At 41.9% G+C, this 72,089-nt stretch overlaps 2 protein-coding genes and 1 pseudogene across 3 annotated transcripts; 2 read left to right on the forward strand and 1 right to left on the reverse strand.

Annotated features, from left to right (window-relative positions):
• Positions 1-16,225: 16,225 nt before the first annotated feature.
• On the reverse strand, positions 16,226-29,058 carry LOC311051521 (kelch domain-containing protein 3-like; the record flags this gene model as incomplete). The annotated part of the gene is made up of 5 exons (XM_084066099.1): positions 16,226-16,361; positions 16,481-16,546; positions 17,244-18,210; positions 23,918-24,004; positions 29,028-29,058. The coding sequence occupies 5 exons, from the start codon at positions 29,056-29,058 to the stop codon at positions 16,226-16,228; spliced, it is 1,287 nt and encodes a 428-aa protein (XP_083922225.1).
• A 19,129-nt stretch (positions 29,059-48,187) lies between these two features.
• Positions 48,188-52,716, forward strand: LOC311051522 (ATPase GET3-like; annotated as a pseudogene). The gene is made up of 3 exons: positions 48,188-48,758; positions 50,124-50,163; positions 52,654-52,716. The product of its transcript is annotated as an ATPase GET3-like (transcript).
• Positions 52,717-59,280: 6,564 nt separating this feature from the next.
• Positions 59,281-64,294, forward strand: dmrt2b (doublesex and mab-3 related transcription factor 2b). The gene is made up of 3 exons (XM_084067181.1): positions 59,281-60,037; positions 61,131-61,233; positions 62,689-64,294. Exons 1-3 carry the CDS (start codon positions 59,621-59,623, stop codon positions 63,582-63,584), a joined length of 1,416 nt encoding a protein of 471 aa, XP_083923307.1. The 5' UTR covers positions 59,281-59,620; the 3' UTR covers positions 63,585-64,294.
• Positions 64,295-72,089: the final 7,795 nt, after the last annotated feature.

Here is a 72,089-nt window from a genome sequence, read left to right on the forward strand (position 1 = left end):
TCCGTGAATGTTGATATAAAGTACAACTGCATTTATCACTCCTCTCCAGGTGGTCTGGAGAATACAGAATACCAAACACGGTAGTGAGTAGACCTACACAACAAAGTGCTGTAGCAAGCTAGGGTGCAGGAGAATGTTTGCGTTGCTTGGCAACAGTCTACTCCCAGTCCAGTTGTGGAACTAGTTGAGCCAAATAAAGATTAAGTAAACAAACAAATCATAATTTGTTGTCACTTATTACTGTTAGCTAGTAAATGGCGCTTGTAGAACTGTTGTGTAAAAGCAATATCACACTCAAGGTCATGCCGTTGTACTGTGTATATATATCAGTATGGCTGTGATTATCTCCGGCACTCAGCCTACGGCTTCATACCTACGACCTATTCACAGCCGTGCTGATATGCGATACAACAGCACTCCCTCTTGTGTGGTATTGCTTAGTTGTACAACTAATTAAAAAAGTAATGTACAGACCCGCTGGAGAGTGTATTTTTTTGTGTGCCATTAAATAGCCGAGGAAAAACACATGCTGGGTTTCCATTAGATTGTATAAATCTAAGCAGGACAGCTTAATTGGAGCAAGATCATAACAACAAAATGAAATTAGGAAGCTAATTATAAACAAAATGGTGCTTTTCCCCACCCCTAAGTGGCTTTCCTCCCAATTAAAACCACAACAAGACACACTGAGGCAGAGGTGATGTCAGCGTCTCACTGCTAAGATGAGTGATGAGAGGATAATAGGGAGGGGGGAAGGGTAAGAGAGAGACAGAGAGAAAGAGAGAAAAGAGAGAAAGAGAGACAGACAGACAGACAGACAGACAGACAGACAGACAGACAGACAGACAGACAGACAGACAGACAGAGTGTGGAAGAAGGAATAAAAGAAAAAAGCAGGGAGTGAAGCAAGAAAGAAAAGAAGGAGGGATGGCGGGTGGCAGAACATGACATTTCCTTTCCCTGCACTCTGCCGTCTGTGCTCTAAGGTGCGTTTTGATTGGACGCATGCTGAGCAACAGAGCTATACAGGCTGGCATCAGTGCCACAGGAAGCCATGGGGCACATCTGGTAATGACACCACATCTGGGAGGAGAGAGGGGAGGAAAGGAAAGGAGTAGTGGGGAAAGGGACACACCAGGGAGGAGAAGAGAAGAGAAAAGAAGAACAGTGGTATATGAGAGAGAGAGAGAGAGAGAGAGAGAGAGAGAGAGAGAGAGAGAGAGAGAGAGAGAGTCACAGACAGACAGACAGACAGACAGACAGGCAGGCAGGCAGGCAGACAGACAGACAGACAGACAGACAGACAGACAGACAGACAGACAGACAGACAGACAGGCAGACAGACAGACAGAGAGAGAGAGATGGTAATATAGACTAAACTATGAGAGAAAGTGAAGTAGAGACAGAAAGACAAAAAGAGAGAGAACACACTAAATCATTAAGAACCCCTGGAACACTTCAGGCTTTGACTCCTTGTCCCCCATACGGGCCTCGCCACTCCAACTATGGAGGACGGTGAATGTGTTGCTCTAATTCAACCTGGCATCCTCTATTCTCTTACCCCCATCCCTCTTTAAACTCTGCCTCTCTCTACCTTATTACCAGTCTGTTTGTCTCCATTTCCCAACCTCCCCAAATTCTTCCACTTCTGCACTCACTCCACGGGTTCTCAGTTCCTGCTCACACCCAAAATACTGGTGATGACCTAGAAGGTGGCACCCCTCCTACCATCAGATAATGATCCCGCCCTACACACCTTCCTGCTCACTTCAATCAGCGAACACGGGCCATCTGTCCCTCCCATTCCTATGACACCCTGACCAATGCTCCAAGCCACAGGAACACTATCGTCATAGTTTTAACCATTAAATGGTTAAAAGCTAAATTAGGGAGTGCGATGCAGAAACACCTATGGGATTACAAGAGCAGGCCCAAGCAAGACTTGACTGAATTTTTGTTTAACCTTTGAACCATGTGACTCTGAACTCTAAAGGTGGAGGCCGGGGTGGTGGAGGCAAAGCTTTGCAAACAGTAGCATGTGGCAGCAGTAACAGAGATCAATGTAGCAGGGAGCCATATTTAAAAGGACACGATGACGATGTGTATGAGAATGGGCTGTGATTGGTGCATATATACAGTAAATGTGTGGCTGATTAGAAAAGCTGATTCAGTCAGCAGGCTGACAACTGATTACAGCTGGGGCGTACGACAGCCGTGTCCCGCATGAACTAACGCAATGCTTCATTTATCTAAATAATGACTATGGCCTTTAGACAGTTGCAAGGTTTGATGTCTATACCTGCTATCCTAGTTACTCTGTAGTGTTTGTTTTCTTGGCATTCTATTTGCTGGTTGGTTGACTAGGGTTCATGCCGCTCATGCCCATCTTGCACTTTTTGCTGCTCTAATAAAGGTCACGTATAAATCCAACATCTAATTCTCTCTCTCGCCCTCTCACTCTCTCTCCTCCCCTCCCTCTCTCCCTCCCTACTTCTCCCTTTCTCAGTCGCTTTATTTTCTCTGTGATGTCAACACCATCTCCTCCACACTGGTAGGGATGGTTGCTGCAGTATTACAGTATGTAGCTCAGATTTTGTCCGGGCACCAACTGCACCATGGAGGCATCCATGGGCTCGGTGCCCTCTCCTAGCCCAATCATGTCATTACACCACTGTAGCATTAGCTGCTGGAATTATAGCAACTTAATTTTAAGCAGTTAAAATTAATACATTTTTTACTCTGAAAGTGTGAAAATGCACCCATTAATTTTTACACTTTCAGAGTTAAATTAGCTCCCAGAATTGTATTTTGAAGAATATGGGTCTTCAACAGGGGGTCCGGGACCCCTAGGGGGTCCTCAGAGTTACTACAGGTGGGCTATAAAATACTTTGTGTAATAGGAACAGTCTGAAAAGACATATTAACCTGAATCCAACACAACGTTACACATTGACAGTGCTGTGAAACAAGTCTATGAAGCTGTCTATAAAATCTATGAAAAGGTTTAATCAATTTAAACACAATTTTATACAATATGTAGTGAGGGGGGGGGGGGGGTCCCTGCTTCATCTCTCTCTGTCACCTAAGTGAGAGAGAGTGATGAAGAATGAAACATGTTGAAGACCCCTGGTGTAGAACATTAGGGACACAATAACCAGATAGACCATATTATCATCACTATTCTACATTGAACAGTGAGAGAACATAATTGTGTGTCTCTGTACTGGAACTACTGCTACAGAATTTAGGTAGTGAAATTACAGCAGGTTTAAAGAGAAACAGTAATTATCCACCCACCATCCCCAGCCTCCTGTGACGTTTGTGTAAATACCTCACCCTGTGCAAGGTCCACTTATTATACAGTATATGCTGGCTGCATCGTGCCGCCCGGTTGCTCCACTCCCAGGACGGGAGACATTACTATGTGATAGTTCTGCAGCATAGACTGGAAGACAGTGTATGGGTTGAAGCCACAAAATTGCTGACTAACACAGCATTTTACAAGGGCTGGGCGATATGGACAAAATCAAATACTGTATGTTTTACCAAAATACCTACATTTTGCTATTGTGATGATATACAGTATATGTGATGATAAAAGGGATAGTTTACCCCCAAAATGACATTTTTTCTATCGATTAGTCACCCCATGGAGACTTTTTTTTTTCTTTTCGCATTCCTAAGCCAATAATTTGATGACCGGCAGCGGTTCCGGTAGGAGACACAAAGAGTCTCCTTTATATCTCCTACCGGAACCGCTGCCTACCGGTCCGCTGGTCATCAAATGATTGGCTTAGGAATGCGACAAAAACAAAAAAATATCCATGAATTCAAGTTATTTTTTTGGGTGAACTATCCCTTTAAATATACTAGACCAGGAAATGCAGTAACAATCATCCAGGGAATTTTACTGCATTCAGATGCTAGGTGGGGGAACTTTAACAGTAACCACCGCTGTAGTGAGAGCTGGACTAACAGAGATTAATCGCCAACTGTGCTGGTTTGGCTAATTGGTTTCTGTAATTTGCTGTATTTGTTTCTTTCTGACAAATTAACTGCAAACTGATTTATCACACTCTACTGTACCTGTTGTACGACGCTGTTGCACAGCGAAGATGGCTGATCTACAAGCTAACAATGTGTTGAAAATAGGGGAAATCGCAAAAATAGGGACGACAGGTTGAAAGCCAGGAAAACTTTTTCTTTTAACAGTTTTTTTCAAGGGTTGCCATCACTCCAGGTGTGTTCTTTATTTGATCCTGGCATGTTCACCTTCAAGGCATTCCAAGTTTCTGTTTCATGGTCATATTTCCCCCTGCCTGCAATGGCACCCTTGTGTACGTGGTGGCTTATACCATTGAGACCTGAAGCCGATTCTACCGAGTCTCCTAAATCTCAACAGTATTCTGAAAAACGTATGTTTCTATATCAGTGGTGTTCAATCTTTTTCATGTCAAGGACCCCCACAATTATATGTATTTGGCGGCGGACCCTCATCAAAATATTTTGTTCCAGGGATCCCCAGAGTGCCGCGCTACGAGCTTGTAGATCTGCTATTTTTGAAAAATCGTGAAAATGTGTGCAAATCTTTGAATATATATATTTTTAAAGCGAACATTTTTAACTCAAATCGAATAGCCCAAAGTGTAAAATAATGCTTTTTAGTTCAAATCTAAAAATGACACAGTTCCAGGTCTTAATGGGTTATACCAGCACTGTGTTTTCAAACAACCGACATACCAGTCAAATGAATGTATAAAATAGTAACACATCAGCAGGCTGAACAGCCCTCTCTCTCTCTCTCTCTCTCTCTCTCGTAAATGCATGAAACTAAATTATTTGCACTCGCAGACAAGCATGGAAGCCACCAGCTACCCCTTTGAATCCTCTTCTATCAAGAGCGTCACTAAAAGAAGAGAGGGGAAAAAACGTAGAGCGAGTGCAGGCTACAAAGAGCAAGAGATATGGGGATGGAAAGAGTGTGGGATGTGGAAAGCAGAAGAGTGAGAGATAGCAGGCGGAAAGAGTTATGTTGAGAAGAATAGGGTAGGAGATGGAGATGAGTTGGGGGGGAAATAGAAAGTAGTAGAGTAAGGGAATATGGGAAGAGACGGACATTGAGAGAGAGAGAGAGAGAGAGAGAGAGAGAGAGAGAGAGAGAGAGAGAGAGAGAGAGAGAGAGAGAGAAAGAAAGAGAGAAAAATATGTGCAATACTGACAGGGGGGGAGAGAGTGGAGATGAATAAGAAAATGTAATGGTAAAATGCGATCATTACCAAAATATTTTACAGGCCTTATACCAGGCCTTATCATTAGAGAGAATGAGGTAGAGACAGGGTTGAGAGAATGGAGAGGAGGATAGAGCTCATAAGGAGGAGAATTAGAATCAAAATGATTGGAGGAGAGAAAACTACGTAGAAGATGATAGATATAGTACTAAGCAGACGATAAAACTGAGGAAGAGAGCAACAGACTCACAGGCAGAGAGCGAGAGAGCGAGAGCGAGGGATTCTACTAAAACCCAAATGGGAGCCGGTTCAGCAGTGAATGAAAATTCTAAAAGAAACAATTCCCATGGATGGAAGTAAGCAGCCACAGTCTAGAGGTTATCTCTTTATAATGATTCCATTCTAACTTCTAACTTCCCCCCGAGTATATCCATCCTGTCAGATGGAGGGGATAAAAGAGGTTGACACATTATGAAAACGCAGAGAGAAATTTTATGTGGACGGCAATATCTTGATGTGAGATGTGAGAGCTGTGAGCAATGAGGAGCACATAAATTGGGCAAAAAACACCCAAGCCCTCAGATATCAAGATCTGACAGATCTGACAAAGGTACATTTCTAATGATATGGTTTTGTTCCAGTCCAGATCAGCTGTTAAAAACACATTACACAACTCTTCTACAAGTCTACATATTGATCTGAGCTCCTGGCAGATCAGGTAATGAGAACCTCTGAACTTTCCACACTGAAGGATTATCACAATGTAATTAAAGTAGGAGAATGTGAAATAAATCCTGTCCAAAACAGAACAGGGTTTGGTTAACCTACTGTATATTTGTTCAAAAGAGTTGAATATATCTTATGTCCCAGAACAATCAGACAATTATGTGTGTGTGTGTGTGTGTGTGTGTGTGTGTGTGTGTGTGTGTGTGTGTGTGTGTGTGTGTGAGGCTGCATCATTTGTGTATTTGTGTAGGACAAGAGAACATTTTAATACCTAAAAAACAACATGCCTTCAGGCGTATCAGAGGGTTTGGGAAAGGATTTGTAGATGTAAAGGATTTGTAGGGAGATTTGGGCATCAACAAACAAACATACAGATAATCATGCAATATGCAAGTGACTTGGGGACAGGGACCCAAGTCGACAGAGATGAGTGCAATCTCAAGTGTAAATAGAAGCTATAGATTGGAAAATAAATTAGAGAATGAATGACAAAGGGGCAGGAGGCTTGGAGGATACAAGCCAAGAAGACAGGAGACAAACGGACACACGTTTGCAATGATACTGTATATTAATAAGGGGGGGGTATTGGAGTAATTGGTTACAACACATGTATGCACACGCACATGCATGCATATATGCACATGCATGCATGCACGCACACACACGCATGCATGCTCACATACTAGTGGAATGTTGGAAAATACAGTGACAGCAATTATCACAGTATCCCCACCAGATCTTGGGACATAGATTTATATTATGCAATGAAAACAACTTTCCCTACACCACTAGGGTCAGAGTGGTTTGGATGATGATGAAAATGAGCATCAAAATGACGGCCTTTCTTGAGGGATATGAATATCACTATTCTGCTGACTGTGTCCGGTAAGTTTGATTTACCAGCTGACTCCCCTGGTTGCACAGTATATCATGACAGTTTGTGACTGTGGCTGGTTAAAGTGTGATCCAATCGCATGCATTGCAGTATGCTATACTAATATACACTGATGGTGCCCACAACTGTAGTAAATGCCTATTGAGCCTTGCCAGACCACAGTGAGTGATGCAAGCTGTGGGTTTGCTTTGCAAGGCTACCAGAAAATGGGCTTATATTATTGTCACCAGTAAGAAAGGCATGTTTTGGGGGGAAGTCAAGTAAATGTACTGGCACTCCAGCTCTAGCTCTGAGGCCTTAGAACTGGAGCTGTTCCCCACATCTCAGGCACACGCGATAAATGTAAAATATGGAAATGGTAGACATTAACTTTTTTTCAGTAACTTGTGACAACATTCTTCAGCTCATTTTATAATACAACAATGTGTTAAAAGCCTATGACTTAACCAACATCTCTCTGTGGGGCTAAATCTGTCACTGCTCCCTCCAAGGTTCTACACTTTAGGCTTTTGCCAAAATGACCTTCACATCGATCCCAGCACCTTTCTGGATAGAGTGTGTCATGACCTCTGCTGGCATCTAGGGGTTGCTGTGTCTCTCTATTTCCTTTGCAGGTGGCTTGTTAGCGTAGAACCTGGAATACATGAGGAACCTGGAGTGTTCCCAGCTACCTCTCTCTTTTCTACTCTTCAAAGGAACTTTTGGTTTGCTTTTGGTTTGTTTATGCTGTTAGTTAATTTGCTACACTTTTTTTGCTGCACATATAAAGCCCGGGATTCAAACCCGGGTCTCCTGCGTGGAAAGGCTAGTGAGCCAAAATCTCACTAGCCTAAAGGAGAATTCCCCCTTGGATGGCTTTTGGTCATCAGGCAGAGGCTCTGAGTCACTACTGCTACACTCACACATCTTACACCACTGACAGCACTGACTTCCATGACTCCATACTGTAGTATTTACTTTATTCTTTATTTTGGTTTATATCATTTAATGAAACATTCTTTACTAAGCCTCATCCTTTGTGTATCCCCCATTGTTATGGCCACCAATGTTATACCTTATGGGCAGGTGACATTACTATGAAAAGCTGATGAACAGCTGAACAGAGAAGAGCTCATTAATCACTGTTAAAAGTTCTGTAAGTGACATTATTTTGGTTATAGCAAAATAATTTAGTTAAAACTCTCTATTCTGATAGTAATCATTGCTGTATAGAGTGTTTGTTCAGTAACAGCTGTCTCTCCAGCTCTTTAATAAACAGAACCTTTTCATGTGTGTCAACTTCAATTTTATTGTCTTCCAATTCCAAATTGATATGCTAATTTATTTATTAATTTAATTTATTTGTTATTTTTTAGAATTGTATCTGTCTTTTTCTGCCTTTTATTGATAGTGTACGGTACATAGACAGGAAGAGAGAGAGAGGCGGGGAGTGACACGCAGCAACGGTCTTCGGGACTCTAACCCGCACCAAACGCTGGCAGCACATCACCCCCACCCTCAAACACCTCCACTGGCTTCCGGTCAAGTTTCGCATCAATTACAAACTACTCCTCCTCACCTATAAAGCCCGCCATGCCCTAGCCCCAGGGTACCTCTCGGACCTCCTGGACGATCACACCCCAGAGCGGGACCTGAGGTCTTCCGACTTGGAGCTTCTCACCACCCCTCGTAGCAACAAGCGGACCCTTGGCGATAGAGCTTTCAGCGTGGCAGCCCCTAACCTCTGGAACTCTCTCCCATTGGAGATCCGCCAGATGCAAACACTGGACTCCTTCAAGTCCGCACTGAAGAGACACTTATTTACTCAAGCTTTTGGCAATTAATGTGTTTATTGTGTGTACTGTAAAGCGTCCTTGGGTTTCTGAAAGGCGCTATATAAATCCAAGTTATTATTATTATTATTATTATTATTAACCCGCGACACTCTGTCAGGCTTCAATGGAGCATAGGTGCCCGACCATCACACTTGTTTATCCTGTATCTTGTATGAGTTCTCTCTCCTGCTTGTATAAAATTGATATCCCGACCTGAAACTGTATTTTCTGTTTACTAAAGAGCTATAGAGACGGGGAGACCCCTGTTACTGAACAAAGACTCTATAATGATTACTATCATGGCAATATAGAACTATTTAACACTTATTTTAACAACACAATATCACTTAAACTTCCTTTCATTCTTCAATTGACTATCTGCTATAAGCTCAAAGGATCCAGCTACATCTGACAATGACTGACAGTTTCAGAGCTATCTGTTAAAATGCATTAGTGACATCATCTCCAATAAACTACAACCTGCAAAAGTTCATCAATGAGTTCCTGTCTGTTCAGAGGCAAGGTGCTACTGCCAGCCCACATAAAGGACTTGAAAGATGAACACCAAGAAAGCTTTCCTGAAACAGTGAAGCCTGTTACTCGCCGAAAACAGCTATCTACAAGAACACAGTGAGCTTATAATAACTGTAGATCTGCTATTTCTGGCGAGCGACACCATCGCATGGCGGCATATACTGTAAATTGAGTGTGACTCACAGGTTGAGATTAAATGGGGCTACAGTCTTCTTTTAGATATATTTAACAATACATTCCTTTTACATTGTTATGTATGTAACTTTACAGACCTTTGAGACCTGGGTAAAGACTAGTCTAGCAAGGTGTGCACTATGGAAGCACCACTGAATAAAAAAGTTATTTTCTCGCAATTCTGACTTTAAATCTCAACATTCTGTTCTTTTTCCTCTTGCATATAAATGCAACTTAGTCACTTCAAAGGCTCGGTGTGCTCAACTAAAAAGGGTGAACTGTCTTTGACCTCTGTCGGCCAGCGTATGAGTCCTCTGTTATACGCTGATGATGGCCGAAGGGAAGAAATGCTCTGTGACTGCTGTGGCTTATTGAAGATTTGAAGAGACGTTCAACTTGTGAGTGCGGCTGTTCTTTTGAAGTTCTATCCACCTGTTTCCTAGGCTTTTCACTGTGTTCCACTTCCTGTCTTTTGATCCAATGAAATCCAATGAAACCGGTCAGATGACTAATGATATCCAATGAAATCCGACATGAAGTGGAAAACACACAGCCAAGAAACAGGTGGATATAAGTAAGTGCAAGTTAACATCTCAGAATTCTCCCTTTTTCATGTTGCATTTTCATGTTGCAGAGACAAAATGTTTTAAACCATGCACCCCTCTGAAAGATCATCTGTCTTGCAGAATTACACAAGCAACAATAGAAAAAAGCGTGCACGCACACACACTCATTAATAAAACATCATGCTGAAAACCAGTGGCATTGTGTCTTCTATTAATAATGCTCTGAATGTCTGCACACTAAGCTGAGAGAGAGGAGGTGAGACAAACCTCATCTAAATATTATATAACTTCTTGGATACAGTAGAACCTCCACATTGATATATATTTGGCCGTGGATCCCCATCTGTAAAGATGTTGTGCTAAGGACCCCGATACAAGATTTATTGTTCAAATGTAAAAAAGAAAACACATTTTGAATATTTTTTAAAGATTAAAAAATATATAAAGAATAGGCGATACTCAGTATATAGGGTTAAAGTGGCTAATCGTATTTTGATGCTGTATTAACTAATTTTGCTGGGGACCCCTGGATCCCCCACAAGGACCTGTGGGGGTCCCTGGACCACACTTATAGAACCACTGGTACACAGAAATGTTTCCATGCTTGTGGTAAACCGAGTGGTAAACACAGTATTAGCATACTGTATGTATGATGAATAGGGATTTCAGTCCCTATAGGAACTGACTGAAAGAGGGAGAGCAATAGAGACACTGACATGGTTGTGTGTAGTATCACAGACATTGTGCAGTGTGTGTGTGTGTGTGTGTGTGTGTGTGTGTGTGTGTGTGTGTGTGTGTGTGTGTGTGTGTGTGTGTGTGTGTGTGTGTGAGCTTGCTAAACACTACAAAATGTATAAGACTCAAAGCTAGCTGCATGCCATGTAAAGCCTCTGTACTCAGTTGCTGGAGTGTGGTCTTGAATGGGGGTTTTGGCTTGCAATAGAGGATATGCGTGTGACATCATCATCAAACCCGGAATTTATGCAGGAATGCCTAATGAGTGTCAAAAAAATACTTTCTGGCCTTGACAGCCCATGCATCCAAACAGAAAAGTCATATCTGATTGCATTAAACAACATTAAACAATGTTAAACTCACTTTGCATGTTGCTTTGCCACTCGATTTGCCACTCGATGTGCCATTCACTTTAAGCATGCGCATATCCTCTATACCGACAACTGAAATGATGCTGCACACCACAGAAAAAGTAGTGGATATAGAACGGGTCTAATGACTGGGTCTGGAAACATCTTGGTGGGCCTTAGTTTTTAAGATCAGATATATTAATATGGCACATTTTTTCACTGTACCTATTTGGCTACTTTCCACATGCAGCACAGCAGAAAAATAGACCAGACAGGTGAGTATATTTTTAGCGGAGAGCGTGTACTGCTGGAATATAGGTCTGACACGTGTCTGGTGGAATCACAAACATTGTCTCTAGAGTGGCTGCGATCAGCTGCGGCTGCCGCGTCCAAAACACAACTTTCATAGATCTTATATTCATGGTTGTGAGCTTGTAGATCTACTTTTTTGACTGGCAGCTAGCCCTTTTAGCCAGGTTGCTAATTCAAAAACCCCACTTGCCACATAGCTCTTTGGGCAATGAATACGTTCTTAACAAGCTTACTTGTTAAGAACGTTTATTTTTATTTCTGCACCTTCTCCAGACAATGATGATTGTTTGCTAACCTCTGCCTCAAGCTTGTAGCTACGGGAGTGTCTACTGTTTATTCCCTCAGCCCTATGTTAACGCTAACACCAACCCAATTTTGTATTCAATAAGAATAACTACTTAGAATAAACAGAATTGTTTTACATAACACACAAAAGACCAAATTGTTTCCACACTTGAAGCAAAGGTACAAGAAAACGTGAATTACATAATGTCAATCTTTTTAAAAATAAATTTGACCATAATTGAATAGAATAATTGAACCATTTTAATATACTTCAGTCAAAGTAACATTTATGTTTAAACAGCCTTTTCCCAAGGGGTTTGATGTGCAGGTGAAGAATAGGGAGCCAAAATGTTACCTTGAATAGACGATTCAGCACATGTATGCAAAGACATGCACACAGAAATGATCCTGCCAATACCGACAGACATATTCAAATTCGAGAGCATGAATACAAGCGTGCCTATACAAGCAAATAGGCATGTTCACACACACACACACACACACACACACACACACACACACACACACACACACACACACACACACACACACACACACACACACACACACACACACACACACACACACACACACACACACACACACACACACACACACACACACACACAGCTGAGGCACAATGCACGCAAACCCTAATCCAATCAAACAGTCAAGCGTGGAGATATGGTTACAGTGGTTTTGGAGGTCATCACACAAAACAATCCTGAGTGTTATTAGGGTTATACCACCTGAGAATAATTTTGCCCTAATCAAGAAACTGGAGACCTCTGCCTTCATTCAGTGGCATAGTTGAAATAAAATAATAAAATCTCTACCCCTAGGTTTTTATAAATATGAACGTATCTGCTTTAACTTCAACAGGCCAAAGGGAGACTAACAGCCAACGTGTCCCTCCTGATTGCCAGCATATACAACTAATCACCATTTACTGTTCTTGCATAAAGTTGTATGCTAAACTACATTCATATATTATTCCCTGTGTGGACCGTTTCATAACTCTCTTGGGACAAACAACATTTTCCTCAGTTCTTCGATTCAAGTAGATTTTCACGCTGCACTTGTCCTTACATCTCCTTCATAAACATGGCAGCCTGCTTTAAATGCAACAAGGTTAAGGGAATAGCAGGGAAATAGAGATTCCAAGGGGCAGGTCAGAAAAGGACATGGGTGGGTGTTGATGCCCTCGGCAGTGGTGGAAAAAGTACTCAGATATTTTACTTAAGTAAAAGTAGCAATACCACATTATAAATACTCTGTTACAAGTAAAAGGCCTGTGTTCAAAATGTTACTTGAGTAAAAGTACAAAAGTATTGGCATCAAAATATACTAAAAGTACCAAAAGTAAAAGTACAAAAATATTTGAAAATAGCCTATGTATGAAATAGAGCTAAAGTGGTTAATGTATGTTTGATAATATAACATTATATATCTGCAAAGTAACTAGTAACTAAAGTTTTCAAATAATTGTAGTGGAGTAAAAGTACAATATTTGCCTCTGAGATGTAGTGGAGTAGAAGTAAAAAGCATTGAAAATTGGAAATACTCCAGTAATGTAAAAAATACCTCAAAATTGTACAGTAGTTGAGTAAATGTACTTAGTTACTTTACACCACTGGCCCTTGGTGCCCAACACCACTTTACTGGCATTACAGAAACACTTTGATGATTACCCAATTTGAACCCAACTTCTGTTTGAGAAAATCAATAAGCACAGTTTGTTACAGTCTGGATTTGCTGCGTGTAGACGTCTGGAATTCTATAGCTCTTTTACCCAAAGACCGTAACAATTTGTGTTAGTGTACATTATCCCATTCACACCCACATTCACAAAACAATGGCACGGCAACCATGTGTGCAACGCAGATTTAGGCTAAAAAGTGTCTTGCTCAAGGACTCTTTGACATGAGGCCAGGTGGCGGCAGGCAAACAGTACAATGAGTACTCTGAGTAACAGGTACAACGGGCATCGTTCCCAACAGGCACGGGACTAGAGTTGTAACTATAACAAATAAATTAGTTTTGCAAATAATGAATAGCCATCCTTTCAGTTAATTACTTCAACCACACTGACATCACTGCAATGGTGAGGTATGAAGTGCTAATATAAGGAATTAGTTGGTTCCCATCATACATGGTCAGGATTTCGGGGGCAAACCTGGCACCAGAAAACTAAAACGATCAATCTCTCCATCGATTAGACAGCAGCAGCAGCATCCAGACAGATTCCAGACAGTCCATCATTTTATACACACTGACCATAATCTCTGTGGCCTCCATCTCTCTGCCCCCACGGGACTCCTCAATGTCACTAAAGCAGAGCCATGGGCATGCTGAATGTTGTTTAAAAGCACCGCTGATGACTAGCTACACTGTATCACGGGCACATTGGGGCGGGCAGAGTACTCACCCTTTAACCCTGCCCCAGCATAATGAAAACATACACTTAAAGGTGAGAGGCACAACTGTGAAGGGGGGCTGATACAAAGAAATGACAAGTAATTGATGGATAAAGAAGACCTCTGTGCTCTTCTCATATGCCACCACATGCACTGGCTTCCATCCATCCCATCCATCACTTCCATGCACCAACCCCCCAGCCCCCCCGCCAGACAATGCACCGATGTTGACGCCCACTTAGAGATGAATGGCAGAGTGGGATGGAGATGGGGAAGAGACAATGTACGCTACTGTCAGCTCCATGGAGTAGAAATCAAGGGTAAAACTACAGACAGACAGATAGATACTGTAGTGTAGATACAGTAGATGGATAGATAAGTTATATGGAGGACAGTCTAGGAGAGAAGACAGACTCAAAGGAGACAGGAAAGGGTAAGTGGAAAAAAAGAGTGGCAGAATGATAAAGGGGAGGTTTATATACAGCGGCTGAGTGCTCTATAGTCCACATAAACATGAAGGATGACACTGAAGCGACATCAATTCTGTCATCTCCAAGTCCCCTTGACACAATCAGCGACAAACGTTGGTAATGCAAGCTTCTAGATGGGAGCCTGCAACTAGAGTAGGGCTGCAACTATAAAAAACATTTCTTAACGATAATTATTTTGCTCACTTCTCCAATTAATGAAATAGAATAATATTAAAAAGAAAATTATTAACAAATCGACGCAAAGAATTCTAAACATTTTTCTATTAGAATCAACTAAATTGATTAGTTCGATTAAATGTTGCACCCCTATACTAGTTACACTGGTTAGTGACCTTGTACACTTACATAAGCCCTTAAGGGTGCCTAAAGTAAGTTCGATGGCAATGTGCACTGCTAGTTATGTTTAATCATTTGTTATTTATCTCTGAAATTTAGCATCTGATGTTTTTATACTGGGGCTGACAGAACAACTGAATACCGTTATGTATTTAGATTTTGTGCAAGAATTGTATAATGTTTTTTTTCATTGAGTACAACACTGAGTGAAAGACGCTTGTATTTTGATTTCAAATGGGTTACTAAAACAAAACTCAAAAATATATCCAAATAAACAATTGTAAGAGGCCGCCCGCATAATTAAGGAGTCGGGAAAGAAAAACATTGACATCCTCCAGAGTGTTGACTTTTTCCTCAATGGAGACTATTCAACATAGACTGAAGAAAACAAGTAAACAGCTCCCAAAATATTATGACAATTCATTCACAGCTGTATAGAGCTATATGCAAATCAGAAAATATGCATGAATGAAGTCTTGATTAATATCTGAACTAGTCAGTGATTGTGTAAACAGAAAATGCCATGCTAATTTGTGAATATTCATTAAATAATTCATTATTATCTAGTTGTTCTGCGCATGGTAATGCAGTTTCAGAAAAGAAAACAACAAGACAGGGTCTAATACAGAGTCCATATCTGGGCAAGGTTTCAACCCAATCCGACTGCCATTGAATTCCATTACAAAAAAAGTTAAATATTTCATTAAAAATCACACCCAGTGTGAAGTGGGCGGTGTGTGGTCATCACAACATGACTCACTTTAAAAAAAGGATAAATAACTTTTTTTAAAGTCCATACTGCTATTCATAGGGCTGCACATGTGTCATGTGTTTCGCTAGCCAATCACAGTCCTGAATTTGCAAAGTCAGCCAATCACATTACAGTTAGTGGTGATGACACTAGCTGTAATGTGATTGGCTGATATGAAAAAAGTATCGATTTGCATTAACAATGGAAGGGTTAGGGGGTACACAAATTTTTTGGTCGGTGTCCAAAACTCACTTATAGGGGGCGGCTACACCGCCCCAAAAATGTATATGTGTATATTATAAAACGTGAAAATGTGTGACTACTTCCTTGGCCTACTGGCTATGTGCATAAAGATGTGTCACTGATAAGTCCAGCAACTTGCAAGATTAGATCCGGACAGATAGACAGACTCACAGACGGATCTATTTGTAGACAGCTTGCGTCCTACAAAGCCACATCGTAAAAAAATAAATTCATGATCAAAACAAAATCTAATATTTAAAGGATAATAATTCAAGCCTTTATTTGATAGAAACAGGAAACACGGCAAGATAGGGGAGTGACATGCAGCAAATGGTCTGGCCAGCTGGGAATCGAACCAGGGGTCGCTGTCAGGCCTTTGAGCCCATGGCTTTAGTTGCCACCATTAAAGCTCTGGGCCTGATGGCACGAGCAGACATAACCTCTGTCGACACTGCCTCCCGCAGCTTGGAACGAGAAGTGAAACAGCGCTTCCCCAGTCCCCACCTTGTTCAAGGGCATTGGCAGGCTTGAGGGGGATTATCACATAGCTCTCAAACCAGATGCAACACCCTCTGTCCACACCCAGACGCACTTCTCTCCCTCTCATGTTTGGAGTGATTTACCGGGTGGAGAAGAGGGGTGTAGCGGGCTGGGCTAGGCCCTCCGACGAACACAATTGGCCGTGTTCGCTGGTGGGAAGACAGGCGGGGAGGGTGACATCTGTTGCTGCACTTTGACTCCCACCGGTAGGTCAGAGTGCATTATTAAGTAGGGTGTGGAACTCCAAAGATAGCCTGATCCTCTGCATGCGTTACTTTCTGCCAGTGGAAATCCTCACTGTCAGGTGAAATGGAGAATTGGTCAATTGGCATAACGACTAAAGTGGGAAAAAAGTATAACATTACAAGGCACTCTAAACTTATTGGGCTGTCTCAGACGACCCACGCCGTAGCCCAGGGCCTACTGGGCACCAGATTGGTCATTCTTACAGGGGTACATACTGTACAAAATTATTGTGTGCCACCAAGGCATCACCAAATGCAAGGTAGAGGTGGCAGTTGAAAAATGCCAAATGTAAACCCAAAACATGCTGTAATCTCTTAAGCCTCTCCTCCCTGGAGACTCTTGACGGTACCTGACAAAAGGTCAGGGCTTATCTCAGTTGTCGAGACAACTCCAGTTACCTTGTCATGTTCGACTATTTCTTGTAGTTTATAGAGGTTGCTAAACTTCAGTCCACCACATCAGAGGCAGTTGTAGAACAAGAAAGTCCTCTAGGTGGCATACGGTGGTTGTCTCCATACAAATACCTGAGCCTGTTACATAAGCATGCAGCGGGATTTCTTTTTTTTCCTGCTGTCGGAAATCATGGCTGCCAGTTCCCACCTGATGTCGAGTTGGATGTCCGACTGTTCCAGACCAAACTGAATAAATGCTAGCTTGCATAACGTCTTCAGGCTAGGACTTAGGTCTAAGATGTACAGGTCATCTACATGAACGATGGATCTTAATCCTCCAAAGAGTATGATACGATCTCCCACCCTGCAACAGCACATCCTAGACGTCCATGAACATGGGCCTTTCCCCTTGGGCTCAACCTTCTTCCAGGAGAAGGTCTCCGGATTTAATTTCCACAGGTCATTGTAGATATTGCCTTCTCTCTTGAAAGTGTTTTCGCCGCCAAATATGTACAGCTCTCCATTGTAGACAAAGACTGAATGACCCTCGCGTCCTTCTGGACGAAGCTGTGCAGAAGTTGTGCTCAGCCAGTACTTGGTCTCTGTGTCAAACACTTTGATGTTGTTGTCGTAGTCAGTCTGGTCCGCCTGCCCCCCGAATACAAACATCTTTGTCCCAATGATAGTGGCAGAGTGACGGAATAAAACTGGTTCTGGAGTGTCGCCTCTGGTTTCAATTAAAGACCAGACCATTGTGGCAGTGTCCAACTTGAAGATATCATTAGTGCATGCAGTCAGCTTGTTGAATCCTCCAAATATATACACGACCTTCCCCAAGACACAGGCTGAGTGGTCGCGCCTCGCCTCAGGAACAGCACCAGAAACCTCAGGCTTGGACCATTTGTGGGTGTTAACATCAAATGCATAAAGCACGTTGCAGTACCCCCTGTACTTTAACCCTCCCCAGATGTAGACAATATCTACATTTTCTATCAGCACAGCTGTGTGGCCCTTGCGCACAGAGGGAACCTCAAGGGAAGGTTCACCTCCTTCACTTGCCACTGGGGGCAACTTCATCCAGCGCAAAGACACGGTGTTGAAGACGTGGACCTCAAGTTCGTTACTGTAGGTCTTCCCATCGGATAACCCTCCAAAGCAGTACACCTTGTGCTGGACTGCCACGCCAGCATGACGGATTATGTTAGGTCCTTTCAGATGAACCGTCCATTTAAACATTTCAAACAACAACTGTAAATAAGAACAAATTATTCCAGGCTTGCCCTGTAAAGAATGAGTCCTATTGTGCATATTACCACTTATATCGGTACAGCGGCACAAATGTCACGCACAGCTTAGTCAATCCGCAAAGCCGATGATGGGTTGGGTTGGCCAATCAGGTACACTGACACCTGTTGACTCCCTATGTCAAACTGATTGCCATAGCAATCCAATCCCAGGCATGCTCTGGAAGTCAAGTTTAGGCCCAACATTTACAAAAAATCACACCCTGTGTGAAGGTAGCGGCGCCTTTGATACCTTGTAAACCTGTGATGTGACAATAAAACTGATTCTGATTCTGATTCTGATTCTGGACAAAGTCAGGTATAGAGCAGGATCGCTAGCGCCGCTAAAAAGGAATAAAATGAATTTACCATTTCATTCATGTTTTTATTATTGTCATGAAGAAATTGGGTAGAATATTTCCTATACATTTTTTATTTATTTGTTCAAGTACCTGATATTATTTTTATTTTATTTTAACATCTATTGTTGCATAAATGTCAACTTAGTTTTGTAAACTTTGCTTTTCAGCTTTTCTTTTCTTGTGGTTTTTATGGGTTAGAGTCAATAAAGTATTCTTTTTGTATGCATTCTTTAAGCCCTTTGTGATCCAATGCTTTTACCAAATTTATGTTAATATGATATTTGTCATCCTTTCCCTTTCAATTTCCACAGTTATGCATTCCATTAAATTATCAAATACAGTTATATAATGAAGACACTGGCCAAATACAGGATCACACCACCTTCCCTCTTGTTTGTTCTACTGATCAAATGTAACTCTAACTCATTATGTAGATCAATACCTTTGATTGATTTGATTGATTTAATGTCTCAGATATGACTATCAATTTAAATTGACTTTGACTTTAAATGTATTCAAATATTTGTTATGAATGTATTGATAATAAAAAGTATCACTGATAGAATTAAACACATGACCCAAAATATTCAAAATGATTAATGTTATGCTCCATAGTCAGATCTTGAAAAGATTTCACTTCTGAGTGGCTCAGTCATTTGTTTGCGATGTAAATAAGGCAGAAGAAAACACCGGAGAATAGCTTGAAATAAAGAGATCAGAGATGGAGTCAAATGGAGTGTGAGAATTTGAGACACACTGGAATAGCATTTGATTCAGGCATTAATTCATATTTCTGCCCTTTAGCTATTGTGTCCATCAGCAGAAAACCTGTGCTTTATTCATCCATTCTGGTTTCCAACAAATTCTTTCTGATGTGAGGAGTGGGTGGGCTTGCAGAACAGACCATGACCCTATGTCTGGGTCTCGCAGTGCTGTTGCTGCAGTCCTCGACTACACTGACAAGCCTTAATTATACAATAGGCGTTAGAAAATGGGCCACATGGGAGTATCTGATGTTTCCCATGTAACAGGAATAGGAGCTATTAATGAGTCTAGATGTAAAACTATAAATAGTCCAGGGCTTTAGGGATACAGTATTTTTACACACAAAAAAAAAAGCACAAAACCTGGCCCAGATGTAGCCCAGGGCATGCTCTAATGATTTAGCGAGGGAGCCTGAGCCAGCAACTCTCGGGGTCGCCACCTGAAAAAGGTTTTGGCTTGAACTTTTGTATTAATTATATCATGTGAAGTTTTTTTTTCTTCCATTAGAAATCACTTTACGATCGGGTGTGTCTGAACCCCTAATTTGCTATTTCCAAGATGGTGGCTATAGGCTATCCAAAGATGAGTTTTACATTAACTTTTGACACTTTTGGCAAGCTTTGTCTCCATGTTATGCTTTTTAAGCGTTGTTACGTTCTTATGTACGAAAACAAGAATGTAACAACAACATATTTATTTAGTCTTCAAAAGGTCTGTGTGTTGGGAAGAGGGACTCATGACCTAGGTATTTTCTAAAGTCCTGCTACGGCCCTGCAAACACTTAACTAATTGTCAGCAGTTTTGGAGGGCCGGAGGGGCCCTTGTGTATACGGTATGTGTGGGAAGGGGATGGGGGGGTGGGGTAGAGGGGTGGATGGGGAGGGTTAGGGGACTGGGCAACCCTGGCTGTTTCTACAAGAGTAATCCTCAAACAGATTACACAGCAGTTTGGAAGATGGTTTTACCATGCTAACTCTATCAGTTAGGATGGTAAAATAGATTATGTCAATCCCAAAGGACACAGGGGAATTAATTTCACATGACCTGTTTTGTTTAAATCTATCACTGCTGAGTTGTATGTCACAGGGATGCGCGGGGATGTATATGCAGTGAGACTGGTCCCCCCCCCCCTCCCCCAGGCAAAACACATCTCTACGAAGCTGCCTAGTTACTGCTAGTTAGTCTGAGAAATGTGGATCATGGACTTCATCATAGATGAGCACAGACGCACAAATACGCGCACGCACAGAGACACACTGGCACATTCTGCCACATTCAGGAGCCAGATGCAGAAAGCCCACAGGTCTAAAGCTGCAGGCCAAATGTGTTTAGCAACTCGTATGCCTTTCCGCGTGACATGGCCGCTAATGCAGGATAATGAACGCTGTATTGCACACATTTCAGGAGCTGACACACAACTACGGGGCAAACAGTTCCCTTATTCAAAGTGCAGAGCTGGGCAGAACGGAGATAGTTAAATATTGATGTTGCAGGCCAACCAGGAATATGTAGCCTACATAAGAATCATAAGAATCAAGTGGGCAGGAGTGTAACGAGCCAGAAATATACTTAGTCATACGATGGTGTCCTGTGCTGAAAATCGCTGATCTACAATCTCACAACGTGCCGCATCACCGTTGTACGACCGAGAATTAAGCATAAAGTAAAATAACTATGAATGGAAGAAAGGGAGTGCATGCACAACATAAATAAAACACCACCCTTCTATTCTCACATCCGCTCAACTCTTTTATGGTCAAAGCTTTACTGAAAGCATGTACATCTGAAAAGTGGACCTCATATGTTACAGGGAAATTGGAGAACCAGGGAAATTGGCGCCTCCTCTGCCTCAAGCTCTGCTAAGTCGGCGCGCCTCCGTCATGGACAATAACTATTATCTTTATGAACTTGGGACATTGTGATCTGGTCAGCTACAGGAGCACTCTCATTTATGGTATTCTTAACATAATAGTAATGGGTTTGGCTTTGTCCCAATGTCATTTTCTGTAAGCATTCTGTGGGGGATAGCTTTTAATTATTTATAATAAAGGGACGTACAATAAGGAGATAACATTAAATTATTCTTTACTTAGTTACTGCAGCCTGATGCTATATGAATAAAGCAGTTACAGCCTTGCCGAAACCAAAGGTTCAGCCTTTAACAACCAGAAACAGTGGGATAAAGCACTTGCTTCTGAGTGCCAGCCGAGACAAATGGAAAATGCATGGAAGCTTGTTTACACTCAACTAAGCAGACAAGGTGCTCTAGTCTCAGGATCCAATCAAGGTTCCTGTAGACTTGTATCTTTACAGAGAGCCGAGCAAAGCAGCTGAATATATTGCAAAATCTCAGGGGAAGACATTTTTAAAAGTTAAAGGAGGAATCCTTATCTTATCGTAACAGTGAGAGCAGAAAGTGTACAGTGAGGAAGTTTGAAAGTGTCAGGTGAGGTAAAGCTCTTGGATAGGATGCCACTGAATTTCTGTTTGTACATGTGTACAACACATGTACAAATTATAAGGGCCATTCACTGAAACTTTTGCCACATTCAATTTAGCAGAATCCATGACGATATTAATTTTATTTGACAACGAGTGACCCTAAAATACACTCTGTGTATGTCTTTCTTGTCCTGTTCAATGACTTTTTGGCCCGCATCAGGAAAGGTCTTTGCTGTCTTCCAACGCCAGAAACAAGTGTGAAGAGACCTTCAGCGCACACAGCAACTTTTCACCGCAAAAACTTACTGAAAATCACAACAAAGGAACAAGATGGCAGTGATGTCATATGGTTTTCTGGGGATATAAGATGTTACAGTATAGTATAAAAGTCACAGGATGAGAAAGTTCAGCAAATCTTTGCACAAGTTCACAAAGTTGCAAATGGAACAGCTGCAGGCTATCAAAGATGAAAGCCTTGGATCTCTGGCTGTCCAGCATGCTGAAAGTTGTTTGTGTTCATAAATATTGAGTGGACTGTCAAACACCAAAAGAATAACTTGCAATTCTAAAAATAAACTGTCATTGCCCTTTAAGGCACAAATGAGCTTTGCTGCGTTCCCGCATGTTCTGTAGATGTATTCACCATTGGAGCAAGGGCAAGAAGGGAGATAGTTCATGTAAATAGGTCCACAGCCCACTCAAGTCAATCTGTCTCCAGGCTATTACTGCTGCATCCTATGCCTAATTTTTATATTCATCTCTCCTCCTTTCCTCCACCCATCTATCTTCCTTTACTCCTCCACCCCTCACCCCTCCTACCACTGTGTGACACCCCTACAGCATTTCCATCTACCCCCTACTGTTTTTCACGCTCTCCATACTTTCCATTCCATGCAATTCACTTCTCTATTGCATTATCACTCAATCTTTCTATTCATTCAATTTACAATTTAGGCATTTACCAGACGCTCTCCAGAGCAACAAGTGCGAGATCGGAGTAAGCAGAGTTAGCATGAACTCTAGTCAACAAACAACAGTGCTAAATAGTCACACAAGAAGAGTGCAGAGAGAACAATGTACTGCCTCAAAGAAACTAGGATCCCAGTTAAACAATGAACCTAGCATCTGTCCAAACAATATGCAGTCTAAATACATTTTTTTCTTCTAAATAACAAATAAACATGAGAACAAGTAACCAGCATCTCTCAAGAAAAGGTGTAAAGAAGGGATAGAGGAACCTAACGCGAGATTTGAATCTTCAGGCTATGGGGAGTGAGTCTACTGTTTTAACTGCAGCAATGTGCTCTTCAACCTATATGGCAGAGGGAGGGAAGGAGAAAAACAGTGTATCATCAGCTTAACTCTGATAGGGGAGTTTGAGAGCAGAGATGACAGATTCAAGAACCAAGGGGGTGCAAGCAAACCTTTCCAAGAAACCTGGTAGGTCCGACCAGTCAGGTAGGTGGAGAAACACTTGAGGGCCGTTCCAGTGACGCCAAGGTCAGAAAGGGTGGTTCACTGTGTCAAATGCTGCTGAATCAGGATAGTGGCTCTCCCTCCCGCAGCCGGGGTGAGTGCTTATGGATAGTTTGAATGCTGACTGGTTGGGATCCAACAGGTTATTCTGTGAGAGAAAAAGAGAGAAAACTCTATTCAGCCTGGTTAAATTAATCCTGTCCACACTTTAACAAATCTCACAGTGCTATTCATCCATTACTCCATACAGACGCAGAAGCATACATACATAATGTACATACATACATACATACATAGTTTAACCCATATACAGAATACAATTCCATCTACTCACCACACATCTTGCATCCTTCCCACTCCGCCATATCATCCATCCATAGACTCACATCCTTTCATCCCCCGCCATGTCACCTGCATATGTCACACCACATGGCTTTATTACCATTTCAAAGAGGGGCAGTGAGCACACTGCACGATTTTTTAAATCAGGGCTCCTCATGAACATTCAGTGGGTTCAGCCATGAACGACTGCAGGCCTACAGTATGCCGCTCACCTGTATCCTCTGCAAATGCATTGAGTGGGTGGCGACTGCACAGCTTACCACCGTTATGGGTGATAGTTTGGATCCGCTCCAGTTTGCCTACAAGACAAAATGGGGAATTGAAGATACCGGCCTAAATCATCCGAATCCATATTTTTATTTTTATTGATTGATTGATTGATTGATTGATGTGTATTATTGACAGACATGCATAAACATTTGCATATATTTGTACATATCTGTCAAACAGATCGAACACAAAAAAGTTTGAGGGCTTGATTCCATTGTGGTCCTTTGAGTGCAAATGTGTGTGTAAACTGAGTGCCCTGTGTTGGGGGTTTATTGTACCTTATGTGTTGCAACAATTGGTACACCACTGTAAGTTATGTTAACTAAGGTCATAGAAAACACATGCATTATACAAGAGGAGCCTGCTGGAAGGCTAGTACTGAAGCAGGAAGTAAATAATAACGTTTAAAAAAAAAAAAGGGACAAAATAATTTTACATTTTCTATGAAGCCTGCCTAGTATAATACTTTAGGCATGGTTATGGATAATGAATGGTGTGCTGGTCATTATTTCTCAACAATGACTGGCTCACCATTAATTTTCTCGCTTATGAAGACCAGCAGAAGCGGTTTTCACAACCATATCGTGACATGGTTCATAGAGAAACATATGCTGGGTGTTTCTCAGCCAATCACAGCAATGGGGCAGAGGGGTCGGGTCACTCATTACTGAATTAGTTAGCTCACACCCAGAAAAAAAAAATCACACACAGTGTGAAGTGCTGTGATTGGCTAGCGAGACACATGATGAAATTAACTTCAAACTTCGCAGACGCGCTGTGATTGGCTAGCGAGACGCATGATGAAATGAATAATAATGTAAAAAATGTAAGCGCGTCACTTCGCAGGACGCGCTGTGATTGGCTACCGAGATGCATGATGAAATGAATAACTCATAAATATCACCGCTCACTTCACACTGGGTGTGATTTTTCATTTCAGCTCGTCTTTAATAAAACAATGAAGAAGTTGACACAAAATGTAATAACAAACCAATTTCATTTATTTTAAAAGTATTTAATTGCTTACGGTAAAGAAAATAGTCCATTAGATTATGCCAGGTGTGTCCAGCACAACATGTTGGCTCACAAAATTCCTGTAAAAAGTGCTGATCAAATATGAATCAATATTCTGTTGCTGCACTGTATATTTCTCCCCTCAAATGTTTTTAGAAGCATTCTTAGTGTACTATTTAGCTGTAAAATACTATTGTGTGTTGTTTACTTTGATTACATGGCTGCCATGTTGAATACAGCTAAAACCAAACTTAAGTGGCGCACACTCTCCGCCCATAGCAATGTTGTGTTCTTCATAACAGTGGTCTGCTATCGAGAAATAACAGACAATCAGAGTCAAGCATTCAACCAAGCCGTGTGATAAAATGGGGTTAAACACTCCTTGGCAACTGATGTCTGAACAGAGCAAACCAGGTGTGTGAGTGCACAGTCATCATTACCCAACCGCCACCAAACACACAAAGGCCACTTTCATTACACCAAATGTCATCCACACACCTGTAGATTCTTTTCCGGCTGTAGTTGGACGGAGCAGCTGGATATTAATGGACTTGGATACAAAACATAGAAAAAGAAATATCACTGGTAATCATAAATGACGTGTATTGACACAATCACGTGAGGATCTAAAAAGAAATGTAATGGACCTAGCTGTGTCCAGTAGCTGCTACTTTTTTTACTTGTAGGATGGTTTCTGGTGACTATCACCAGCAGTGGCAATCATTTAAATGCTACTTAAATCATTGGCATTTTGTCATTCAAACAAGTCTAACATGTAATGTGTTATATTTTCAAGAAATCACAAATTGGTGTGCCTTTCAATTTTGTTCGTTTGCTCAAGTTTCGTTTCATAAATGGTTTGGGAACCAGTGATTGACATGGCGACCGTGACTAATTATTCTACTGCTTAGATAGTCTTGGACAACAAAGTGTACAACAAAGTAATCCAAATTGCACACTCAGGTAAATGTAAATAGGTCCACAGTCCAAGTCATTCGGTCTCCAGAGTTCAGGCCCTTTAGTTCTATCCTCTGCCAAATTTTCATAATCATACCTCCGCTCGTCCACCTCCCTTTATCCTTCTACCCCCCCCCCCCCCCTCTCTCTCTCTCCAAGCGGCAATGGATAGAATGCCAAAACAACAAGTACTGTAAATGCTACAAAGTAACTAGGAGAGCAGGTACACATCAACAGCATCTGTCTAAAATGACTTACTAAATAACACACTTGGTATAGCGAAGAGTAACAAGGTACATCTGAAAAAGATACAATAACACCAATCTAAATGGACAATAAGTACTAATATTAAGAAACATATTTTGATAGGAATAAGGTGGAGCCTGAAGAGGTGAGTTTTCGGACTGCAGCAGAAGATGGGGAGTGACTATACAGTCCTGACTGAAGGAGGGAGGTCATCTTAGATGCCAGAAGAGTCTAGGCCACTTGGAGTGTTGGCCAGGTTGCTTGGAAGGGAGGGACAGATGGCCTGTGTTGGCTGATCGTAGGATTGGAGGTGGGTGTAGGGGCTAGATCAAACAGATGTCAGTGGCAAGGGAAAAGACCCAATAACCTGAGAGCAAGACTGTATTTACCTTACTGCTCAGAAGGGAGCACCGATCCATAGGCATACTCACAGCAAAGGGAATACATTAATAAGGAGACTTGACATTAGGCAATGAAAAATATATGCACAGGTGCAAACACGTACATCAAAGTCACACACACACACACACACACACACACACACACACACACACACACACACACACACACACACACACACACACACACACACACACACACACACACACACACACACACACACACACACACACACACACACACACACACACACACACACACACTTCAAAGGAGCTCTATTGGCATGAGAAAACATGTTTACATTGCCAAAGCAAGTCAAAATATAATAAAAACAATTGAAAATGGGGGATATATATACAGTTGTCACTCATGAACAAGAGAATGCAGATTCCAACACATACAAGTGTGCACACACAAGGATAATATGTGCATATGGAGATTGTCTGACCCTTTATTCGCAGTCAATAACAGGGTTGATGTTTGACAGTTTGACACAATGCGTGTGTGTGTGCGTGTGTGCGTGTGTGTGTGTGTGTGTGTGTGTGTGTGTGTGTGTGTGTGTGTGTGTGTGTGTGTGTGTGTGTGTGTGTGTGTGTGTGTGTGTGTGTGTGTGTGGGGGGGGGGGGGGGGGGTGACATATGCAGTCGTGGCACGAGGTTAGCATAATGTCCTTGTCCTCCATCAAATCTCTGCAGCCTCTCGTGGCCTGTTGTGTATGTTTGTGGTGCTATGCATGTCAATGTTTATGCCTGTGTGAGAATGTGTGCAAAGCACTAGTAAAACATGTACGTAAAACAGACCAGTGTGATCCACAAGTGTGACCAATATTTCCTCTTCATTTCATGCTTTGTCCAGGATGGCGTGTCCGGACTCCTGAGGCTTTGCCACAACCACAGCACTCAGAATGGATGCTTTATTTTTTTTTATCAGAGACTAGAAAAGGCCTGTGGATACTAAGAAAAACCGTGCCTATAATACATAAAGACATGCCTGCCCCCCCCACACACACACACACACACACACAAACAAACCACAAGGCTCACATGGGTCGATGAGTAAACAAGATTGTGATCTGTGCGCGCCACATCGGAGTGACAGCAAACAGAGGACACGTCGGTGGCTGCAATTCTCGTCACAACCCTACTGACGTTTAGTTGAGCCACGGACAGACTCTGATGACCTTCCCTCCCCATCTCCACAGGCACAGACCATCCCCTAACGGCACAGAAAGATGCAAAACTAGATAAAGTGCTCCTCGGAGCACAGGTCTCCGCCAGGTCAGATACGTTATTGTGGCCTCCTGGTGGCGCTATAATAGGCCAATGTGAAAAGGGTGCCATTTATTCTTAGGTCGTTCACGGCAATCGGACACTGCATTCATGATTTGAAGCATTTTGTTCCAAAAATGTGTTTTGCTAAATTAGACCTGCTGGTGGCGCTATAACAGGCCAATGTGAAAAGGGCGGCATTTCTTCCTCGGCCTAGTGGGAATGTGCGTGTGAAATTTCATGGAAATCGCACGCTGCGTTCATGGTTTGAGGCAGTTTGTTCAAAACGGACCAATCCTGCAAACTTTGGATGGCAACCTTAACCAATAAGGATGGAATATGGGAAATCGGACAGATCAGGGTTGATCACATGACCATAGAGATACTGTGTACCGATTTGCATGACGTTTGGTTAAAAACTGTAGGAATAATGTGAAAAAATGGGTTTTGCACAAATCGGCCTCCTGGTGGCGCTATAACAGGCCCATGTGAAAAATTTGAGGCAGAGGTTCTGAATTGTGGTTCTGAGTGTGTGTGCACAGTTTCGCAGCGACCGGGCCAACGGTGCCGGAGATTTGGTGGTAACACACGGACACACGGACGGACACACGGACGGAGGGTAAAACATACTCTCTCGCCTTGCCTTACGGCCTGGCGGAGACAACAATGGACACTCGGGTGGCGCAGGGGTATAGTACATGTCCACCACCACAGAGTTGAATCCACCATGGTGCACACACGGCTTAACGGAGCGTTTACACCAGGGATTCTCAACCTTTTTCGGGCCAGCGCACCCTACCCAATATCCAGGTCCCTATTTGTCAACAACCTATTGAAAATAGTGTTGTTTTTTTCCGCACTGCTAGGACATTGTCAAACTGGCGTTGATAATGGATAGTATGGATGAGCAACCTTGTGGCTGCTGAATAAAGAACAGAACAAAACAAAGAATCAGCTAATTCCCATCAGGGATCGCCCCAGCGGATCATCTGTTTCCATCAGCTTCTGTTCTCATATGCCTCGGTCACTCCAGCCACTCCAGGGAGTCGCCTGGTGCCTATTAAAACCTTAATGTATATGTTTCCAGTTCAAATCTGTTGCCGAGCCAATTAAACGAAGCTATGGGTGGAGAGGGCAATCTTTGTGCGACTCCTACAGTCTGGGTTACCTGTTAGCGGGTAGTGGCAGAACACAGACATGTGTAGGGAGGATTAATCAAACTTCAAAGCTTCAAAAGCTGCATGGAAACCGAGTCATTTTCATACTTTTCAGCAGTTATGTGGAATGGGGTTACCTGCAAGCCTTAAGTCAATTAGCTCCATTGTTAACATTAGGTCCTCCATTAAGAGCTGGCTGAATAGCAGGTGGACCTAACCATAAATTAGCAGAGTTGTAACAGGTTCCTTTTACAGTACCCATGTTGTTCTGTATGTCTCTGCTCCCACCCCAAACACATGGACCAAAATAAGCTCTCGAGCTTTTTTGTGTTTCAACCTTCTACAGTAGATATGTACAAATACATGGTCATGTATATGCATTCTTTTCAATAAAAACTTCAATTGGCATAGCAACAACAAAAAGATGCAAATCAACACCAGCTGCACATGTTCGCCGTCCTTCCCTCCAATTCTGTCTTCTCCTCTACTTTAATTTTTGTCTTAATCCAAATACAATTCCATCTTTACCCCACCCCTCTCTCTCACACACACACACACACACACACACACACACACACACACACACACACACACACACACACACACACACACACACACACACACACACACACACACACACACACACACACACACACACACACACACACACACACACACACACACACACACACACACACACACGCTGTACAATACATGCTCCTGCCAAATTCCCCTTCACCCATACCGACGACTTGTTCCTTTGCTTCCTTCCCTGGGGAGTTCTGATTCATCCTCCCCTTCCTTTCCTACCCCATCCCCATGTCTGTTCATCTGTGAAGTGTGACAGTGATTTCCTGTCAGTGTGCATGTATGTGTGGCAGAAGATGCAAGAGACGGTGCCGTGCCAACTACCAAGCTCCCTCTGAGATGTCGCCCTGCCATAATACCCGCGATTTCACACGCCGAGGCTCATTTGTGCACTTGCTGGATGAATGGTGCATTTCATCTAAATATACCTGTAAGCAGCGAGATTACACAGCTCGGAGGTAGATAGTAGATATGGCACCACGGCACACCTGCAACTGACAAGGTCTGCACCCTGCTGTTACTGTCTGAAGAAAATAATATAATACAAATCTTGTTCAACTATGAATGTTTGTCACTTCTATTTCTGTTGCTAGACGCACAGTCGCACGCACACACACACACACACACACACACACACACACACACACACACACACAATTATTATTATTACAAGTAAGACGCGCGAACGCAGCTCGAAATGTGCATTTTAATCAGAGCATTGTCTACATTCCTGCGTTCTTCATGGCCACACTGTAGTTAGTGTGTGTGTGTGTGTGTGTGTGTGTGTGTGTGTGTGTGTGTGTGTGTGTGTGTGTGTGTGTGTGTGTGTGTGTGTGTGTGTGTGTGTGTGTGTGAAACCCTGCTCGGCACTCTGGCGCACTCTGGAGGCTGCACACAGGCAGTGCACGCACACAGACAGACACACACACACACACACACAAGCCGAGCAGGATTTCATAGTAAGCTCCACTTGGGCGGAGGCGCGCCTTCGCGCCTCCTTCCGCGTTCGCAATAATAAGTCAGTTTCTCATACAGTAGCTTTAAAAAAAATCAAAAAAATCAGTAGCTTCATTTTAACACATTTGAAGGTGTCATTTGTTTCCAGTTCAACTTTGCTGCTGAGTCAATCAAATGAAGCTATTGGAAAATGACCCAAATGACGTATGTGTGACCCTGGGTCACACATACGTTTGACTTATAAAGATTTTTTTAAAACAATATCTTTATAATTAGTTATAGTTATAGTGCTTGGTGTGAATGGCCCTTAAAGCCTAAAATATTATATATGTATATAACAAGTAAGACGCGCGAACGCTGGAAGCGAACGCAGCTCGAAAATATTGTGCATTTACGGACTGTGTGTGTGTGTGTGTGTGTGTGTGTGTGTGTGTGTGTGTGTGTGTGTGTGTGTTTTGACTGCACTCTGGCGCCACTCTGTTGGTTGCACACAGGCAGTGCAGTGCACACATACTGCACACAGACAGAGACACAATGAGAGCAGAGTTTCATAGTATGCTCCACTTGGGCGGAGGAGCGGCTTCGCCGCGCCTCCTTCCGCGTTCGCAATTAACTCATTCCCTGCCAATGACGTCTTTTGACAGCTGTTTTTTTGTAAGCTCACACCGCCAATGACGTCTTTTGACGTCTCTTAAATTTTCTTTTACAATAATAATATCTTTTTTATTATTATAATGTTTTACACAGAACCAGGAGATAACACGATCCAAAGATGTACTGCTCCATTCACTTCTGGTTAAAGTATTAGGGAAATATTCAGAATCTCGGCTCCTGTGTTTTACTATGTATTTTTGAGCGAAACATGCTATTTTCAACTGGGTACAAGCGAATGGGAATCGCGATGACATTTTTTTTTCTTTCACGGAAGCACAGTGAAACCCTCCGTGATTAGCAACCATCAGGGGATCGATCATACTGGAGTTAATATTCTGTGACTACTTGAAAAGGTAAGAACATCGCAAAATCCTGACAGTCTGGGCTTTTTGGGCTATTTAGTGAATGGAAGTGAATATGCTAGGTATATCTCTATCATTCCTATGATTAAAAAAAGAGCTTTCAATGTCATTGCCACTATAGGACCAGTTCAGTGCAGGGACTGTCACGGGGAGTAATAAAGTAAAACTGAAAGGGAAAAAAATACCTAACTTCATCGCTGAGTAGGCTAATTCCACAGTAATCACGGCCTGTCGGAAGCCACTGCTGCACAGCGAATTCTAATAACTGAAATATCCCGACCCAAAGCCAAGTCAAACAGAAGAGAACGCACTGCACCTATGCAGTGTTAATCTGTCAAACATGCATTAACATTTAAATAAAGTTCAGTAATCATTTCTCTCCCGCATGCAGCAGCTCTGCTGAGGGAGATATTCATGTTGATAGATGTGGCTGCTTTTATCAGGAATGCAGCAATGTGGGCTATACCGACTGCTCATCAGTGTGTGTGTGTGTGTGTGTGTGTGTGTGTGTGTGTGTGTGTGTGTGTGTGTGTGTGTGTGTGTGTGTGTGTGTGTGTGTGTGTGTGTGTGTGTGTGTGTGTGTGTGTGTGCGTGCGTGCGTGCGTGCGTGCGTGCGTACGCACGCACAAACACTTGTGTGGATTTTGTGTACCCTCATGAAAGGCAAACACAATGATATCAAGAATTTCTTTTTACACAGGAGGCTTGGGTAAGACACTAGAACTATGCTTTATTTGACCACACAACACTAGATCATCTGAAAGAGAGAGAGAGATAGAAAGAGGAAGAAAAGTAAAAAAAAATAGAGAAAGGAGAAACAGTGGCTCTGTCCAATCCAGTTTCCAATTGATTCAGTTCTTACAGTCAGTCCAAAACGCAGCTTTAACCTTAGACATTATGTTTTCTATACTTTAACCCATTAAAACAGGGAAAGCATCTGTGTCACGCACGCACGCACGCACGCACGCACGCACGCACGCACGCACGCACGTACAGTCCCTATTGTTGTCGTTTTGGTTTGTTTGATTTGTCGGTTTTGTTTCTTTCATCTTCATCGTTATGTTTATTTATTTGTTCCTGTTGTGAATGTATCATTCTATTTATATCTCTGTATGAATTTGGTATTTATGTATGCATTATAATTTTTTATTATTTTTCTCTTTGTCATTTATGTCACTATTATGTCTTTTCATCAATAAAAAAGTAAAGCGTGCTAGCTCTTCAGCCACACAAAGTAGTCATGAATATGACATGTCCTCTTATCACATAGTTCACTCCCTTATGTAACTACAGTACACTATACAATTCTTACAGCCTAAAAGGGAGAGAAAAACAGGGCAGGATGACAGAAGAAGGCCCTATGTGATCTTCATTTGAAATGACATGGCAGCCACCGCTGTCTGATAGGATTGATTTTCAGCATGTCATTTTATTTCTCCATCTGCTGGTCTAACAAATACTGTAAGTGTGGACCAAGGCTGTGGGTCCATCTCCGAACCCCAAGAAGCCCTAAATCAGTCAATCTGCACAATATCTCTCTCTCTGTTTCTCTACCTCATCACACCTTGCTTTTGCCCTCTCTCTGTTCTCCATCTCTTTCTAGTTCTGAATTTCTCTCTCACGCAGATACAACCTTCCCGTCATCGTCTGCTTGGAGCGAAAGCAGCACAGGGTTTTACACTAAGCCAGTGTGACACTGAAATTATATGGCAGGGCACAGTATTAGACATGGGGTAGTGGACCTGCAAACTGCATAACTTAGACTGGGCAAATCTTTGCTCGCGCCAAGGGAGGCGGTGACGGTGAGTGAGAGTGTGCACGTGTGTGTGTGTGTGTAAAATCTTTCCAGATTTGACACATTACTTTGGTGTGAAAGCCATGCAGTTTACTCACACAAAAAAAAATTAAAAGGTCAAAAATTGTGTGTGTGTGTGTGTGTGTGTGTGTGTGTGTGTGTGTGTGTGTGTGTGTGTGTGTGTGTGTGTGTGTGTGTGTGAGTGAGAAATGGAATGTTTCAACAGATTACATAATATACCTCCCCTTTGGAACAAAGAGTTTCCCAGTCTAAGTTATGCAGTGCTACTTACAATCTCATTAAGATGCCTATCAAATGATTTGTGCAATGCATTTCAATAACATCATTACCGCATCCATTATGATACATATTGGAATGAAATAAACACATACACACAGATTGCACCTTAAGTTTACAGTAGTTACGACCAAATTAAGCATCAGAACTTTGCGGAGAAAAAATTGCAGCGGTCTGAACTTTGAATTACCCCTTAGCCTACACACACACACACACACACACACATTGTTTCTTATGCTCAGTAACACTGCAACTACAATTTGGCTGAAATAAACATGCACTGGCCATGAAATGTTCTAATTGTCATGCAATGGACCAAATGACTATCACACACACAAGCCACTTGACTTCCAAATAAACACTCACTAACACTAATTAATGCTAATTCCTACTCTACACCATTGGTTCTCAGAGTGGGGTACGGGGACCCCCAGGGGTACTTGAGGCGGTTCCAGGGGGTCCCCAGCTAAATGATGGATAGGAACCAAATGGACCCTTATGGTTCTGTAACTCTGAGAGTGTACAAATGGAACCAAATGGACCCTAACGGGTCCATTTGGTTCCATTTGTACACTCTCAGAGTTAAATTAACATTGATTTTACAATATGAAGTGGGGTCCCAGAGACATACATGCCATTAAGTGAAGGTCCGTAGCCTAATACATGTCAAACTGGGGGTCCTTGACATTAAAATGGTTGAGAATCACTAAGAGAAAGCCGTATAAACCTTTTCTTATTGGGGTCCCTGGCTTATCTTTTCAAATGGGGGTCCGCAGGCTAATAAGTGTCAATTTGGGGGTCCTTGACATGAAAAAGTTTGAGAACCACTGCTCTACACTACAGTAGGAACCAGTCCCTGTGATATTGTGCTAAGGACAGCCTGGTGCAGAGACACAGAGTGGGTCCGGTGATCTGCCCTGCGGCTAGTGGCAGAATGGAATCTGCTCCATTGTCACGGATGGATATAGGGACGTCACATCACAGAGCATATCATGTCATTCCCCTTATTAAGATGTTAATGCTTGCAGTGGCACACCTAATAGTACACCGCGAGCACACACTTCAATGATCAATAATTACCCGCGTTAAGTGAATTAACCCATTCAATACGGAAACACATCTCTGTCATTTTAGAGTTCTTTGGCTATTCAAAAATAGCAGATATATAAGCTCATAGCGAGGCACCGAGTGCTATGAGCTTGTAGATCTGCTGTTTGCTTTAGTTTTTTTATCGTGAAAATGTGTACAAATTTCAATATATATATTTTTAAAGCGAACATTTGTAACTCAAATCTTTGCTTCTGGAGGGGTCCCTGGAACAAAATGTTTTGAGATGGGGGTCCGCGGCCAAATACATGAAAAAGTTTGAGAACCACTGATATGGCAACATACGTTTTCTTTTTTAAACGGTTAGGATTTAGAAGACATTTGTAGAATATATATTTTCTACGAAATGTTCTAAAATAGCAGATCTACAAGCTCATAGTGCGGCACTCTGTGCCGGGCTATGAGCTTGTATATCTGCTGTTTTTGAATAGCCAAAGAAATCTAAAATGACATGATGCATGATGCATTCCCGGATTGGATGGGTTAATAGGCTTGTTTGCAAAAAAAAAAAAAAAGGATTTGGCCTCTGTAGATTGCATTGATAAAATCCAATGCTCCGTAAGCAGGGCTAATCCTGGATAATGTGTTCAATGCCGAGGATGTGATGGAACTTAAGATGGAATATCTCTCTCCTTCTCACTCTTTCCCTCACTTGCTTTCTCTCATTCTCTTTGCATGTTCGTTCTCCTTTTGTGAGTATCAGTGTGCACATGTCTTAATGAACACAGCCTTATTAGGAAACTGCAGCCAAATACTATTAGGATGCTAAAGGATGCCATTGTCAGCCTAGAAAAGGAAATCACTCATCTTTAAAGGAGTAGTTCACCTAAAAAAAAAATACTTCTTTTCTATCAATTACACACCCTATGAAGCATTGAATTCATGGAGATTTTTTTATATTTGACGCATTCCTGAGCCAATAATTTGATGACCGGCAGAAAGAGGCTAATGTATCCAGTAGGAGACTCAAAGAGTCTCATTTGAGTCTCCGACCGGAGAGACCGCCGGTCATCAAATTACTGGCTTAGGAATGCGACAAAAACTAAAAAAATCTCCATGAATTCAGTGCTTCATGGGGAGAGTAATTGATAGAAAATACATAAAAATTGGGTGAACTACTCTCACAAATGTAAATATATTAAAATTAACCATAAATGAACCAGTAAACATATTATTGTACTAATTTAGCCAGGTATATGCAGATTTTACACAACCTTCAGTCACCTGCTTCAAAACAGATGCTTCAGCACAACACTGACTAGTTTAAGGTTTATATTTGATCTATTTATTTCAAACTGAGAGGTTATAAGGCCTAAATGATGACGGCCTCTCGTGACGTGTAACAGTACAATTGTAATTAGAGCCTATAGTCTACCTTCTACGGTCTTCTGGAGGAAAATAACTGCAGAAGTAACTGCATTACAGCATGACTTTTTAAGTAAGGTGGAGCATTATCTTGCAATCTAGGACAGGTAACAGGTAATCAGTTCACCCTTAAACAGTTAACTAGTAATCTGTAATGGGTTAATGATGCAATGGAATTAACCTTTTCTGACCCCTTTCAGCAGCGACGACTGCTAAAAGAGCAAGCAGAGAGAGGGAGAGACTCCCCAGCAGGACACCATGTCTCAACCAATTAGCCAGGCCTAACTGATGGCTAGCTTAATTTTCTGCTCAGACACAGAGGATGGGGAGGGAGAGAAATCAAAGGGAGGTATGTGTGGGCGAGGCGCCATTAAACGCCTGAATACCAGTATATGCATTTCACTTGACACCAGACAGTCACACGGTCCCGGCCAATGAGAAACCAACACACGCTAATTGCCAGTTAGGGAGCCTGTCACTCATCTGCAACTCTCAAGGCTGAAGGCTCATTTGCATAATGTTCCATGTAGCATGCCAGCCGACACTGGATGAAGAACACATCCAGTTTGACAAATAAAAGGGTTTGCGGTGTCACTCATCAGCGGCCCACTGGTGGGCCGTGAGGATATTGTAAATGGGCCAAATTGTCTTTCACAAAACACCAAAGAATTGAATAAATAACATTTATATTAACACATTCACTGCCAGGAATTAATTAATTCATCCGCCGCCGCCAGTGTTTTGTTGTTACTAGTGTTCCGAGACCCACAGACATTTTTTTTCAAAGAAGATGTAAACACCAGATGTCTCGGGGGGAAGACAAGGTTCTCTTCTGTCATCCGGAGGAAAAAAAATTGTAACCACGAACTTCCGTTCTTGAGTTATCGGCCGTTGTTTAGTTAGCTTGTTTTCACCAAAAACGCAATCTGGGAAAAATAAATCAGAGATAAATGTATTTTATAAATCTGATAACGTTTGTCCGGACGGGCTGAATTATTTTTTGGATCACGTGATTTCCTGGTGGATTCTTCTTCAGGAGTCCTAGAATGACTCACAGGTTGCGGAAGAGCGCCCTCTATCGTAATCACTGAAAACACCAAATGACGTCTATAGAAGTCAATGGCAGTAAAGCGTTGGATTTGAAATGACTTCTATAGAGTAGACGTCAATGGCAGTCAATGTGTTAAAAAATACTGTTAGTTCCATTGATCCGACACAATCGATTAAAATAAACATGGGTGGGCCGATACACCTTCTAGATTGTCAAGTGGGTCCTCATCCATAAAAGGTTGCGAACTGCTGATAACTATGCCAGAGTGTTCATACAGATAGCATGTGAATTTGTGTGTGTGTGTGTGTGTGTGTGTGTGTGTGTGTGTGTGTGTGTGTGTGTGTGTGTGTGTGTGTGTCGGTCTTACTGGCCTGTAGCTGATAATTGAGAGGAGGGTGCTATTAACAAGGCTGTCAGACAGGCCTGAGTGGACTCCATTATTTGCACCTCGTTACACTAGCTAAATGCAGAGCAGAGCATGACACTCAAGCACAAGCACACACACACACACACGGTAGTGGAAAGTAGCAATCAAAAGAAGAGGACAGAGAGAGGAAAGAGGGAGTGGAGGTGTATAAATTAGTGTGTGTGTGTGTGTGTGTGTGTGTGTGTGTGTGTGTGTGTGTGTGTGTCTGTGTGTGTGTGTGTGTGTGTGTGTGTGTGTGTGTGTGTGTGTGTGTGTGTGTGCGCGCGTGCATGTGTGCATGCGTGCACACGTGCACACGTGCAAGCATGCGTGAATTTGTGTGTGTAGTTGATTAAGTCTGGTTCCGTTCTGTCGTTCTGTCTTTGTGTGTGTTTTCACACGGCGACACTGTTTGCCATCACAGTGCATAGCAGCATCTTCACATGCAAATGTGCCCCAGTACCATCTCCTCATTTGACAGCAGCCCCAAAAGCATCCATCACTATATCCGTCGTCTTGTGTCTGTCAGACACGTCCAACAACAACGTCGCTTCATTTTATTCTTTATTTATTTTTCTCAGCCACATTGTCTCCCGCATCGCAAATTACTGTCACGCCCTCAATAGCACATGTTTATCAAGACACGACAATGGCATGCTGGGACGTGTACTGTGCACACATCGCCATGCAGAGACTGAGCCAATCTAAATCCAAATGGAGCTGGGGGGGTGGTTGGAGGGGTTGCGGTGGGGGGTGGGAGGGTGTAGTGTGTATGCTCCCTCCCAGCTAATTTTGCATTTGTACTTGATTGCGCATCACGCGATGCACCAAAAAAATAACTGATCTACAAGCTCACAAGCTTCGCATCGCAATGTGTTGTGAGCTTGTAGATCAGCTGTTTTTGGTAGCGACAATGGCGCGCAACTAAGTATAAATCAGCCATAACTCTTCAGATGGAGATACTTGCTCCTCAGGGGCTTCCAATCTAATTGAAAGAGAAGAACAATAGAATGGAGACTATATAGAGATGAGACTACAGATGAGAAAGGGAGCGCTGTGGGGCTGTGTAATGCAATTGTGTCTACAACAATATATAGTCTAAAACACACCTCATACTCAATGGAGTAACTGTATATCATGGTCATAATTTCCATTTTGCGGTATGCAGTTGTTGTACTGTTGTATATCTGCACATCAGACGTGCTACTAAAGCACTTTGATTAATATTAAATGTATAGACGAATCCACAGACGCGCTACCTGTAGCTGCCTGTAGGCGGCCATTGCTGCGGTGTCGCGTCCGCGGACTGTTGACACCGCAGCAATGGCTGCGCGCAGGGCAGCGCTCTTCTGTGGATTTGTGTATAGTGACAGATAGAGAAAGTGACACGCACACATACAGAGAGCTGGGAAAAGAGCATGCTTTAGACTGACTATGGTCGGACTCATGGTTACAATGGGACCTCTGTTGTCGACCTTATGCCACCTCTTCTCGTCCCCCAGGGGGGCACCGTTCAATGGAGGTGGCACCGTGGCAGGGAAATGTAGCCATAGTCTAAGGATATCATAGTATTCTACCCAGGATGCTCCAGTTTGTTTAATAAAGATGAGAGGATGAAAGGGACTTAATGGAGAGAAGATGGAATGGAAGCACAGCTTTCTTCTTTCCCTCCCTGTCCTTTGTGAAAGACAAATCTGTTCTTCATTCCTTCATGAAAAAAAACTTTGCTCAAGGTTCTGTGGTGTCACTTGAATCAGTTTGGAAGTTATGCACATTTTTGTGACAACTTCCGCACATGTCACACTGTATCTATCAATTCTCACTGTCATTGTCTCATGCAAGATTCACACTGCTCTCTTTAAAAGCTCCTGAACTCATGTTCTCAGCTCCGCAACTCCTCATCAGCTGAAGAGAGAAGGAGATGGTGTTCAGACAGAATTAGGGAAATAGTGTTTGAGGTATTGAAAAATTGAAAGGCAGGGCTATAAACAGACAGTTGTGTCTCAAATGCCAATTGTCTATACTCCAGGAGAGACCAAGGCTAATAAAGATAGCAGAAGTAAACTATGCAACTCCCTACAAAAAAAACAAAAAAAAACATAGTACTAAGTTTGGTAATGTTGAGCAAAGTTGTGAAATATATGACTACAGCGAGGGCCTCCATCAGAAAGACGGCCATTACAAGGCGAGAATAGCTGTAAGATACGAGCGAAAGCGTGCTGGTAATAAATGTCCCCAGGCATATCACATCTCAGCGGAAGAGAGTCTGGACTTTGTCTCATAGATCACAGTCAAAGGCAATCTCACACTCGACACTGAAATAATAGCTTTCTTTAAAACGGCTCATTTTTCTTTCCTCCCACTGTAATGCAACTTACTCCCTGATTTGTCTTTAGAGCTTGTTCGTGACTTTTGAAACTATGTGTGTGTATGTATGTGTGTACTTGTATTACTATACAAGGGCCATTAAAAAGATTTAGGCTTACAATTAGGAAAATATTCTTATTGGAGTTATGGTTAAGGTTAGGCCTTTAGAGGTTGGAGTTATGATATAGCTGCGTGCCAGCAGCCTGGTAAACCATCCCGGTCACGTGAATTCACATTATCATGTGTCTTCTGCTGACCGGTCTGGCCCCAAGCGCTGTGTGGGTCATATATATCACAACTTTTGCTCAATATTACCAAACTTTTTACACATTTTTACATTTTTATTTATTCTTTTGTAGGGAGTTGCAGATTTTACTTCTGCTATCTTTATTAGCCTTGGTCTGGACTGGAGTATTGACAATTGGCATTTGAGACACAACTGTCTGTTCATAGCCAATCAGAGTCTGCGCTCAGGGCCCTGTGATTGACAGACACTGATTGGCTCTTCCACGTTTTGGTTTCTGCGAAACGCCCACGAGCGCTTGGGGCCAGAACGGTCTGCAGAGGACACATGATAATGTGAATTCATGCGACCGGGATGGTTTACCAGGCTAGCGTGCCAGTGGGAGGGGTAAAACCCTCAATGATTCAGAGGGCCAAGACCTAGACAGACGCCCCGGAACACTCCAGATACCAGGCAAAAATGCTTGGCAATGGTGAAGGTCGGCCATCTTTCTTGAAAGTGTTCCTTCATCCAGTTCCTTTGGTACATAATGTTGCTGATCTAGCATTTTGCCCCTTGTCGCCACTCGCCAGTAAAAACGACCTGCAAAGACCTATTTACAAGTGATATCATTCCCATAAGCAGAAGGGACGGCTGCGTGTTTCTAAGGGACACAATTCTCATAACCAGGAGGGAGGCGGCAACTGTTTAGATCCCATAAGCCAGAGGGACTGCATTGTGATGTGATTAGTTGTTAAACAAATGCTGGGCCACAGCACTCTAATATTATTAGGGCATCAGAGGGTCCATGAGTTCTAGCTGCACCCCTGTGTACTGTATGTGTGTGTATGTGTGAAAGAGAGAGATAAATAATACTATACTGTATAGTTTATCATCTGGGCATTCAGTCGTTGCCCAATCTTATCCAACAGAGGGTAGGCGTTATCAGTCCCACTCTGAGCCGTGTACACGTATGGCTGATGCTGCCTGTCTGATTTGGGATAATATGAGGGCAAAGACTAAGATTTCGAAGCCATCTATCTATTAATTCTCGAAACCTGTGTGTGTATATGTACTGTATGTATATGTGTATGTATACGTGTATGTATGTATGTATTGTGAAGTCTGGCCCAAGCCAACACACAAAGCACGTTTGCAGTTTAAACACAAAGTGTAATTTTATTCAGGGGTCGTTCCCCAGAACACAAAACAAAGTTCTCCCCGAACTTTTTCCTTTTCAGAAACAATGGATTTGTAACATAGATTTTCAGGCGCTCACATAGGTTGCCTACGAAGGAGACAGAAAAATAGGCCATCAGGTAACTCATCAAAATACCAATAAATGTTTGACAGGGAAACAGTGGAGTATAATCGCTTAGTACCCGATGAGTGAGAGATCCTTCAGTAAGGAGAGCCAGCCACACAGTGAGGATCAGAGCCCTGTCAGCTTTAAGTCAAACAATTTGATCGCCCATCTCGGTGCAGCTGCGTTTGGCTCGTCGGCAGCGCACGGGTGTCAACACTTCCAACTGAGTGAGAATGAAATTTGGGACATACCTTCCATCAAGGACTTGGCCTAGGCAGTGGCGCTGTCCGAGGTGCTGGGCTCTGACGTCACCGTGCTGGCTAGCCCTGTATAGTCTCTCACCTGACCGGGGGTATTTAGGCGAGACTTCCACAGTATGTATGTACAGTATGTATGTACGTACGTATGTCTGTGTGTCCCGGGCATAACCCGTGCGCTGGAGCTGACATCAGGTACAACGTGTTGCGTACATCAGATAACACTATGCACCATGGGTGGGCCTGCTTGGATCGGCTATTTTCACCGAAGCTTCACTCCATACATAACATGGACGCCAGGGTTAATGTTGTTAAATGAATCTTCCCTCTCTCCATCCCTCTCCTTCTCTTCTCTTCTACAAATACAATTATGTTTTCAAAATAATAAAAAGGGAACGGTTTTGAACATACAAGCTGGTGTCCACCCAACAGCAACGACCTATGTACACATACACACACACACACACGCACATGCGCACACACACACACGTATATTCACAGCTAATGGGGACAAAACACTGTTACCATGTTTTGCAAACGTGCAAAGCATTGTTGATGAAGCCAGGTCGCAACAAATTAAACATTGACACACACCCACAGCCACTCATCACTCCTTTATGTTCATGCACACACACACACACAAATATAGGTATGCACGCATGTATGCGCACGCACGCACACACACACACACACACACACACACACACACACACACACACACACACACACACACACACACACACACACACACACACACACACACACACACACACACACACACACACACACACACACACACACACACACACACAATGAGAGCAGTAAGTATAGCCCAACTTGCTGCATTGCTGATAAAAGGAGCCACATCTATCAACTTCAATATCTCCCTGAGCTGCTCAATGTGGGAGAGAAATGAGCCTCTACATTTTATTTAAATGCTAATATGTGTTTGGCAGATTAACACTGCGGAGGTGCTGCAATATTCTGTCCCGTTTGATTAGGTTTTGGGACGGGATATTAAGATTCACTGTACAGCAGTGGCCCGGGTCTCTGTGATATGATTGCTGTGGAATTACTTGGTGATAAAGTGTCACACTTTTTAAAATATGCCTTCTCCAAATGCATAAATGGCAGGGAAGTTACACCGTCAGTCAGATTTGTTATGTGAATGGCTAGGTTGTCCTTTGGCTGGTGCTAAGGAAGCTTCCACCACCATGGAGACTGGGGTTCAATTCCCCTGCGGTGCATCCGGCTCGGCCGGGCGCTCCAACAAACACAATATAGGCCATGTTAACGTGCTGTGAAGCTGGCAGTGGAGGGTGTTCTCTGTAGATGTACTAGTGACTCCTGACTCCAACCTGTTCAGCAGAGAGGGGTAGCATGTTCCTCTGCACACATTACGCCCTCCTGGTGAACCTCCCCACTGTCAGGTGAAAAGAAGCGGCTGGTGACTCCATGTGTATCAGAGATGACGCCAACACCAAGCAGTAGGGGGTAGGAGTGACAGGACTATGGGGGAAAATGGCATAATGACTACAAAGGGGAGGAAAATTATCATTAAAATAATTGCAAAACAAAAAGAAATAAATATTTTGTTGGGGGCTTATCCTAGTTAATGTGATTACATTTAAAGTTCACAGAGAAGATTGTGTGCACATCTTATGCCTGTATTTAGGTGTTAAATATTATCATTAGCCAATGATTTTTGAATATATATATGTTCCTTTTGTCTGTCATTATAATATTTGCCTGATGAAGACCTAAAAACGTGAAAACGTTGATCAGTAAATAAAAGGATGTTTTTATCTTTTTCTTGATTACATTTAAAGTACCACTGAAGTGAAACACGTTCTGTCATTTGTTTTTCTTAAACAGTCCAATGCTCAAATATTTGATGCATTTTTATGCCTCACATTTCTTTTCCAAAATCCAGCTCTATTTACTAATTCTAATGGGGGTTAGCTGATATAGTGAAGAGGTGGAAATGTTATTAAAGTTAAATATTGCTTTAAGTTATTTATGGCAGTTTTATTGCACTTAATTGAAGCTGTAAAACCAGCCCTGCATGAATAAAAGGTTCCATCTTCATCTGACAGCAGTAACCTGCAACGCAATTTCTCGTATTATGTAGAGAATATTGGACACAAATGATTTGTGGTACAATATAGCATTCTGTATGTGGGTGGACCTGGATGCCCCGTGGTTATTTAAGGCAATATTTCTGCAGGCATGCACATTGATCCTCAAGACAATCAATCAATATAATATAGAGTGCAATGAAGAACAAAAATATATAAAAGATAATGTTAGTAATAATTAATAAAGGCCGGAGACTACGTTTCCACTCTGTGTATGATCCATGTGTCTGTTCATCCATGTGTCTGTGAGCAGCTCTCCGGCAGTGCTGAACCAATTGATTGATTGATTGATTGATTGATTGATTGATTACTTCTCCTGGCATTTTTCTTTTCATATTTTGTGTACCGTTTTTTTGTATTTTTTTTTTTTGTGCTAAATAATTCGAATGAAATCAAATACTTTTTAGACAGAAATGTAAACAGCACGGGTGCAGTCAGATATTTGAGCTAAAAGGATAACACAAAAAAATCCTGGGGCCTTGTTTCCATTGTGTTTCTGATCAGCATAAAACTTGGGAGCATGGACACTCCCAGTAGGCCAAGGAAGAACCTCTGCCCCAAAATGTTTCAAATTGGCATCATAGGGGAGCTAACAGGCCATTTCATGTCTTGGCCTATAACTCTTCAACTGTAGGTCTTAAAGTCAAGATTTTATTCCCTGGATTCCTTGGAACATGACGCACTCCTGATCCAGCCATTTGTGCCATTCTTTTGCAAAACACACTTTTTGCTACTACTCCTACAGATTTTGTCCAAACGTCACGCAAATCGGTATACACGTTCTCTCCGAAGTCATGTGATCAAGATGTATCGGTCAGATATTTCACATTCCATTCTGAATTGGCTATGATGACTGACTTCCAGAGTTTGCAGGCCCTGGGTAAGCAACCCAGCCTGGAAAGGGCGCTCAGAGGAGCGCAACTTCTAGTTGATGCTATAATCCTATATTAAAATTGTCTAATGGGAGGACCGGCCGGCGGGCCGGTGAACCATCACGATCATCACACTCATGTCACTATGACTCAGCCATAACCATATAAGGAGTTTCCAATCAGTCAGCTCCATACATGGGCACAAAAGTGGGCGTGCCCATATATGGGCATGGAACAAGGACTGACAGATACAGAGATCTCCATATATGGGCATATCAGTCGGATCAGGGGTGCAACGTAGGTGTTCGGGCCGCCCAAACCTCTAATATATTAAAATTAGCTAATGGTTGGGTGGGGTGGGCGTGCCTGCTGACGGACCACCACCCCGTCACTATGACTCAGACATAACCATAGAGTTCACTATAACTCAGACATAATCATAAAGAGTTCACTATGACTCAGACATAACCATAGAGTTTACTAGTCTATGACTCAGACATAACCATATACTGTATAGAGTTAACTATGACCCATATAGAGTTTATTATGACTCAGATATAACCATATATAGAGTTCACTATAGCTCAGACATAACATATAGAGTTCACTATGACTCAGACATAACCATCTATAGAGTTAACTATGAATCAGACATAATCACACAGAGTTCCCACTGCAGCTACGCCCAAATATGGTGCGTGTCATGCTGACTGACAGCATGACATCAGACCCAAACAAACAAATAAAAAACAAACGTCATGAGTCGGATTGGAGGTGCGATGTAGGTGTGAAGGCCGTATAGCATCCTGAACCTCTAGTTATTACCTAAATTAATTAAGGCCTAGTGTTGTGCCTTACATGGACCTTAACGATCATTCAACACAAGAGCAAATTAACAGGTGAACATATTTTTGAATTCTTGTTTTGGGCTGCGCAATGTGTTTTTTCTAGGATCCTTTAGGCCGGGCCTCGCTTGACACCATGGCTACTTCAAACGTTTTGAAACCACGGTGAAATTACATTTTCACAGACATATGGATAATTCTACCTTATCTCACTCGCAGCCAGTCTGGACTCAGGAGAGTTAGGTGTCTTTCAACTAGAATCCATCAAAGGGTGCCAGCTGCCTCAGTATCCCAACCAAGTCCCTGGGGTCAGAGTTTGACAGCCTGGCTGGGAGCCCTGGGGCCATCCTGTACTCCTGCCCTGCAGCCAGGAAAGGAGGAGAGGGGCAGAGAGTGTGGGGAGATTAAACGCAGTAGTCTGGTCTCTTGTGGTATAATTACAGGAGCATCATAAAAGCATCATGAACTTTTTTACACATCTCACAATGTTGCTTATTCACAGACATAAATGCCTGCAGCAGTTGAGGCTTAAGATATGATGAGCATGGTTGTTATAAAGTTTTGTTGGTGGGGATGCTTCAGCAATGAATTAAAGATAGTTAGCTTCTTTGTTTCTCGGCGGAATATGCAATGTTGTTTTGGTTTAAACTTTTCTCACATTTATCTCCCTAAGTCTTTTGAAGTCTGTAGGTGTCTAGTTGCATGGTGTCACACCTGTGATGTCCAATCCTCTATGTCTATACCATTGCTTCTCTTTCACAGACTAGAAACGGGATGCATTTACATTGTTTTTCCACTTTCACCAAAAAGAAAGAAGAAAAAAAAAGACAGGGTACTGTAGTTCAAATGAACATTCTCTATATACCGGTTTCCCACTATACTCTCTTTCTGTCTACTCCTATATATGGCATCATTATCCAGGAGGAGGTACCCCGACAGCCATCCACAATTAGGACCCAATAAGGTGGAAAAGCACATTGTGCTATGCTAATGACTGAGCTTTCCAGCAGCTATAGTACAGTAGCAGGCATGTTAATTAGGATGATTTATATTTTAATTGTTTAGTCTATTTATGTGAGAATCCATTTATTCGTTCTGTTACACCTCTCCAGCATTTATCGAGAGCCACGGAACTAGGGCTAGGGTGTACGGTGAGTTCACAGGGAAAAAGTGAGCGCTAGGGGAGGGAAGGAAAGTTAATTTGATTCATGAGTAGATTTAATGGAAGGAACACTGAAGCGTGAGGGCATCTATAGTGTACCCCCAGCCACTGTCTTCCATATACGTTCTCCCCAGCTGTCACGAGCAGACTGCGGAGAGCAGGAGCGGAGAAGATACTGTTACCTTTCATGCTGAAAGAAGCAGCGAGGGGAAACGCCATAGCTAGCGAGCTTTGAGGAGGGGAGGCCCCAGACCTCTGCCTGCCTCCAACACACAGAGCTGCCAGCGGTTCATGATCAAACAGACGAATCGAAAGAGCAAGTTCACAATTAGAATCCAATCATCTGCTCAGTGCCTCTCCCTCTCTCTCTCTCTCTCTCTCTCTCGGTGTGCCTGTTTTCTCTCTACTGCTTGCCAAAAGCCATTGGAAGACGAAAGATCAGTTAATATGCTCTAATTACCTACGGTCAATACTTTCAAAAATAAATAAATGAATAAAGTTTTTTGCGACGTGTTCATTGTGTATTTTGCACACACGGTAGCAATTATCTTTAACAGATTTTGCATGTGTGTTGCGTCTATGTGTGTTGGGTCTCTCTGTGTGTGTGTGTGTGTGTGTGTGTGTGTGTGTGTGTGTGTGTGTGTGTGTGTGTGTGTGTGTGTGTGTGTGTGTGTGTGTGTGTGTGTGTGTGTGTGTGTGTGTGTGTGTGTGTGTGTGTGATTGTGTGTGTGTGTGTGTGTGTGTGTGTGTGTGTGTATCCCGCAATAATAAAATGCCATTAAAAGCCATTTAATCCAACTCCCTGGTGCCAACAGACATCCCAGAATAATTATACACGCATAATGATGAGTTTTGCAATGCAAAGCATCATCTCTGAGCCCCCTGCTGAATCTGCTTGGGGCCCACCCTAGTGCCTCAACCACAAACATGAGGCATGATTTCAGCCAAAACATTTTTTTGAAAAAATAGCCAAATAATTAAAATGAAGTAAAGACTGATGCATCACTGTAGTGCCCAAGTGGCCATGTAGTGCATGGACCATGGACCATAATTATATCTGCAATAAACCCAGTTAACCGGACCTGCATGCATGTTGACAAGTCTGTTGAAAGTGTTCTATACTTTGTGCATTGAATCAGTTTTAACCACATGAACCCTAGCGTCCCCTATTCTGGGGGGAACATTCATTGAAAATAGCAGATTGATTGGAAGACGAATTCGAAGATGCAACCGATGTTAAACTTGTTATACCGACCGTTTGTTTTTTCTTGTTGATCTCCTCCCCCCGCCATCTTCTTCCCTTTATTTATTCTATGTAAATAACGATATGATGGGAACTATGCACGAAAACGAATATAACCCACTTCTTTACGTCTGTAAACCTGTGATGTGACAATAAAGCTGAAAATTCGGATTCTGATGCTGAGCATGGGAAAGAAGATGATGCAGGGAGCCATGAGCGCCTTCCCTGGCATTGATGAGACCTTGAGCAATGCAAAGGTCATGAGGTTAGTGAAAGGCATGAACTTCACTGGTGGTGGTGTTTGACACTGCCCCTACTGGCCACACACTGCAGCTGCTCAACTTCCCCACCATCGTAGAGTGAAGTCCGGGTAGACTCATGCAGATCTCTCAGATGTGTAATACGCTGGGTCTGGGGGATATGAACACAGACCAGCTCGCCTCTAAGTTAGAATAGATAGACCCTGCCTGTCATCCTCTCAGTCAGTTAACAGTTTAAAGATCCTGAGCAGACCACCTTCATCTGTGTATACATCGCTGAACTCCTGTCACTGTACGAGACAGAGTGGCTGATCCAGGAGCAGCTGACCAAGTGCCGTATTGACACATACAACATCATTGTCAACCAGCTGGTTTTCCGTGATGCAGATAAACCGTGCAGGATGTGTGAGGCCCGGCATAAAAATCTGTCAAAATATTTAGATCAGATGGCGGATCTGTATGAAGATTTTCACATAGTTAAGTTACCGTCAATGGAGAAAAATAAATCAACACACACATGCAGTTATGAACACACAGACACACACATACAACCTATATCTACTCTGAGCCACTTCAGGCTATCAAAACGTGCTGGGAGGTGGTGAGGAGCGTTCAGTTCTGTTGCTGCTGGAGGATGAAAGACCTGCTTTATTGTATTTAGTAATCTTCAACAATGGTTTAACTGGGACTGCACCTGATTGCTTTGACTCCCATTGTCAGGTAGGAGTTTTTCTGTGTCTATTTACGATTATGTCTCCTCCAGCTCTCTCTTTCACCTGTCAGCTTGAGGTGTGTACGAAGTTATGTAGTGAGATGAGTGTATAAAGTGTAGTAAGTGCGTGTGTGCGCGCACATGATAAAGTCTTTATGAGTGTGCCTGCCACGCAAGGGTGTGGGGTGGGATACATAAGGTACACACACACACACACACACACACACACACACACACACACACACAATACTCCTCCATTGACATGAGGAGGGTTCAAGGGTACGTTTACATGCTTCTCAAGTATATTTCTTACCACTGTTGGGTCACAGCAGTATTTCTCATTCCGACTGAATGACCTTAGTAAGCTCTCTACCTTGGAAGACTGTTTAATAGTCAAGGACTGGATGTCATAGAACTTCCTCCAGCTCAACCCTGACAAAACAGATGTCCTCAATAGGCTCCAAGAGCATTTCTTATAAAATACAGCAGTCTATTGGTCCTTTTCCTTTAGCATTAAATGATAAGCAAGCCTCCAAAAACATACGAATCTTCTTTACAGGAACTTGTGACACAATGCTGTTTCTTTCAATTAAAGTTACTCATTGTGTAACATTTTCAATTAAAAAAGTGACTTTTGACATCATATTTCACTGGTATAATTTTCACAATCTTTCCACATACAGTAAATGTGTTATCTGGCCATTTCTCTAAATTAATATTTTAGTCATGAGTGCCAGCTGGCTGTGCCCAACACAAATGCACATGCACTCACAGGAAGGGTTTTGGAAACAGATGTTTTTTTTCTTACATTTTCTTTTTTCTGAAAATGTATTACTAGCAAAGCCAGCAACAAAAAAACAAGCTTTATGAACAGATGCTGTAATGACCACATACAGAATTATTGTGTTCCCTGGACACTGGGAGATCTCTCAGGGTCTTCTGACCAAAGCCTTTGGGCTGTCCTCCTGAATACTAAGGGTGACTGAGCCTTTGCAGTTTTAGCTCCCAAACCAGTTTATTTGAAGGGGTATAGGACCTCTTTGGGATCACACCCTTTATAGAATGAGAATTCAAGACTTTTTAAATATCCAAATCTACTAAGTATTGAATCATTATTTTGCTCTTGGCTCCCTCTGACAGAACTGTGGTATTTGAACTCCAGTTCATCTGGAGCCTTAAGGTATTTTCACACAGGGAGCGACTGATGCATCTAGTAATTCATTTTCAATGAGGCCAGCTGGCAGGTAGGGAGGCGCGTGCAATCTGACAAGCATAGCAACAAGTGGGCGCAATCCTGCGAAACTGTCATGTTTGTGCTCATGCATGCACACACCAAAGTAAGAAAGTTTTAATTTAAGCCAAGAGTAAGAACCAGATGCTTTCCTTTGGGATCTGAAGGGTTATTGCTTTCCATTTATTAACTCCACGCCTTCACTGAGCACCTTCACTGAGCCAGTTCAAGACCGTCTGAAAGACAAAGGAGACAATAAGCTTGTGGAAACAAGTCCGTTTGAAAAATGACCTGCTCCTCTTACTGCTGTTCCTGCATCTCCTAAAGTGCATCTCTCAACTCTGGGAGTAAAGGGTGCCTTTGAATTTCATGCCAGTCAGCGACACAATGGCATCTGAAATTTGGTGGGTAGGTGGAGCGGGGGGGAGAAAGGGGGGGGTGCATGAAAGGCAGATGATGGAAAGGGGATTAAGAGGGGAGAGGAGAGGAAGACAATGGGCAGGAGTGGGCGAGAAAGAGGTAGAGAGGGTGAGATGGACAGAGGTAAAGAATAACTGCAAAGAAAAAGAGAAAGATTAAAAAGAGAGAGGGAATGGAGGGGGAGAGAGCTTGTGTGCACATAGCGGTGCTGCGTCTGCATAATTTAACAGTTCTCATTAACCTGAGCCTGAAACAGGCTCAATCGATAGGCAGCGCTGAGACACAAAGCATTCCAGACTGCTTTGGCTCAGTTCCCCCTGTACAGTGACTACCAGACAAATTAGAAAATGCATTCACGAGAGATAAACCGGTTGTCCCCGGCCAGGGATCCCACTTTTGCATTGATTTATCCCAAAGCTAGCCACGTTAAATAGAACACTTTTCTAGATCTGTGGGGTTTATGTTTAACCTCTGTGAAAGGGTGCACTAAAGGCATAACACATGCACAGTAAATCACCTTTCAGAAGAATTAAACTTTTAGTCTGCTCGACTGAATAGATGGGTTGGAAAGTAGACTGGGGGGTGGCGTACGGTGGCACAGGGTAAAGTGCTTAACCACCACTGTGGAGACTGGGCTTTGATTCCTGCACGGTCCCTTCAAGGTGCAAAGCCGGCAGGGGAAGGTGTTCTTGTTGCTGCACTAGTGACTCCTATGCCTGTTCAGCAGGGAGCAGAACTGGGATTGTGTGTTCCTCCCATGTGTTACCCCCGCACGGTTAAACTCTAAAATGTCAGGTGAAAATACACGGATAGCAATTCCATGTGTATCGGAGAAGATGTGTGGTTGTCTACACCCTAAACCAATAGTAGGGGTTGGTAGTGACAGGAGTGACTGTATACACATGGGGGATTTAGCAATGATTACATTCAGCAATTAGTTAAATTAAGTTACTATATGTGTGGTTATTTAGTACTTCAAATAAATGCATGACACTGTCTCTGTTATAAACTGTGGCAGAAACTTGTATCTTTTTTTCATGATTCAATACTGGACACCATTTAAGCTTGTGCCTAAATCTCTAACTAATTGATCCATTAATCAATAATTTGAATTTCCTGAAAAGTAGCGTTTTTGGTCATACAGTACAAGGTTTCCACCCAACAGAGACCATATTCACATTCAACTACTCCTACAGACTTTGTACGAAACTCACACAAATCGGTATGCATTCATTTTGGGATTGTGTGATCAAGATAGCTATATCAGAGTTTTCATTTCCCCTTCTGATTGGCTACGATTGACTTCCAAATGTGTGGGAGGGGCCCGCTTTGCACAAAATGTACCCACATTTTTATCAGACATTAAGGACAATATAACAGTGGAGATACCTCAGTCTAAAAGGTAATATAAGCCATACAGTAATATGCATTATTACTCGTAACAAAAAAAGAGATGTCCTCTGTTGGACTGTTGTTCTGATTGGGCTAAAACGTTTGAAATATAATCCTCAAGAATTAAACCAAGCCATTTTGATTCAGAAAATACCTTCCAGTCACCAGGGAGGAGCTTTGATCTCTTTTGGGCAGCTCAGAAATATCATTTTCTGGCATATATTGGCTCTTTATTGGTATTTCAATGGATATATTGGTCTGATAGAGCTATGCTGTTTGAAACATAACCCTCAATAATTAAATCAAGTCATTTAGAGGCAGAAAATATTTAACTTTTTCCGTAAACTTTAATTTATTTAACCATAGGCCTACCACCTCTGAAAGGCCAAATAACAACGCAAGGGCTATTGTTTACACATCAAAGAATGCATTAATCAGAGAACTCTCATAAAAATGTAGCAATGGCAGAACACTAAATATTAGCGTCATCTTTTATTTATTTATGAACGATTCTGTCTAAAAGCGGGAGGTGCGTAAACAGCTCTCTCTCGCTCTCTTGCTCTTTTTCTCGCTCACTCTTGTCGATTGTACCTCCACTTCCCTGATCTCTTTTCTTTATTTGTGTAGGATTGCTATGGGGGGGAATTTGCACTGGCCATTGGAAAATACAGAGCCAACGGCAACTATTAACTGATATCAGATCAGTCTATCTGACTATTGATCTCACACACATATCCTAACTACACACAGAAATCTACCAAGGACCACAATGGAAAAAAGTCTGACCTTTATTGTATCTTCTTATCCTTGATGTGTTATTTCAGTGAATGCATGGTATTTTACCTGTATTTATCTTTTTTAACATAACTTTCAAACAAATCAATCAATCAAAAATCAGTGCTGTCCATGGTACTTTTTACCATTAAAAGGTCAAGGGAAGGAACATGGAAGGGAAAACGGACCTTAGATGTAACAGAGTGCAGGGGGTAGGTCCCGGAGCTGAGCTCTGGCCCGCTGCGGCATTGACTAAGCCCTGCTGTTGACTGCCCCGCACGACTGACACAGCCCTGGGTAGGCAAACGGCCCGCTTCGGCATTGATTAAGCCCTGCTGACGGCTGCAGTGCACGACTGACACAGCCCTGGGTCGGCAAATCAGGGCCCATCCTAAACGATCACAACAGGCAAAGTGCAATATTTTCACTACACTATTTTCATGTACTAATAGTTTTGGGTTTTCTGTAGTCTGCCTCAGAACACTTATCTCTTCGCACATACTGCACACGTTGGTGAAAGAGCCAGTAGAAGACCACTGTCCTCACTTTAGAGTTAAAAGCTAGGTTTAAATCTTATATACTGGTATATTCTAATGATGATATATTTATGCAGATTGTAAAAAAGAAAAAACGCTAGGAATTATACTTGTCTGCAACTGCAAGGAAAAGACAAGAGACAGAGAAGAGAAAAAGGAGAGAAATTATGAGAATGGGAGAATTGAGCAAGATAAAAGGGAGAGAAATAGAAAGTGGGAAGGAAGGAAGGAATGAACAAATTAACGGAAAAAGAAAAATACAGAGAAAAGAAGTATGATTTGATGTTGCAGAGCTACAGCTCAAATGGACCATGAGGGGAAACCTCTGGGTTGTGGCTCCTGGAGGATTTTCTCCAGGTCATCAAGCACCTCATCAGGCAGACACAGCTCTACATAGAGACACAGCCACACACTGTGATCTATTGCACACATGGGCTCCTCAAAGCTGGATAGCCTTCTAAAGCTGGATTTATGCTTAAATATTATATATTTATTATAATATTATTCTCCTTTTCCCCTGTCTTCCTCCCTGCCTCTCCCATTTTTTTCTCTTCTCTCCAACCATATGTGTGCCCAACAAACAAAAGAACAGATTTTGTAGCTCTTTGTGACTATAAAATCTGATTTAATTTACATATCTCACACCTGGTCAAAATATATGTTTGAATTCAGTTGAAGAAATGTGGACTGGTTCAGGTGTACTTTATGTAACTCAATACACACTTGGGCAGTGTCAAAAGTGGACACATCGAGTGCAAGATGAGATGTTTTTCAGTATTTATAAGAAACTCAACATCTATTTCCCCAATGTCTTTTTTCCTCTACTAACCCCCTGTCAGTGAACACAGTGTCTTCTCTCTACTTCCCTGCCCTCTATTTCGGTCTGTCACTACCTGCCAAGCAGGCATGAAAAGGCAGCTTACCTACCAATATGTTCCCTTTCCTAGGACCTATAGTTGTTTTTACAAAAGGCACCCACCACCATCCTCTCTTATTTTCAGTAAAGTATCTGTCAAATGGTCTTGTTCAGGATTAAGTACATCACACAGCAAACTGCTCACCTCCACTTCCACTTGCACTCTCACTAGCCCCGCACTCTCAATAGCGAAAAATTAACCTCAGAGGAATACAAGAACTAGTGGCATTACTGAGCCTTTTTATATGAAAGGTGTTAGGGCCAGGGCTACACAACGATGATTGATTAAACAATAATAGTGTTTTTTACCACACACACTCCCTAGAGGCCAAGGAAAAACCTATACCTATGCAATCTGGCAATTTGATTTTGAGATATCTTGAGTACAAGTCTTATTTCTTTACTCTTACCTGTAACAAACATGTTTCACTCATACTGCTGTTGCTGCTAAGACACCTGGATTTCCCCAAGGGGGATCAATAAAGGTTTATGTTCTGATACAGTAAATACCACTTCTCTGGAGTAGGTCGATAAATGTGCTAAACTCTTGTGTGAAAAGGCGTTGTGAATCAAAGTCCAGTGTCCCTTTCACCCCTCTCTCTCTTTTAAGTGGATTGACATTCAGGTCAGCAATAGGCTTTAACCATAAACCTGGCCAACTTTTCCTCTTCCTTTAGAACTTTCAAACAAAGCAGAAGCTGTCCTCTTGTCCTTGAGTTTAAATTCCAGGTTGTCTGCCTGTGGCGTTTTGTTTGAGACCCTCCACTGGTTGATTGAGGAGCTGCAGTCATACAAAGAGAGGCAGATAGGGGAGGACACACTGGCAGGCTGAATGAAGGGAGGCCCGGGAAATCTGTCAAACTCCACCTCTGTAAGCCAAAGCGAAGTAGATGTGCACAACACTCCATACAAGCGCAGAACTTACGTAGAATAGGGCCACAGAAGAGGAGTCTGTATAATGGGAACGCCAAAACACCATGTCAGTGTTAATGATAATCAATTTGCCCAAGAGTTAAAGGGTTTCAAAGGGTGCACTACACCATTTCACTTCAAAGCAGTAAGGTAGTTCATCGTAAATACTGATTAGGAAGGTATGCTGATTTACAATCCATTGGCATACCACCAGAGTATTGACCTATTGGCCAATAATCCACTGGCAGCTATTCCCCTGTCTTGAGTCAATCTTAGATTAGCACCACCAGCCAGCCACCATCAATGCTATCCTTACAGGATTTTCCAAACAATACCTTTCAGGGGTAGAACCACAGACTACACCGCAGCAAGCATTTACATTGCACTGGGACAACTGTATTACACTGGCTACAAAGGATTAATGTCTCTCTACTGTATAGTTATTTCTGCTATATGAATATACAAAATATGATTGAGGAGTGCTCAAATCTGTTGTTTTGAGTGCTTTTCTAAAAACTGTTTTGAGAATTGCGTACATACAATCTGCGCGCATGCATGCAGTCTCAATGTTTGTATACAAATAACTGGTCTATAGTGATGGCATATGTCCACCAGGATATTCCGTTTTAAGCGGCACACACAGCACGGAGGCGGATAGCTGAATGGTTAGTGAGCCCGCCTAGGACTCCGGACGCCTCAGAGGTCCCAGGTACAATTCCAGCTTAAAGGGATATTTCACTTTCAAACTAATTTTGGGTCATTCCTTTAACACTTAACCCCTAACTGCTCCCCCATCTGCGCTCCTCTGTGGGCAGGACTCAGGTGGGTGAAGCTGAATACTGAAGTTCCCCCCCTGGGATGTGATAGGTATAAAAAAAAAAAAACAGTAAATGCGTTGACGATGCCATCTAGACGCATCGGATGCCCTTGCGATCCGGCATAGCTCTGGCACATAGCCGTTTCTGGGGCTGTGCTATATGCAGTCATGTCATGACATGTTTTTTAGTTGATTTGTATACAATGTTATTTCATTTGAGATTACAGATACCTATTATGAAAACTTTCATAAAATAAAAACATTATAAGTAACATTGTAAATGACCACTCCTGGGTCCTGGCACCCACTATAACTACATTGAAAACCTAACATCACTACTACTGCATAGACGGGGAATGATTTTTGTTGCATTGGAATTGCTGAGGTTTTAGACATATTTAAGTCTTTTTTGTATTTTAGACAGTATATTTAAATGTAATATTTTGTGGTTATTTGGTTATTTTGTGCTGCACCGCTAGGCTATAAAGGTATTCATTTAGTTTACTCGTTTTGAACCAATGCTGCACTAATTTGACTTGTGACTTGTGATTGTGAAAATTACAGCAATGAATTGATGTGATTTTTAAAAGCATGTACTCTTGATTACTTAAGTATATTTAAAAGCAAGTACTTTTTTACTCTTACTTGAGTAACATTTTGACTAAGCTACTTTTAATTGTAGTGGAGTAAATTTAACCAGAGAGTATCTGTACTCTTACTCAAGTACTGGGGTCGAGTACTCTGTCCACCTCTGACGTCTAGTATGTGAAATTTGCGTTAAGTTGTTTGAATTCAACATTATGCAAATGACGTACGTCCACCGCAACATGGCCAGCTTGAGAAACTCCGGGCAATTTATCAAACTAAACTAAAATGATGTTATTGTATTGCCTATTATTCAAATGTTTCCAAAGACACATGCATAACTGTACACAGCAACGTCCTCTGGCGGGAAAAAAGGGGGTCCAGTGCATAGATGCATCATTCAGTGTGTTTGTAGCATTAGAGGTGGACAGAGGGTGGCATAAACTGCAGCTACAGAGGAGGGGAGATTGTGGGAGCAAGTTATATGGCCTTGACGAAGCCACTTTGCTTAAGCTGAGAGATCAGTTATAATAGTGTGGCCTAAGTGTTGCAGTCTGTCACACAGGCACGGTTAGGCACCAAGACATACAAATGGAAAGGATCTATTTCTTGCTCTATTCCATTCTCGTACACTCTTTCTTTCAGTCTTTCATTCATTCTGTCTCTCATTACTCAGACACAAGAAATTAACTGAAAAGCCCCGGCACAGACAGAAACAATGGGCCCTCATTTATCAAAGTCTCTGCATGTTTGGAGCAGTTATGATAAAATACTCCACTGGGGCCCTACTAAATCCAAAACTTATTCTAACATGAAATACCCATGTCAAATATTTGGCAAAATGTAAGAAGATTTGAAGCACTATAAGTGAGACTCATTGTCCATCAAATATGCATGTTGAACTTGTCAAAGACTTGAACCAGGAAAGTTGGCAGACAAAATATTCTTCAGCCAGAAAATGATTGCAAAGCGAGGGACAATTTACACACAACATAGCCCACACAAGCAAGGAATCATCAGTAACAAATGACTCATTAAGGACAGTTTTCAATTGATACATTGTATGCTATTTTTGTCAGTGTTGGGTGAGCTTTGCTTCACTCCAGCTCACCATATTAATACCACTCGAAATATATGGACATGATGTGTGTACAGTATATACATTCATTCAAATTCACACACACACACACACACACACACACACACACACACACACACACACACACACACACACACACACACACACACACACACACACACACACAAAGAAGTAACACAAAATGTGTGACTTGGAAAGGGTTTTTGTAATGTTAAGTACTATAGCCTATAGTAGGTTTTCTCTCCCTGTCTAGGTCTATAGGGCTCTATAGTGGAGAGTGAGACTAATGAATTAGCCCTGGGTAGACTTGAATCTCTGCGGATGCAAGACATGGTCTACAGCTGATTTATTCGCACAAGCAACTAACTTGTAAATTTGTAGTCTCTACCCCTCTTATTGTGGCCCCCTGAGGCCATTTGAAGTATTATCATCCATGCAATTACTAAATGTAACCAGCAGGGAGCACACTTCTCTTACCATCCATCTCTATTAACTCAACTCATCTGGTGCAGCATTGCAACAGCTTCTGCTGGGGAGGGTGGTTGGGGTGGGTGGGTGGGTGGGGTGTTGTCGTGTTGAGTTTACTATCACCCAATATAATTATTCTGTGATTTGGTCAAGTCACAATGTGCAGATTTGGTCAAGTCACAATGTGCAGGCCAACACACAAAATGGGCCGTCTTTTAAAGTGCCTTTTAATTTAAGTCAGTAGGCCTATATTGCTTTTATTTGTTTATTTGTACGTGGTGTGATTGATGTAATTATTACATAATATTCTAGGGAATGTTATATGTGGCATAATGACAATAGGCCCAATAATTATTGTAACAATTAGGTATTGCAGTAGAAGTAGTAGTAGGCCTAACACCAGTAATAGTAGCACTGTAGCAGGTGTCGATGGACTGCTAGAGCTGAATAAATTGCAGGTCGAAGAGAATGATGTCTTCATAAACCCTTAACATCTCTGAAGACCCTTTACCAAGAGTAAACATTTGTGTGGGTTTTTAATGTCTTAATTATTCATTTTAGTTCCAGAAGCCTACTGGAAAATCCATTAAGAGAATGAATTATTCAGCAGATGCAATATGAATAACTGTTGACTAAATATGAAAATGTAATTCCATTTTCTAGAACTCTCAGTGTGCTCTCCGTGGCCGACTATGCCCCCCAAGGTTTGCTTAATTGGCCCATATTGAGTTTAGAGAAAAACACATTTGCATAAGTGCCTTATAGCCTACCCTATAAACAATACAATTACCCGCTTTGCATTTCTCTCTGACCCACACGTTTTTTTTTACCTGATTATAGTGATGGCAGTAAGCGTATTTGTAATGCAATTGATATTACTTTATAATGTATTATCATTTATTAACAATTATTATTGCAAACGCAATAAGCACGAAAAGCTTATGCGGGAGGACAAACATTTCACGTTTGGTTGGCATGTATGCGAAATGCTGCTGCATTTCAACAGTAGCATTCTGAGAATGAAAATGACGCACACACATTTGACAGGCTGGTAGTTAGGGTTTCCACTTGTAAGATGAGAACTTTTAAGGTGGGTCGGGCAAGCAGGTATAGGGGCTAGGAGGGAAGTTGTATGTGCAAAGTGCAACACTTGGGCTTTCATTCCCAAACCTCTATGGGTGTGCATGGGTCCCTGCTCCCCGCCTGTCTGCCTCTTTCTTCTTGGACCACCTCGTCTTGAACGTCAGAGAGCAGCTGAGCGGCTTAACATTTCAAAACTCTGGCGGCAGAAGGCAACATTTCCACACACAGGGACAGTATAGGCTGTCCGGTGCGGAGCTAAAACCCCATACAAAATCAGGGTGAAGTGCAGCAGTAGGCTGGTCAAGCCCTGGTTTAATCACATTTAGTTTGCGTGTGTTGTGTGGTGACACGCAACGTCTAAAGGAGGCACGCGGTTGCAACGTGAGCCTGGAACACGACCATACATGTCCACTCAGTTGGAAAGAGGCCTACAGCTAGAGACAGACACGCAGCTTCACTCACTGAAATCTGAAGTGGATGATGAAGAAGAGGTTGACGTGACCAGTCTTGACGGATGCCTGTCGCCCGACGAAGGGCGACACGGCGGCCACCAGCACCACGTCGGAGACCGAGGAGAGGGGAAAGCGTCAACATGCCTGGAAGAAACAACAACACGGCTGCAACAGCAGCAGCCACAGCGAAAGATGACCCGGAGCCCCAAATGTGCTCGCTGTCGGAACCACGGCGTCGTGTCGTGTCTCAAAGGCCACAAACGCTTCTGTCGCTGGAGGGACTGCCGCTGCGCCAGCTGTCTGCTGGTGGTGGAGCGGCAGCGCGTCATGGCCGCACAGGTCGCCCTGCGGCGACAGCAAGCGGCAGAGGTGAGGAGAGAACAGCACTCCGGTCATCCTGACTGAGTTGTCCTTTTGGCCTTTTCTGCCCTCCGTGTTTAAACTTTCTACCACATTTTATTTATGCTCACAAAGATAAAAACAGAATAATGAGTGCGAAAGATACGTGCAGAGGCAGAACTGCATTGACATTTTCTCAAGCAAGACTGTAACGCGTTATCTTGGAGAAATAGATAGCACGTGAAATATTGTTCATGTTTGACAGTGAGGATAATTCCATATAGGTTATAATAACGTAGGCCTAATTTTGTATAACCATTCTGAGGTGAGGATGGATTTATGGAGGCTGATGTGTCTGCGTCAGTCCCAGCAGGTCTGATCTTCTCACGGCAGTGCGAACTGTTTAGACACTCCTGTCCCCTGAATCACATTTGTGTCACAGATGGTACCAAAAGAGCAATGACATTATATTGGTTATTTTTCCTTGGTGATTAAAAGCAAAACATAAATAGCTGTCAATGATATTATTACTAATAATAGTAATGTTGTAATAAGTATCCTATGTTGGAAAAAAGGTGAAGAAGATATTGAATTAATTATAATAGCCTACATTATTTTAATAGGCTATTATATAACAATGAGACATGTATATATGCTATTATAGGCTATAATATATTTTCTAGCAGCAACAATGTGATTTGTCAATAAAAACGAAAGCTTAGCATATACATAGTTCATAGACTTTTCTACTGTAACTACATTAGGCTACTTGATACTTAAATATGACTTGTTATAATTACTTGCCTTGGCTTGTCAATTAAATATTTTCTTCCCTCTAATTTAAACGGGTTATAGGCCTACGGGGCATAGGAAATATTCACCAATATGCCTCAGTAATTACTAATGATTTTTTTGCTTGTGTTATTGGACCGCAGTAAGTATATCGGAAAATACAGCAAAACCTATATTCCTCAATGTCTCACACTTACAGATATCTTTTTTAATGTGAGGATTAAAGCTTATGAGCACAGTTCTGTTCTTATTTCTCTAATGACCCTAGAGACAGACACAATGTAATATAATTATGTAAAATGTCTAACTCTCGCTTCCATTTTGCTCCCAGGGAAAGAGAGGGGTCAGGTGTGCGGCTCCGATGCGAAGAACGGCGTATCAGCGCTACACCAGAGCACCAGAGCCAAGCATCCTGGCTAAAAGCATCCTGCAGGGTAAGGTGTAATTAACACCTCTATTCTCTATTAGCTCATTGCCTCTCTCAAACAGTAATGGAAAATGTAACTGCTCTTTAGGAGTCAGCACTTTGATTATTTTATTTTTTCCAGTGAACTGAAATGCAAACCTGAAATTAATACATTTTGCTTTGTTGCCTTATGGGTCATGGGAGACTGACTATGGAACAGGATTAAGAATCAAACATTTTTCTTTTTAAGGAGATTATGCTTGCAAGTTAAAGACAATACTCACCATGTTCTGACCTCAGAACTAACATTCATTCACATACAACTCTTTAGTGACTCTTTATTTCCAATTCTTAAGGGCCATTTACACTGAGCACTATAACTATACAAAATATAGTTTTAAAATGTCTAAGTCAAGTGGATGCAGAGTTCACACCAACTATAAAGCCCTTTTGACTGATTCACTGAAAAATATTTTTTTGAAAATAAATCATGAATTTCACATTACTAGTTTCAGACAAGATGAATAGAATGCAAAGCTCAGGAAAAACATACCAATTTGCATTTTATTTCTTAAAGTTGAATAGAAATGAAAAGAATGGAATCACAATTTGCATTAACTGGTGATTTGTAGGCAATGTTTTGAAGGTATATTTTCCTTTTAGTAAAGAATATTTCACAATTTAATGAAAGCAGTGTTAGAGGACCTGTTAAAGCGTCATTGTCTGCAACAGAGGCATCCAATTTATCAAAACAAATTGCTGAATGGCAGGGTATCATCATTGATCTTTTTCATAAAACCTGGCCATTCTGTTCTATTACTGCAAAACAGAGTGTGAATATATTAATATACTGGACACTTTCCAATGCATCTCTCCTGAATCACAAAAAGCCAGGCTTCTCTCCTTTGTCTCTTCTCTCTTTGTTGCATCTAGACATCTAGAGGTGCATAATAAAAATAATAAACAATAATATTAACCACTTAAACGCCATATGGGTAACCGGAGTACCTCAGGGCTCAATACTAGTGTCTTTTCTGCTGATGGTGAGCTTGTCAATCTACTATTTTCAGTGAAAGCTTTCCCCACAATAAGGATGCTGGGGTTTAACTGGTTAATACATTAGAATAATAATAATGAATAAAGAAATCAATTTATAACAACAACGGGTGACTATAGCCTTGATGCCTTGACGACCTTGCAGGCTTATGCAAAGGCTAAAATGTAACTTAGATACTGTAGCATATTATGTAGACAGATGCCAGGTCATTGTTGACCTGGCATCCTATAGTGTGTATGGTTTAAATGTACAGGCTGACGATATAGGTTCTTGGTTTACTTAAGCATTCGTTTATTATTAGATTACTATTTCTATGCATTTGATGTATTATCTTGTGTTGTCCTTGCTTACTGTAAATCGCTCTGGATTAAGAGTCTGCTAAATGCCTACATTTTTAATTGTAAATTGTCTTTTCTCCCCATGCAGGACTGAAATCAGCCGTACCACCACAGGAGGACACCCCCTGCTGGTCGAAGCAGACACTCCGTGATGACGCCCACCTCTCCTGTCCCTCGGTCAGTGCCCGGATGAGGAAGAGGAGAGCCTTTGCGGACAAGGAGCTGGACAGTGTGATGCTGGCGCGGGAGTTGAGACAGAGAGACCTGGAGAGAGACCTGTCCTTATCGTCCTCTGCCCTCTTCCCCATCCTTCACTGTCAAACGCTGCCCGTTGCCCCTAGTTCTGGCCAACACTGGCACCCTCTCAGTGAGGACCCCATTGGTATAGGGGCATACACTTACGCCTCTGTGTTTAAGTATAAGCCTGTGTACGAGTGTGATCTCAAATTCTGTCGCGAGGAGCTCTTCAGCCTGAAAGCCAGGTCTTCCGTGGAGGTCGGGTACCCTCATTTCACACCCAAGTCAGGCGGAAACAAGGAGCTTGCCAGGGTCACGTCCGACCGGGAGGATGGCGAGCAGGACAGCTGGAGGGGCTGTAAGAAGAGAGACGGGTCCCGCCCAGAGCTTTTCGACATACCGCTATTATTAAACCAGCGTCTTGAAAGTTACCGGCGTATCACTTCAGCCGATCAGGACTGTGACAATGCCTTGTCAAGGCAAACATTACCCAGGCGAGAATTAGCTGACTTTAAAGGCGACATGCAGTCCATTGTGGGTTTGGATCAGGGGATCCAGGGTGAGCCACAGGCCAGCACACCCAGCAGGACTTCAAACCTGGTGCCAGGCAAGGCTTGGTCGGGAGCCATTCCTGCCACTGTGGTCAGCCCTCACATCATCTCTGTCAAAAGCCCTCGCGCCAACTCAGTAAAATCTCCTGCTGTGAGGCCATTACCTTTCTCCGTGGAGGCATTGCTGAGGGCCTGAGAGACAAATGGAAAGCAGCATGGTGCAGCTTTGTTACTGTGTGGACTAAGATGCCACCAACATTGAGTGTGTAAAGATGAAAAACTGGCTGAACTGCTTGTCATTTTGCCATTGCTTTCTTTGTCTTCCTTTGACAAAGGCTGGTTGCTGTACAATTGCACTTGAAGAGGTACCATAGAGAAAGAAATATGTATAAAATATAGGCCTATTTCATAAAAAAAATTAAGAAAATGTATTTTGTAATTTTTTTTCAGAATTTGTAAAATGATAACCGCAAAAAGATGTATTATGTAATTTGCTTGCCTGACCTATCAGTTTATATGCCTATAATGTCATAATTTCCTTTGAACATTTCATCTAAAAATGTATTCCTTATGATCCTTCTTTATAGTTGTCTATCAAAAGTAGGCAAAAAAAAACTCTTGCAACATGCTGCTTAGATCTCTCGTACATCAAATATATTTTATTCTCTTTTCCCCAAAGCAGAAATACTTTCATAAAACACGGTTGATGAAAAAGTCAAGTGCTGACTGAAGTCCTGCCCAGTTCTCTTTTTTTTACATTTCAAATCAAAGTGTGGATGTGGTTGGTTGGCCTCCGTTTCTGTTCTCTGGCATCACACTGTCAAAACAAACTTGGTGCTGCTCAGAATCCCTCTTAACTAAAACGAAAACTAACAATGAAATAGAGCACACAAGGAGGCAGGTGGCTCGCTAAGAGAGCCAGACCCCCCCACCCAAAAAAACAAGCAAAAAACAAAAAAACACGAGCCATGCAATTCTTGTGACCGTACTCTTTAACAAGGGATGACAGCAAACCCTCAATATCTGACACCTCTGCTCATGTTCCTTTATGTCAACTGCAAACAAGGTGCGTTATTTAGTGTGTTTGAGCTCAGCACATGACAGGCATTCAGTCAGACTGTATCGTTATTACTGTATAAATTTACACCCCACTCCGAGGAATGACATTCTATTCAGAATTCTATGCATTATCACCTCATCACACCAACAGACTGAGAGATGATGGGTATTAGCGGGACGGATGGGTGGGTGCCAGGGTTGCCTAGGCAACATTGTTCTTTATTGTATACCAAGCTTTGTTTGAACCCGCATTTGATCTATATCCACATTGGGTTTGTTTTTTCTTCATTCCCTCTACCGTGCTTGTTGTGCACTGTAATCTGTGAGATGTGGCGATCAGATAGTTTAGACAACTCTGGCCCATGTGGCGTCAACGCAGAGGCGATAGCACACTGCTCTGTGTCTTTTGTTTGCCGCTATCTACTGGCATCTCCAAATGCCCGTCTATCTCCCCGTGTCTCTTTCACAGACAGACTGAGGGATTGGAACAAAAGAAGAATGATGTCGTTAAGCCTGAAAGCACAGAATGTGTGCCGGTCGCCTTATACAGTACAACATCAGTGAGCATTATGCAGTATTAAGTGACAAAACGACAAGCGTCAATCACAAAGTGGTGGTGATCATGACTCACGTGAAGAACAACACTGGGGATCTGTTTTATCCCCCACAATCCAGGGCGTTGTTCCATTTCTCAGTTTCACTCATGTTTCATTCTGGAATGAAGGTCATTTAACCACTTTTTTTTTTTTAAACAATATATTTATTTGGCATTTTCAGGTATATAACACAACAATATGGCAATTGTAGTAAATGTCTATAATAAAACAACAAACAAAAATAAAGCAAAAAGACAACACATAGCAATCATACATATACATAGCATCTGGCATCCAAAAACAAAAATTAAACAAAACGTTACAAAGACATAAAAACAAAACAAAAAACAACAACAACCAACAAACAAACAAAAATAATAAGATATGGTCATGAATTTCCCTCCCACAATACGAAGTAGCAGAATTATTTATTTACACAGGTCCTAAAGGGTTACCTTCCATAAACTGCATGAACTGTCCCCAAATTTCTTGAAAGATGGCAGGTTTCTTTTTAATCGCAAAAGTGAGCTTCTCAAGTGCAAGACAATTTGATAATTCTCTATACCATTGTCTTATGTCTGGTTTATCTGGGTTTTTCCAAAAGAGCGCAATTGTATGTTTAGCCTGGAGAAGAGAATATGTAATCATACTCTTTTTTTTACTGTTAATTTTGAGATTATCAGGAAATATGCCCAGAATGCACAGCTGTGGGCAAATAGGAATATTTTCTGAGATTATCTGGGATAATATACCAATTACCTCTTTCCAAAACTTCATGATCTCTGGGCATTGCCATAAACAGTGAAATAATGTACCTTTTTCCACATTACACTTTATACATTCGTCTGGTGTATTAGGATCAAAATGGTGAAGTAGAGAAGGAGTAATATACGTTCGCATCAGCCATTTGTACTGTAATAACTTGTATCTGGTATTGATTGTCTGCGTTTGGGCTTTATAACAAACCCTCTGCCAATCTTCAACGCTTATTTCTACATTTAAATCACTGCACCAGGCCAATCTTCTACCCTCCGAGGACTCCCCAGACAACCTAACAAACGCATCATAAATCAAAGATACCCCACCATGACCACCAGAATAATCTACCATCATTTTTTCCAAAATTGACAGAGATGGCAGTTGAGTTGAGTTATTTTGGGTTTTTAAGATAAAACTTCTTATCTGTAAGTACTTAAAAAAGTGATTTAATGGGATATTATATTTCCTGCAGAGTCCTTCAAAGGACAGAAGCACATCGGCTTCATACATATCTGAGATCTTGGCAACACCCTTATCTGCCCAAGATTTAAACCCCCTGTCATGGCTCCCTGGTTTAAAATTCTGGTTACCCCACAGGGGGGAAAAACGTGAGAGTTTAGAATCTGAACCAAAGTATTTCTGTGCCTTAAACCAGATTTCAATCGTGTTCTTAACAAAGGGGTTCTTTGTCTTTCTTTTTAAATTCTTAAGAGAGTCAGAATATAAATAAAGGTTCAAAGGCAGGGAGGACGTTGTGTTACGCTCCATCTGTACCCAAGATGTGCCTGCTTCGTCCGAAAACCAGAATATTGCAGCTCTTATTTGAGTGGCCATATAATACCAGTAGAGATTGGGAAGCTTTAATCCCCCTCTTTCATATGGCAAGAAAAGTAGGGACAATCGCAATCTGGGTTTCTTGTCGTTCCAAATAAAGTTAGTAATGAGTTTTTTCATTTTAGTAAAGAATGAGGGGGGTGGGCTCAGCGGTAATGATTGAAATAAATATAAAAATTTGGGTAGAATATTCATTTTAATTATGTTAATACGGCCAATTAATGATAAGGGAAGTAGTGTCCATCTATTAATAGATGCTGTTACTGAGGCCATAATAGGATCATAATTTGATGGAATCAGGTTTTCTATTTTGGGGGTTATCTTTATTCCCAAATACGTAAATCCTTGTGGTGAATTGTGAAAAACCGTATTAACTGGCGGACTAAGTCTCTCTGATTCTTTTAGGAAAAGAATATTGGATTTGGTGTCATTTACTTTGTAGCCTGAAAATACACCAAAGCATTTAATTAGTTCTAGGAGAGACGGCAGTGACTGAGCCAAATTTCTAACAAATACTAATATATCGTCCGCGTAAAGAGCAAGACGATTCTCAACACCACCTACTGTTATACCAGTGATTGTCGGGCGGGCTCTGACAGCTATAGCGAGCATTTCAACAGCGAGGGTGAACAATAATGGAGAGAGAGGACAACCCTGTCTTGTGGACCTAGATAGCTTAAACGGAACAGATATTATACCATTGGTCATAACTTCTGCCATTGGGTTATCATAAAGCACTTTAATCCATTTACAAAACCTCTCCCCCAATCCGAAACGAGCTAGTACCTCAAAGAGATACGGCCATTCCACCCTGTCGAAAGCTTTCTCCGCATCCAGGGACAAAATGGCCGCCCCCGAGGTTTCCTTCAGTTCGTTAATAACATTAATAGCTCTTCTAATGTTATGGAAGGCTTGTCGCCCCTTGACAAAACCATTCTGGTCAAGACCTATCAAAGATGGTAAGTAACCATCCAATCTCAGGGCTAATGTCTTTGCTAATAGCTTTGTGTCAGCATTAAGTAGTGATATTGGCCTATAGCTCTCACATCTGGAGGGAGATTTTCCTGGTTTTAAGATAACTGTTATAAGTGCACTCTGCAATGTTGGTGGAAGACCCTTTTCAAAGGCCTCCGTTATCATTTCTAGGAACGGGGGTAGTAATTTCTCTTTAAACACTTTATATATGTCAATAGGAATCCCGTCGGGACCTGGAGCCTTTCCACCACTCATCACACCCATCGCTTCAACCAGCTCTGCAAGCTGTATCGGTCTATCAAGTAGATTTCTTGCCTCTTCAGGCAGCCTAGGAATCTCAAGGCCATCCAAGAATGTTGTTTGTAATTCTGGGTTTGGGGGAGGTTCCGAAGTATATAGTTTCTCATAATAGGCTTTAAATGTATCATTTATTTCTTTAGGGTCTACTGTCAGTGTTCCTGATGAGTTAGTTATTTCACTTATGGCTCTCTCACTTTGTAGAGCTTTAATCCGCCATGCTAATAATTTCCCCGCTTTTTCACCCTGCTCATAAAAGGATTGTCTAAGCCTGGTCAGATCAGAGAGGGCTTTATTTGAAGATAATTCGTTGTATTGAGCTCTTTTTATAGCTACTTTTTGTTGCAGTTCAGGGGTGTCATTTGAAAATAATTCCCTTTCAAGTTGTCCAATGTCTTTTTCCAATTCTAACATCTGTCGTTTAAATTTATTGGATTTAGAGCTTGTATAACTGATAATTTGTCCTCTAATATAGGCTTTGAAAGCTTCCCATCGTACAGAGGGGGAGGTCTGTGTAGTATTTATTTCGAAAAATGTGTCTATATGTCCCTCCATATATTTTACAAACTCAGGATCATGCAGCCACTTTGTATCAAATCGCCATCTTGGTGGCCCTTTAAACGTTTTTGTTGGTGCGTAGTCAATGGACAGCGGTGCATGGTCCGAGATCAGAATGCTATTATACCAACAACCTTTAATATTTGGCACAAGACCCTTTGAAATCAAAAATAGATCAATGCGAGAGTGAGTGCGATAAGTGGCAGAATAACACGAGAACTCCTTTTTGCCTGGGTGTAAATCCCTCCAGATATCACACAGGCCCAGTTCCGACATAAAATGTGTTATCACTTTTCTTGCCTGCACATGGGAAACGTCTCGCCCTGTCGATCTATCGATATCCGGGCATGGCGCCACATTCACATCTCCCCCCAATAAAATATTACCTCTTAATGTAGATAATATTAAAAATAGGTTATTGAAGAAATGTGGGTCATCATTATTTGGCCCATATACATTGACCACGTTTAAGTGCTCACCCAGTAGCGTTCCCTGTAGTATTATATATCTTCCTCCTGTGTCCTTAGAAATGTTATTGATCTGGAAGGGGATGGATTTATGGATCAGAATTGCTACCCCTCTCGCCTGTGTCGTATAATTTGCTGTTATGACTTGTCCCTGCCATCTTCTCTTTAGTTTTAATTCTTCGTTTGTTGTCAAATGGGTTTCCTGCAATAACACCAGTTTAGATTGCAAGTATTTTATCCTTGTCATTACCTGTTTTATCTTAACTAATCTACCTAACCCCCTCACATTCCAACTAGATATTTTAAAATTATTGAATACCATTAATCAGTTTGTAGAGAAATCGTATATAAAGGAACCCTGTGTATCTGAAGCGTCCGCTCTGGCGGTTTATAATGAAAGACCATTCTGCTGAATACACGTATTAGAGTAGGAGGGGGAGAAAAACAAGACCCATTTTCAAACACATACAAGAAAAAGAAAAAACTATACATAAATATAAACTCCTCTCGACTGCCTAAACAAATTGCAGTCCAACTGAACACCTATCTAAGATCCCTAGGTTATAGATAACCGATCCTTCAAAGAGGAGCGGTTACGAACAAAACCTAACAACAATACACAAAATCCTACTCCGACCGTAGAAAAGTGCATTTTTAGTTCTTAACCCGACATAAAAACAAAATTGCCAACAATGAATTAACTTCTATCAAAATCCACTAATTGACATATCTCCAAAGTTTACTAGCCCATGATCTGCCGAGACAAATAAATCCTCAAGACCTGTAAAAAATAAAAATAAAATAAAAAACGCTTTTCTCTCTTTTTTTTTTTTTTTTTTCTTTTTTTTTTTTTTTTTTTTTCTTTTTTAAGTGGAGGTATCTAGAACCTGAGCATCATATGAGGATCTTAAAAAAAGAAAAGACAGTATAATATGATATAAACTCAATATGTAGTCCAATTGAAAAATGTTAACTCCATCCTCAGCTATTTCACATCTAAAGTAAATCAAATGTCCCTTAATACAGTAAATATAGTTAGGATCAATAACAAGAGCGATCAAAGAACTTTGTACGTTCAGTGGACCTTTGAGAATGGAAAAAGGGGTGGTCCTATTATTTTACAAAAAAATGACCGTGGTTACATACGTAACCTACCATAACGTTACCTTTCTGGAATGTTTTTAGACCCAACCTTCATCTCACACTTTAGAATTCAGTCAACATGTCAAAATCAAATGATGGACTTACTTAGTAACTCAAATATGTAATCCAATTGAAAAATGTTAACTCCATCCTTAGCTATTTCACATCTAAAGTAAATAAAATGTCCCATATTACAATAAATATAGTTAGAATCAATAACAAAAGCAAACAAAGAACCTTGTATGTTCAGTCCACATCTTTGAGAATTGAAAAAGTGATGGTTCTATTATTTCACATAAAAATGACCGTGGTTACACACGTAACCTACCATAACGTTACCTTTCTGGAATGTTGTTAGATCCGACCGTCATCTCACACTGAGGAATTCAGTCAGCATATCAAAATCAAATGATGGAGCAAGCTCCCAAATCCAGATAGTCCACCATAGGTCCATATAGTCTTGTCAAAGGCCAAAAATAAATTATAATCGTATTGATAATAACAATACAAAATAAAAAGGTAATCCTCTGGTGTGCATTCTCCCCCCCACAAGAAAAAAAAAAGAGAAAAAAGTCCACTTAGATTAACAGTTCAGTTCACAGGTCAAAGTGAAAAAATATATCTCCATGTCTCCATTTAACAAAAAAAGCAACAGTCACGGCCGGCTCTTCAAAAGTAAACATCCTCCCACGTCAAGGCTCCTGCTCGGCTCCCTGGTCGGCTCCCCGCTGCTGCTCCACATTCTTCAAATTCTTTAAGAAAGCTCCAACCTCAGCAGGGGTTTCAAACACATGACGTTGTCCTCCGTGGTTTAGGCGGAACCTGGTGGGGTGTATTATGCCAAAATCTTCAATCCCACGAGCTCTGAGATCTTTTTTCACGGCATCATATTTTTTCCTCTCTTCCATCACAGCCTGTGGGTGGTCGTTGAAAAACATTATATGCTGGGTACCGTGCATCAGCTTCCCTTTAGCCCGGGCCGTTTTCATCACCTTTGTTTTATCTCTGAAGTTTAAGAATTTCAAGATGAGTGGTCTGGGTTTAGCCGCCGCTGCCGTCATCCTAAGCTTCCCCAGTCGGTGTCCACGTTCCACGGGTAAAGGGGAGGAAAATACCCCTGGGTCGCCGATCAGATCAGGTATCCACTTCTCCAGGAAACCTTCCACATCTTCACCTTCTGTACTTTCTGGTACTCCCACAATAATCATATTATTTCTCCTTCCGCGTGAGTCCAAATCTAAGCATTTGCTGGTTAATGAGACAACTTGTTCTTGCAGCTTGCCCAATTTGACTTCCATGATTGTGGCTGCATCTTCTGCTGCACCAATGCGAGTTTCAGCCTCGTCCATTCTCCCTGAGTACGCATTTAGGTCCTTTTTAATTCCTTGTATGGCATTTAGGACCTCATCATGTCTTGTGTTGACGTCTGCCCTCAATGAATGAATTGCGGCCAGAACCTCGTTGTCCTTGTTGTAGTTGTGAGAGACGCTAGTTTCATGGCTAGCATTAGCACTAGCCATAGTGTCACCGTCGTCTCCGTCGTGTACTATGTCCTTTGGGCTGCTTTTTTTCGTTTTTGGGGGTGGCATTTCCACTTTTTACACAAAATGTGCTATTTATGTTAAGTCTTTTGTTAAAGTATTCGGGTAGTTAAATTAAATCGGTCGGAGCGTTTGGAGTTGCGACTGCTCAGCTGTCCGCCATAACCGGAACTCCGTCATTTAACCACTTGAACCCTAGCATCCCTATTCTTGGGGGGGCATTCACATAGTCGTCGTTCATGGATTTGAACTAAGTAGGGTTTAAGTGGTTAAGAGATTGAGACTTCACACTGAAAATGCCACTCATGCTCTACCATTTTCTTATTAGGACTGCACCAGCAACAGATGAACTATAAAAGGAAGAGGAGAGCCGAGCACTCAAAACATGTGGAGGAGAAAAATTGTTTTAACTTTACTTCCTCTCCTCCACATTTTTGAGTGCTCGGATCTCTTCCTTTTTAAGTCTGCATTC

The sequence above is a fragment of the Gymnoscopelus microlampas genome, assembly GCF_963454915.1.
Source record: "Gymnoscopelus microlampas genome assembly, chromosome: 9".
Taxonomy (NCBI): domain Eukaryota; kingdom Metazoa; phylum Chordata; class Actinopteri; order Myctophiformes; family Myctophidae; genus Gymnoscopelus; species Gymnoscopelus microlampas.

Bases quoted from the DNA above. Each gene is read 5' to 3' on its own strand.
- dmrt2b (XM_084067181.1), top strand. From the start codon at position 59,621: ATGTCCACTCAGTTGGAAAGAGGCCTACAGCTAGAGACAGACACGCAG. The intron at 60,038-61,130 runs GTGAGGAGAGAA...TTTTGCTCCCAG, and splicing joins GGCGACAGCAAGCGGCAGAG to GGAAAGAGAGGGGTCAGGTG. The intron at 61,234-62,688 runs GTAAGGTGTAAT...CTCCCCATGCAG, and splicing joins GGCTAAAAGCATCCTGCAGG to GACTGAAATCAGCCGTACCA.